This window comes from Muntiacus reevesi, chromosome X (assembly GCF_963930625.1).
Source record: "Muntiacus reevesi chromosome X, mMunRee1.1, whole genome shotgun sequence".
NCBI lineage: Eukaryota > Metazoa > Chordata > Mammalia > Artiodactyla > Cervidae > Muntiacus > Muntiacus reevesi.
The window spans coordinates 28,921,631-28,993,719 of NC_089271.1; the positions used below are offsets into that span (position 1 = coordinate 28,921,631).

General features: G+C 43.6%; 3 protein-coding genes and 1 pseudogene across 3 annotated transcripts; 3 read left to right on the forward strand and 1 right to left on the reverse strand.

Annotated features, from left to right (window-relative positions):
• Positions 1–21,772: 21,772 nt before the first annotated feature.
• On the forward strand, positions 21,773–24,461 carry LOC136154394 (melanoma-associated antigen B3-like). The gene is made up of 2 exons (XM_065916691.1): positions 21,773–21,869; positions 23,395–24,461. Exons 1-2 carry the CDS (start codon positions 21,773–21,775, stop codon positions 24,459–24,461), a joined length of 1,164 nt encoding a protein of 387 aa, XP_065772763.1.
• A 9,230-nt stretch (positions 24,462–33,691) lies between these two features.
• LOC136154395 (melanoma-associated antigen B1-like) lies at positions 33,692–34,702 on the forward strand. The gene has a single exon (XM_065916692.1). The coding sequence runs from the start codon at positions 33,692–33,694 to the stop codon at positions 34,700–34,702; it is 1,011 nt and encodes a 336-aa protein (XP_065772764.1).
• Positions 34,703–39,461: 4,759 nt separating this feature from the next.
• On the reverse strand, positions 39,462–39,914 carry LOC136154396 (ubiquitin-conjugating enzyme E2 D3 pseudogene; annotated as a pseudogene).
• An 8,031-nt stretch (positions 39,915–47,945) lies between these two features.
• LOC136153240 (melanoma-associated antigen B2-like) lies at positions 47,946–49,268 on the forward strand. Its single transcript, XM_065914861.1, has 2 exons — positions 47,946–48,219; positions 48,331–49,268. Exons 1-2 carry the CDS (start codon positions 47,946–47,948, stop codon positions 49,266–49,268), a joined length of 1,212 nt encoding a protein of 403 aa, XP_065770933.1.
• The last annotated feature ends 22,821 nt before the right edge of the window (positions 49,269–72,089 follow it).

The window sequence follows — 72,089 nt, forward strand, 5'->3', positions numbered from 1 at the left end:
CTCTTGTGAATGGATAAACTGCACATCAGCCTGTCATCACAGGTAAGTGTTTTCTCTTATAGTAACAATGTTTTCAGTACTTTATTATAAATATGACTGAAATAGTATAGGATATAAAAATTTTTGGTGATCCATTCATTATTATGCTTGGCTACCATGAAGCAATCCTATCAATTACACTAGGCTACTGTAAAGCAATCATATTGCTGCTGCTTCTTTGTCAATGCTTGAATCATTATACCTGTAACTAAATATGAATTGCTTTTCACATTATTCTTCATTTTTGATATTTAATGTTTTGTATCTGTAGTCTTTCATGTCATATAAGGCAATATAGATGTATGTACTGACAGATAATTCTTGCAAATGCATGCAGTAAACTTACAATATTGATAAATACAGTACTCTGAATATATTCTCTCAAGATTTTCTTAATAACATTTTGTTTTCTCTAGCTTACATTATTGTAAGAATATAGTAGCTAATACTTATAGCTACATCAACTAGAAAGAAGGGAATACATCAAGGTTGTATATTATCACCCTGCTTATTTAACTTATATGCAGAGTACATCTTGCAAAATGCTGGGTTGGATGAAGCACAAGCTGGAATCAAGATTTCAGGGAGAAATATCAGTAACCTCAGATTCACAGATGATACCATCTTTATGGCAGAAAGCAAAGAAGAATTAAAGAGCCTCTTAATGAAAGTGAAAGAGGAGAGAGAAAGTTGGCTTAAAACTCAACATTCAAAAAACAAAGATCATGGCATCCAGTCCCATCACTTCATGGCAAATAGATGGAAAAACAATGGAAACGGTGAGAGACTTTATTTTGGGGGACTCCAAAAATCACTGCAGATGGTGACTGTAGTCATGAAACTAAAAGACGTTTGCTCATTGGAAGAAAAGCTATGACCAACCTAGACAGCGTATTAAAAGCAGAGACATTACTTTACTGACAATGGTCTGTCTAGTCAAAGTTATGGTTTTTCCAGAAGTCATGTATGGATATGAGTGTTGGACCATAAAGAAAGCTGAGCACAGAAGAACTGATGCTTTTGAATGAACCAAATACTTATAGCATACAAAATATGCATTGACTGTTTATCAGTAAGGCTTCCAGTTAACAGTAGGTTATTATTAGTTAAGTTTGGGCAGAGTCAAAAGTATACAGGGATTTATGACTCCATGGGGAGGTTGGTGCCTCTAACCTCCACATGGTTCAAGGGTCAATTGTACATCCAAAGGAAGTGAAATCAGGATCTCGAAGACACATCTTCACTCCTGTGTTCATTGCACCATATTTACAATAGCCAAGACAACCCAAATCTCTACCAACAGATAAATGGATAAAGAAATGTGGTAGACACAGACAATGGGATATAATTTCATCTTAAAAATGAAAGAAATCTTGTTATATGGGACAACATGGAGAAACCACAGGGGCATTATTCTAAATGAAAAAGCCAGTCACAGAAAGACAAATGCTGCATGGTTCCACTTATATGAGGTATCTAAAGTCTTTATATACATAGAAACACAGAGGGCCCAGGGCAGGGAGAAATGGGCAGTTGCCTTTCACTTGGTATAATGTTTCAGTTATGGATGGATAAATTCCAGAGATCTGCTGTGTAACATTGTGCCTGAATTTAACATTACTGTATTGTGTGCCAAAATATTTAAGTGAGTACATCTGATGTTAAGTGTTTTTACCACAACAATAATTTGAAATTTTGATTGTCTTGCTCCGTCTCCAGGACAGAGTAAGATGATTAAGTGCAAGCATTTAGAGAACTCTTTTATAATGTTAGTAAGAATGTCAATGGGTGCAACCATTGTGGAAAACAGTATTGAGGTTCCTGAAAAAATTAAAAATTGAATTACCATATGATTCAGCAAGCCCACTTCTGAGTTTTAATCCAAAGGAATTAAACTTAGACTCTCCAAGAGATATTTTCACTCCCATTTTTGTTGCAGCATTATTCACAATAACCAATACAGGGAAGCAGCCTAAACGTCCTTTGATGTATCAGTGGATAAATATATGATATATACATATCATGGGGTGTTGTGTGTGTGTGTCCTCAGTCACTCAGTTGTGTCTGATTCTTTGAGACCCCATGGACTGCAGCTTACCAGGCCTCCCTGCCCTTCACTCTCTCCCAGAGTTTTCTCAAACTCATGTCCATTGAGTCAGTGATGCCATCCAACCATCTCATCCTCTGCCGCCCCCTTCTCCTCCTGCCCTCAATCTTTCATCCCTAGCATCAGGGTCTTTTCCAGGGAGTCGGCTCTTCACATCAGGTGGCCAAAGTATTGGAGTCAGATTCAGCATCAGTCCTTCCAATAAATATTCAGGGTTGATTTCCTTTAGGATGGACTGGCTTGATCTCCTTGCTGTGAGACTCTCAAGAGTCTTCTCCAAGACCAGTTCGAAAGCATCAGTTCTTCAGCACTCAGTCTTCTTTATGGTCCAACTATCACATCCATAGATGACTACTGGAGAAACCATAGCTTTGACTATAGGGACCTTTGTCAGCAAACTGCCGTCTCCGTTTTTTAATACACTGTCTAGGTTTGAAGCCTTATGAAAACGCAGAGCATTCAGTGAGAGGTCATTTCAAGTGAAGTTTCCTGGTGGGCTAGAGAGACAGTGGGAGTGGTGAGCACGGTCAGATCCTCAGATGGAGAGCCTCAGAGAATCCACAGTCTCCTGGAAAGGTTATCTTTACACTGAGTTGAGGAAGCAAGAGACCTCTCCTTAAGGAGGTACTTGATTATTTTACCTTGTGTGTAACTGGGAAAATTCTAGGCAAGTTCTAGATTTTTTGTTGGTAGTTAAATTACATGGAAATATTCGTTATTTAGATGAAAGCGTAGCTGGGAGGGAAGATACTGGTCAGTGACAAAAATTCTAAGAACTTTGAGTTGTTTCCAACTGGGAAAGATTCTACCTCAAGCACATTCTATGTTACATCCTCTAGTGTGAATGTTACATGATCATCCTTGGTAGGCAACATTTTAGTTCACCGTGATTTTCTTTGTCTTGGAGTTTGGGTAATGTGCTGGAATTCATGGGGCTTAGTGAAACAGCATGTGAAACAATTGACCAGCTTAAACTGGTTTTACCTTCTCAAAATAGATCGTTGAGGTTGTTGATCAATCACACCTTGAGTCATTATACAAAGAAAGAACTGCATGTGTCCAAGAAGGAACACATGACCTCAGGATGACCCCAGAGCCAAGGTCTTCAGTCTGCAAAACTGAAAGAGAAATGTTGCCCCGAAGGCCATTTACAAACTGAGAAGTCCTTCAATAAGGAAAACGTGGCTTCCAGTAACCTGAGTCGCTGATATGGACTAATTTAGGACTAGCCAATTAGCTTCTAAGTTAGAAGTTACCATGACCCCTTAGATTGCACCCAGGCTTCCCGACTGAAGGGAGATTTGAAACCTTGCCTCCTGCACTGGTCCGCCTTGCAGTAAAGCTCTTTCTCAAAAGCTCTTGCCATAAGTATTGACTTCTGTGTGCATCTGTCAGTGAGCCCATGTTCAGTGAGTTAGAGCAGCCCGGTTGAGATTTAGGACTTGTGACCATCTGCCTGAGGCACTGTAGCCCCTGGCAAAGTGTGGGCCCTCAGCACACACCCTGAGTGGCCACCTCGATTGAGTTTTGTCTAGAGAGTCATCTTTCGGGTTCCTGCTTCCTCACCATGGCACTCTGGGATCCTCAGGATCCTTTCCCTTTTAAGAAAAGAAACAGCTCCTAGAGCAGACATCTTTGGGGTGAGTAAACTCATTATAATGTCCCTGTAGCTAAATGTGCTAAATGTAGTTAAAATGTGTCTGTGGTCTAATAATTTCGTCAGGACTGTGGGTTAGACAGGATGAGACAGTTGTCTGGCATCACCGACTCAGTGGACATGAATTTGAGCAAACCCCAGAAGATAGTGAAGGACAGGGAAGCCTGGTATGCTGCAGTCCATGGGGTGGCACAGTCAGATATGAGAGAGTGACTGAAGAACGACAACAACACTGTGGGTTCGAGTCCCACCTAGGGGATTTTCTTCTGTATGGTTAGAATCCAAGGCTACAACTGTGGGTTAGAGACCCACCCTAAGAGGACAATGCAAGAGGTTAAATCTGCTGAGGTACTCAAAGGATTGGGTTAGAGCTCTGAACACTGGGTTAAGGTCTCAGGCCTTTTGATTTGCTTGCCTATGTTGTCTATGTCTGGCTGTTATATGTGTTGGGATTGCCTAATAGGAGTTGGCTATTGGATCACTGTGGCAAAATTTTATTAAACCTTATATTAGTGAAGGTCCTCTGAATCAGGAGATAAAACACCTTGCTCTTGGACTGGAAACCTTGCTTTATGGAGGTGACAGTTTTTCACCCATGCCTTAGGTGATTGCCCAAAGATATTGTTACAGGTGTATAGTCTTTTCAAAAAAAGAAGAAATATTGGAGATTGCTGATTTACAGTCTTGTTGGTTTCAGGTATACAGCAAAGTGATTCAGTTACACTTATATTCAATTTTTTCCAGATTCTTTTCCCATATAGGTTATTACAGAATATTGAGTAGAGTTGTCTATGCTATATAGGAGGTCCTGTTCGGTTATCTATTTTCTATATTGGTGGTATGTGTATGTTCATCTCAAGCTTCTAATGTTCCCCCCCCCCCCCGCAGATTTTCCCCTTTGGTAACCATAAGTCTGTTTTCAAACTGTGTGAGTCTGTTTCTGTTTTGTAAATAAGTCCATCTGTGTCATTAAAAAAAAAATTAGATTGTACCTATGAGCAATATACTATGGTATTTGTCTTTGTCTGACTTCACTCAGTATGACAATCTCTAGATCCATCCATGTTGCTGAAAATGGCATTAATTCATTTTTTTTTATGGCTGAGTATTCTTCCATTGTATTTATGTATCACATCTTATTCATATGTTGACAGACCATTAGGTTTTTTCCATGTCTTGGCTATTGTAAACAGTGCTGCAATGAACATGGGGGGTGCTTGTTCCTATTCAAATTATGGTTTTCTTCAAATATATGCCCAGATAGTCTATTTTTGAAAATTTATTGGAGTATAGTTGTTTTATAATGTTGTGTTAGTTTCAGGTATATAGCAAAGTGATTCAGTTATACATATAAATATATTCATTCATTTTCAGTTTCTTTTCTCGTATAGGTTATCACAGAATATTCATTAGAGTTCCCTGTGCTGTGCAGGAGGTCCTTATTGGTTATCTATTTTGTATATAATGGTGTGTGTAAGTCCATCCCAATCTCCTGTTTTATCCCTCCCTCACTACACTTCCCCTTTAGTAACTGTAAGATTGTTTTCAACATCTGTAACTCTTTCTGTTTTGTTAATAAGTACATTTTATTACTTTTTAAAATTATATTACACATATGAGGGGTATATTTGTCTTTGTCTGACTTACTTCACTTAGTATGACAATCCCTAGGTCCATTCATGTTGCTGAAAATGGCAATCTTTCATTCTTTCATATAGCTGAGTAATATTCCTTTGTATTTCTGGACCACATATTTATCTATTCCTCTGTTGATGGACATTTAGGTTGCTTTCGTGTCTTGGATATTGTAAATAATGCTGCAATGAACATTGGGGTGCTTGTACATTTTTCAAATTATGATTTTCTCTGGATATATTCCCAGGAAGGGGATTGCTAGATATTATGGTAATATTATTTTTCTGTTTTATTTTATTGGAGTATAATTGATTTACAATGTTGTGTTAGTTTCAGGTGTATAATAAAGTGATTCAGTTATACATGCGTATGTATTCATTCATTTTCAGATTATTTTCTCATTCAGGTTATTACAGAATATTGAGTAGTGTTCCCTGTGCTATACAGTAGGTTCTTTTCTGTTATCGCTGTTATACATAGTAGTTGTGTATGTGGGCTTCCCAGGTAGTGCAGTGGTAAATGGTAAAGAATCCACCTGCCAATGGAGGAGACACAAGAGAAGCAGGTTCGATCCCTGGGTTGGGAAGATCCCCTAGAGCAGGAAATGGCGACTCACTCCAGTATTCTGGCCTGGAAAATTCCGTGGACAGAGGATCCTGGTGGTCTACAGTCCATGGAATCAAGAGTCAGACTCGACAGTCATGTATGTTTATCTCAAGCTCCTAATGTATCCCTCCCCCAACATTTCTCCAATGGTAACCATAAGCTTGTTTTTGATATCCAGAAGTCTGTTTCTGTTTTGTAAAGAAGTTTATTTGTGTCATTTAAAAAATTAGATTCACACATGATATCATATGATATTTGTGTTTCTGTGTCTTACTTTACTTAGTATGACATTCCCTAGGTCCATCCATGTTGCTGTACATGGCATTATTTAATTTGTTTTTATGAGTGAATAGTATTTCACTTTATATATGTACCACATCTGCTTTATTCTTTCCTCTGTTGATGGACATTTGGGTTACTTCCATATCTTGGCTAATATAAACAGTGCCACAATGAAGACTGAAATGCATGTATGTTTATGAATCATGGTTTTCTCTGGATATGTGCCAGGAGTGGAATTGCTGGATAATATGGTAACTCTGTTTTTAGTTTTTCAAGAAACTTCCATAATGTTCTCCATAGTGACTGTATCAATTTTCATTCCCACCGACAGTGCAAGAGAGTTCCCTTTTTTCTACACTCTCTCCATCATTTATTGTTTGTAGATTTGGGGATGATGACGATTCTGGCTGGTGTGAGGTGATACCTCATTGTAGTTTTGATTTGCATTTATCTGATAATTAGTGATGTTGACCATCTTCTCATGTGTTCTTTGGATATCGATATGTCTTCTTTGAAGGTGTGTTTATTTATATCCTCTGCCCATTTCTGTTTGGATTGTTTATTCGACATAGAGTGTATGAGCCTTTTATATATTTTGGAGATTAACCCCTTGTTTGCTTTATTTGCAAATATTTCCTCTCATTCTGTGAATTGTCTTTTTCTTTATGGTTTCTTTTGCTCTATGGAAGCTTTTAACTTTAATTAGATGCCACCCGTTTATTTTTGTTTTTATTTTCATTGCTCTGGGAGGTGAATCAGAAACCATATTGCTAAAAGAGAAAAGTACTGCTGGAGAGAACAAGATGGCAGAGGAGTTAGGTGGACATGGAGTACATCTCTCTCCACGGATACATCAGGAATACACCTTCAGACACAGAAGTGCATGCAGAACACCAGCTGAGAGTGAATAGGAGTACCTGACCGGTAGAAAAGAAGATATAGACCCATGCAGAATTTGGTAGGACAGAGGAACTAGGGGGAAAAACAGGAGTGTTAATAGGACAGGACCTCCCTTTGGTGGGTGGGGGAACTGAAGCAGGGGTCTGATACCCAAATCAGGACAATTGTCAGAGTCAGAGGAGAAACATTTAAGGCTGAGAGTGAAACAGCTGATCTGTGGCAGCCTAAATGAATGAGAATCAGACAGTCCTTGTCACAGCCGTATATACCCTGGACAGGGACATAGATCCCCTGGAAGGTGCAGCAGTTGGGAGCTGGAGTTTAGGGATTGTGGAGCAATCTCGGGGAGAGGGCTGCTGTTGACGGTGGAGAGACGGATCAAGGGGATGTGAGGGAGGAAATTGTGGTGGGAAATGCCTGTGGAGGAAAGTTGAGCAGCCATGGAAGCAAGGCAATACTGCTGAGTCATGTATAGGAGGTAGACCCATCACCATAGCCTCTCTCCCCCCACATGCCGGCATTGGCACCTGAACAATAGAGAGGCTGGCACATAAAACACTTGATGCTCTGAACTACAGAGTAGGACCCCACCCAGGGTGCTCCTTGAAGTGACTGATGCCCTGAACAACACAGAAGGACCCCAGGCAATGGCACCCTCTTAAGTGCCTCAACGGGTGGAGCTGTGGAGAAAGACTGGCCAAAGAGGCCTTCTGATCGCCAGCTACAAGAGGCTTGAAAAAAGACTCTGATAGGGCCATAACTCCTGTGGTGGAGGCAGTCCGTGTCCCAGCACACTTGGCACTGCCCGGGTCCCTGCAAGCCAAGCAGCTGCGCCACCTTCATGCTCAACCCTCACTGGGGCAGAGCTGCCACAGGTAAAAAAATCTTGCGTCTGCACGCAGGATGGCTTCAGTAGTGTCAGAGTCTTTGCAACCCTGTAGACTGTGGTCTGCCAGGCTTCTCTGCCAGGGAGGCGGGCTCTCCAGGCAAGAATACTGGAGCATATTGGCCAATACTGGTTGCCATACCCTTCTAGAGCACTGTATTTCCTGCTGCCCTAGCCACCAACTCCCCTGAGTCCCTGGTGCTGCCAGAACCCCTGCAACCCAAGCAGCTGCACCACCTCCATACCTGGCCCTCACTGGGGCAGATCTCAGTCCTCCAGGGCAGCCTCAGGAGTAAATCCCAGTGGACGACCTCCATGCAGAGGTGGAAATAAAACCACAATGGAAACCCAGGGGCAGTGTGGCTAAGGAAGAAGACCCAAAACCTTCCCACCAGCGGTACAAGCTGCAGATGTGTCTATGGAATATATAAAAGGTCACTGAGAGCTCCTACAAAAGAAAACACACTAGTTCTGATAGCTGTGGACTTTGGACGCAAGAACACAGACTAGTAGGACCAGATTAGAATCTGAGCTGCCCCCACAGCAGGTTCAGAGACCAGCACAGTGTTGGAGGGCATCCTAGGGATCTGAGGTGGACTGTGACTCCCAGCAAGGGAAAGGACTCTGACAGCAGTGACTCAAGAAAACATTCATTATTCTTATGTTTTGACTTGTTCTGTAGATTCTTTTGGATTTTTTTTCTTTTTCCTCCCGCCACCCCACCCCCCTGTTGTAGTTGTCGATTTTAGTGGCACAATGAAATCTAATTAAGGTTTTGAGCTTTTTTTTTCTTTTCACAGTCACATTTTTTATTGTTGTTATAAACCCCCTGCCTCTACATTGGGCTTTTGCAGTTATGGGGAGTTTTCCTTGTTTTTTTTTCTCTTTTCTCTTATTTTAATTTTAATTTTTACTTTTTTAAACCTATGATTATTTTTTCTAAATTTATTTCTTTGTTTTCCTACTGTTCTTTCCCCCTTGCAGTTAATCTTTCATGTATATAAATCTTCTTTATCTACCTCTATTTAACTTTGCATATCTATTCTTTCTTTCATTTCCTCTCAACATATGTTAGTTTTATTTTCATTGCTTTATTCCCCAGTTGGCACCTTGCTTTAGTTTTGTTTTCCAGTTTGTGCTTTAGTTAGTTTTGTTCTGCTAGACATAATTGTTGGTTTCCTTTGATTGCCAGGTCAGTCTACTGTACTTTATTTTCATTGGAGTGTTTTGATTTTGCTTATGGGTGTATATGTATATATGTATATTCAGTCAAACTTTTTATTGTTATTATAAACCTCTGCATCTACGTTGGACTTTTGTAGTTCTGTGGAGTTTTCCTTTTTTTCCCCCTTTTTTCTTTCTTCTTCCATTTTTTTCTTTTCTCTTTTTTTATACTTTTAATTTTTAATTTTTTCAAACCTATTCTTTTTTTCTACATTTATTCCATTGTTTGCCTTTCCTACTGTTCTTTTCCCTTGCAGTTAATCTTTATATAAACCTTCTTCATCTACCTCTATTTAAGTTTGCATATCTATTCTTTCTTTCTTTTCTTTCTTTCCTCTCAAAATATTTGCTAGTTTTGTTTTCATTGCTGTATTCCCCACTTGGCACCTTGCTCTAGTTTTGTTTTCCACTTTGTGCTTTAGTTAGTTTTGTTCTTAACTATAATATAATAACGATAATTTTTGATTTCCTATGTTCACTGGGTCAAATAAATTCTACTTTATTTGTTAGAATGTTTTGACTTTCCTCATGGGTGTATATGTATACGTGTATATTCCATTATTTTAATTATTATTTTCCTGATTTTCTAACAACCATTTGCCTGGGGTTCATCTTTGGCTTCTTGTTTTGGGATATTTCTTTTAATCTCACTTAATGCTATAACAAACCACTTGTGGAATCTTCATTCCTGACCAGAGATCAAGCCCTGAGCCTTTGGAGTGGAAGCTCTGACTCCAAGACCCTAGACTGCCAGAGAACTAACCCCAGGGATTATCAAATACTGAGAACTCACACAAAGAAAAACGCATGAAGACCCAGCATTACCCAACCACCAGTAGCACCCTGAGCCGGATGCCTCATCTAAAGAACAAACAAAGCAAAATTACAAACCTAATCATCAGCAGACAGGATTAGCAACTTCACTCAGCCTTGCCCATCAGAGGAAAAACAAACAAACTAACAAAAAGTCAGCACAAATCCCATCCTATACAAATATTACACAAATCACTGGACCAACCTTAGGAGGGTAGAAACCAAAAGGAAGAAAGAATTCAACCTTGAAGCCTAGGGAGAGGAGACCTCCAACACAATAAGTTTAAAAAAGAAAAAAAAAAAAAAAGGCGGAGAAATAATACACAAATGAAGGAACAAACTAGAAACACAAAAGTCCAAATAAATGAAGAGGAGATAGTCAAACTACCTGAAAAATAATTCAGAATGATGAGAGTAAAGATGATCAAAAACCTTGAAAACAAAGTGGAGAGAATGTAATAATCAATTAACAAAGGCCTAGAAGAATTAAAGAATAAACATACAGAGACAAACAGCATAATTACTAAATTAAAAATACTCTAGAAGGAAGCAATAGTAGAATATCTGAAGCAGAAGAAAGAATCAGTGAGCTGGAAGATAAAATGGTGAAAATAACTTCTGAAGCCCAGAATAAAGTAAAAAGAATGAAAGGAACTGAGGATAGTCTCAGAGACTCTGGGATAATATCAAAAGCACCAATTATAGGGGTCTCAGAAGAAGAGAGAAATAAAGGGTAGGAGAAAATTTTTGAAGAGATTTTATTTGAAAATTTCCCCAACATGGAAAAGGAAATAGTCAATCAAGTCCAAGAGGCATGGAGAGTCCCATACAGGATAAACTCAAGGAGAAAAATGACAAGACACATACCAATCAAACTAATAAAGACTAAACATAAAGAAAGAATGTTAAAAGCACCAAAGGAGAAGCAACAAGTAACATACAAGGGAAACCTCATATGCTTAACAGCTGATCTTTCAGCAGAAAATCTGCAGGCCAGAAGGGAATGGCAAGATATATTTAAAGTACTGAAAGGGAAAAATCTACAACCAAGAGTACTGTACCTGGCAAGGATCTCATTCAAAATTGATGGAGAAATAAAAAGTTTTTCAGACAAGCAAACGTTAAGAGAATTCAGTACCACCAAACCAGCTTTACAACAAGCAGTAAAGGGTCTTATATAGTCAAGAAATACAAGAGAAGAAAAAGGATCTACAAAATCAACCCCAAACAATGAAGAAAATGGCAATAGGAACATATATATCAATAATTACTTTAAATGTAAATGGATTAAAGGCTCCAACAAAAGACACAGACTGGCTGAATGGATACACAAACAAGACCCATATATATGCTGTCTACAAGAAACCCACTTCAGACCTAAAGACATATAGACTGAAAGTGAGAAAATGGAAAAATAGATTCCATGCAAACGGGAAGCCAAAGAAAGCTGGAGTAGCAATCCTCATGTCAGACAAAATAGACCTTAAAATAAAGAAGTTTACAAGAGATAAGAAAGGACACTACATAATGATCGAGGGACATAACAATTGTAAATATCTATGCACCCAACATAGGAGCACCTCATACATGAGACAAACACTAACAGACATAAAAGGAGAAATTGACAGTAACACAATCATAGTAGGAGACTTTAACACCCCACTCACACCAATGGACAGATCATCAACAGGAAATTAATAAGGAAGCACAAGTCCTAAATGATAAATTCGATGAGATGGATCTCATTGACATTGTCAGGACATTCCATCCAAATGCAGAAGAATACATCTTGTCAAGTGCACATGGGACATTCTTCAGGATAGACCACATCGTGGGGCAAAATTCAAACCTCAGTAAATTTAAGAAAACTGAAATCATATCAAGCATCTTCTCTGACCACAGTGCTATGAGACTAGATATCAATTACAAGAAAAAAACTGTAAGAAACACAAACACATGGAGATTACACAACACATTTCTAAATATCCAACAGGTTACTGAAGAAAGCAAAAGAGAAATCAAACAATTTCTAGAAACAAATGACAGTGAAAACATGACAACTCAAAACCTGTGGGATGCAGCAAAAGCAATTCTAAGAGGGAAGTTTATAGCAATACAATCCTACATCAAGAAACAAGAAAAATGTCAAATAGACAACCAAACCTTACACCTAAAACAACTGGAAAAAGAAGAACAAAAAAACCCCAAAATTAGTAGAAGGAAAGAAATCACAAAGATAGAGTGGAAATAAAAATAGTAAACATTAATAAAACTAAAAGTTGATTCTTTGAGAAGATAAACAAAATTGACAAACCTTTAGCCAGACTAATGAAGAACAAAAAAGAACCAAATCAACAAAATTAGAAATGAAAAAGGAGATGTTACAATAGACAATGCAGAAATACAAAGGATTATAGGAGACTATTATGAACAACTATATGGCAATAAAATGAATAACATGAAAGAAATGGACAGATTCTTAGATAAGCTCAATCTTCCAAGACTGAACCAGGAAGAAATAGAAATTATGAATAACCCAATTACAAGCAGTGCAATTGAAGCTGTAATAAAAAATCTCCCCAAAAACAAAAACCCAGGAGTAGATGGATTCACAGGAGAATTCTATCAAACATTTAGAGAAGAGCTAATGCCTATTGTTCCAAAACTCTTTCAAAAACTTGCAGAGGGAGGAACACTTCCAAACTCATTCTACTAGGCCACCATCACCCTGATACCAAAACCAGACAAAGACAACACAAAAAAAGAAAACTGCAGGCCAATATCACTGATGAACATAGATGTAAAAATCCAGAACAAAATTTTAGCAAACAGGATTCAGCAACACATCAAAAAACTCATACAGCATAATCAAGTTGGGTTTATTCCAGGAATGCAAGGATTCTTCAATATATTCAAATCAATCAATGTGACACACCATATTAACAAATTAAAAGATAAAAACCATATGATAATCTCAATAGATGCATAAAAAGCCTCGGACAACATTCAGCACCCATTTATGATTAAAACTCTTCAAAAAATGGGCATAGAAGGAAGCTACCTCAACACAGTAAAGGTAAGCCTACAGTAAACATTCTTCTCGGTGCTGAAAAACTAAAAGCATTCCCCGTAAGATCAGGAACAAGACAAGGATGTCCATTTTCACCACTGTTATTCAACTTAATTCTGGAAGTCCTAGCTGCAGCAATCATAGAAGAAAAAGAAATAAAAGGCATCCAGATCAGAAAATAAGAAGTAAAGCTCTCACTGTTTGCAGATGACATGATACTATACATAGAAAAACCTGAAGATAGTATCAGAAAATTACTAGTACTAATCAGTGAATTCAGCAAAGTTGCAGGATACAAAATCAATACATGGAAATAACTGTCATTTCTGTATACTAGCAATGAAAAGTCAGAGAAATGAAGTAATCAATCCCATTCACCATTGCAACAAAAAATTAAATATCTAGGAATAAACTTACCTAATGAGACAAAAGAACTGTACACAGAAAATTATAAGACACTGGTGAAAGAAATCAAAGATGATATAAACAGATGGAGAGAGATTCCATGTTCCTGGGTAGGAAGAATCAATATTGTGAAAATGACTATACTACCAAATGTAATCTATAGATTCAATGTGATCCCAATCAATTCGCCAATGGCATTTTTCACAGAACTAGAACAAAACATTTCACAATTCATATGGAAACACAAAAGACCCTGAGTATCCAAAGCAATCTTGAGAAAGAAGAATGGAGCTGGAGGAATCAACCTTCCTGACTTCAGATTATACTACAAAGCTACAGTCATCAAGACAGTATGGTACTGGCACAAAAACAGAAATATAGACCAATGGAACAAGATGGAAAGCCCAGAAGTAAACCCACGTACCTATGGGTACCTTATTTTTGACAAATAAGGCAGGCATATACAATGGGGCAAAGAGAGTCTCTTCAAAAAATGGTGCCAGGAAGACTGAACAGCTATGTATAAAATAATGAAATTAGAACACTTCCTAACACCACACACAAAGATAAGCTCAAGATGGATTAAAGACCTAAATGTAAGACCAGAAACTATAAAACTCTTACAGGAAAACATAGGCAGAACACTCGAAGACATAAATCAAAGCAAGATCGTCTATGTCCCACCTCCTAGAGTAAGGGAAATAAAAACAAAAGTAAACAAGTGGGACCTGATTAAACTTAAAAGCTTTTGCACAGCAAAGGAAACTATAAGCAAGGTGAAAAGACAACCTTCAGAATAGAAGAAAATAACAGCAAATGTAACAACTGACAAAGGATTAATTTCCAAAATATACAAGCAGCTCCAAATAGGGAAAGGAGTACATCAAAGCTGTATATTGTCACCCTGCTTATTTAATATATATGCAGAGTACATCATGAGAAACGCTGGGCTAGATGAAGCACAAGCTGAAATCAAGATTGCTGCGAGTAATATCAGTAATCTCATATGTAGTTGACACCACCCTTATGACAGAGAGTGAAAGAGAAGTAAAGAGCTCCTTGATGAAAGTGAAAGAGAAGAGTGAAAAAGTTGGCTTAAAACTCAACATTCAGAGAACTAAGATCATGGCATCTGGTCCCATCACTTCATGGCAGATAGATGGGGAAACAATGGAAACAGTCACAGAATTTATTTTGGGGGGGCTCCAAAATCACTGCAGATGGTGACTGCTGCTATGAAATTAAAAGATGCTTGCTTCTTGGAAGAAAAGCTATGACCAACCTAGACAGCATATTAAAAAGCAGAGACATTACTTTGCCAACAAAGGTCCATTAGGTCAAAGCTATGATTTTTCCAGTAGTCATGTATGGATGTTAGAGTTGAACTTTAAAGAAAGCTGAGTGATGAAAAATTGATGCTTTTGAACTGTGGTGCTGGAGAAGACTCTTGAGAGTCCCTTGGCCTGCAAGGAGATCCAACTAGCCCATCCTCAAGGAACTCAGTCCTGAATATTCATTGGAAGGACTGATGCTGAAGCTGAAACTCCAATACTTTGGCCACCTGATGCAAAGAGCTGACTCATTTGAAAAGACCTGATGCTTGGAAAGATTGAGGGCAGGAGGAGAAGGGGACAACAGATGATACGATGGTTGGATGGCATCACTGACTCAATGGACATGAGTTTGGTAAGCTCCAGGAGTTGGTGATGAATAGGGTGGCCTGGCGTGCTGCAGTCCATGGGTTGCAAAGAGTCAGGTACAACTTAGTGACCGGACTGAACTGAACTGAACAGGCAGCTCATACAACTCAGTGCCAGCAAAACAAGCAACCCGATCAAAAAGTGGCAAAAAGAGTTAAGCAGACATTTCTCCAAAGAAGACATACAGATGGCTAACAAACACATGGAAAGATGCTCAACATCGCTCATTATTAGAGAAACGCAAATCAAAACCAAAATGAGATATCACCTCACACCAGTCAGAACGGCCATCATCAAAAAGTCTACGAACAATAAATGCTGGAGAGGGTGTGGAGAAAAGGGAATGCTCCTGCACTGTTGGTGGGAATGTAAATTGATACAGCCACTATGGAAGATGGTATGGAGATTCCTTAAAAAACTAGGAATAAAACCACCATATGACCCAGAAATCCCACTCCTTGGCATATACCCTGAGGAAACCAAAATTGAAAAAGACACATGTATCCCATTGTTCATTGGAGCAGTATTTACAATAGCTAGAATATGGAAGCAATCTAGATGTCTGTTGCCAGATTAATGGATAAAGAATTTGTGGTACATACACACAATGGAATATTACTCAGCCATAAACTGGAACGCATTTGAGTCTGGTCTGATGAGGTGGATGAACAGAGAACCTATCATACAGAATAAAGTGAGTCAGAAAGAGAAAGATAAATATCATATTCTAATGCACATATATGGAATTTAGAAAAATGGCACAGAAAAATTTATTTACAGGGCAGCAATGGAGAAACAGACATAGAAAATAGACTTATGGACATGGGAAGATGGGAGGGGAGGGTGAGAGGTACGGAAAGAATAACATGGAAATTTATATTACCATATGTAAAATAGACAACCAACGAGAATTTGCTCTATGGCTCAGGAAACTCAAACAGGGGCTCTGTATCTACCTAGAGGGGTGGGATGGGGAGGGAGATGGGAGGGAGGTTCAAAAGGGAGGCGATATATGTATACCTATGACTGATTCATGTTGAGGTTTGACAGAAAACAACAGAATTCTATAAAGTATTTATCCTTCAATGAAAAATAAATTTTTTAAAAAGTACTTCTGTAACTTATGTCAAAGAGTGTTCTGCCTAGGTTCTCCTCTGAGAGTTTTATAGTGTCTGGCCTTACATTTTGATCTTTGATCCATTTTGAGTTTATTTTTGTGTTTGGTGTTAGAGAATGTTCTAATTTTATTCTTTCCCATGTAACTGTCCAGTTTTCAGAGCGCCACTTATTGAAGAGACTTTCTTTTTTGGTTTGCTAGTATTTTATTCACTATTTTTGGATCTATGTTCTTCAGTGATATTGGCCTGTCATTTTCTTTTTTTGTGTGTTTCTCTGCCTGGTTTTGCTATCAGGGTTATGGTGGCCTCATAGAATGACCTCTGGAGTGTTCCTTCCTCTGCAATTTTTCAGAAGAGTTTGAGATGGATGGGTATTAACTCTTCTCTAACTGTTTGATAGATTCACCTGTGAGACCATCTGGTCCTGGGCTTTTTATTGGAAATTTGTAAATCACTGTTTTAATTACAGTACTTGCATTGGTCTCTTCACATTCTCTGTTTCTTCTTTGTTCGATCTTGGAAGGTTATACCTCTAAGAATTTGTCCATCTCCTCCAGGTTGTCCATTTTATTTGCATATAGTTGTTTTTAGTAGTCTCTTATGATACTTGGCATTCCACACGAGTGTATTCTTAATGAAACCAGCCCTGATTACCTTGCTGTGGTGCGAGCATAAATGTAAAATGAGGGAGTGTAATGCAAGAAAAATCTCCCCCCACAGAAGAACAAACCACGAGCCCAGGTTAAAGGAATTTTATACAATTGGACACATTCTGGTGTCCAAAAAGTCTAGTCCTCCTTTGTATCAGCCAGAATAACAGGGAGTTAGAATTGTGTGTGTGTGTGTGTGTGTGTGTGTGTGTGTGTGTGTGTGATGTTAAAAATCAAATGTTACCAGGAGAAATAGCCATTGGTTGTGGTGCTAAAGGCCATGGGCTACATAGAGGACTTGCACTGAAGGTATTACCCCTGGAAATTGCCCAGACATCTAGATTTGCATGTCTGAAGTCTCTCCTGGAGTGGTAAAATGATTTGGTCATCTACCAGAAAGATTAAACCCCAGCATGCAGAGAAAGGAAGTGAGGAAATTGGTGTTTAAACGTGTGTGCTCCTGAGTTGCTCTCTGAAAGTCAGCTCTGCCTGAGTCTAAGACAGCTTCCTCTTTCACTTTCTTCAACATGATGCAATCACTCTTCCACCCTCCTCCTCACTAGGTAAGATTTTCAAGGTGGAGAGTGAGACAGAGCCTGAAATTCCATGGGCCTCTCTTCAGTAGACAAGCTCATCCTCAGCACATGGCGGGGCAGAAATATTAGGAGCCTCTGACCACATGGGCTCCAGTCATGGAACTGGACAAATTCCTTAGAAGTTGGGTAGCACGTGTGACTCTCTAGCTATGCTATGACGACCACCTATAATGCAAAAATTTTCAGGGTTCTTTAAGTGATCAACCCTCACATCCAAATTGGTCACCTTTGAGACTGTCCATTCTTCTCAGTGGCTTCTCCAGGGAATTCATACAGCCAAGTCTTCCCAGAAAACAAACTAGGAGATGGAATTGGGTCCTAAATTAAGGGACAATGCCTCTAGTTTGCCCCTTTTTCGTCCTAGAAAGGAACAAAGCACTCTGAGCCACAGAAAGACAAGCCCGGAAGGCCTTCCTACAGCTCCCATGAATGCAAGGGTTTTCCAGGGGAAGCCAACATTTCTGCCTCATCCAGAGACCTCAAGTTCCGGATAAGAGTGCTGGTTGATGTTGACTGCAATCCATGAAAGCTGGGAAGAGGCAGCAAGCATTGGTTAAAGACAACTGATCCAGGCTCTCTGCTGGCCAAGATGTAATCTATTTTGAGCACTACAGTGGAAGAAATCGGTCAGTCAACTGCAGAGCTCACTGAGGACTGATGAATGGCCAGGAAGAGCCAAGACAGCTGACCCAATAGTAATAAATTCCATCCAGGCACCAAAACACCAAATTTAAAGCAATAGCCTGTAAAGAGACATGTGAAGGAAACAAAGCCTCTGATGATCACCTTTCTTAAATACCAATTAATCCAACCTTGTCAATGCTTATATAACACTCCAGTCCTGTTGGTACAAAAATCTGGGACCTGGGATTATCATTTTCTACACAATTTGAAAATCATTAACCAAATTGAGGATGATTTCCCACAAGCTTGAAGAATGTACAAAGAGAAATGGGGGGATTGAAACATAAAGCGTTGACCAGTTTAAACTGGTTTTGCCTCCTTAAAACCGATTATTGATTAATCAAACCTTGAGGTTTTTTTTTTCTTTTCTGAGTTATTTTTAGAGGCAGCACTATGCAAGTGCAAAAAAGGAGCCCCCGTTTCCAGGATGACCCCCAAACCAAAAGGGTTCAGTCGTGGAACTCTCAGAGTAGGAATGTTGCCATGGGAGAACTGTATGGAGTCCTTCAATATGGAAAATCTGGCTTCTAGCAGCATGAATAGCTTACATGAACTAATTCAAGACTAACCAATTAGCTTCCAAGTTTGCAATTCCCCTAAACCCTTTAATTTTACCCCAAACTCTGGGTTGAGGAGACAGATTTGAGAGCCCTACCTCGTGTCTTCTTGCCACTTCACCTTAGAATAAAGTTTTTCTCTCAAAGCCCGTTCCATCGTCTTGGCTTCCATATGCATCAGGCAGCAAGCCCTTGCTGGGGAACACTCGTGACTGATAGGCCTGGAATTAGACTCCTCTCTGAATTCCTCTAGATCCTACGCTGTTGTACTCCTCTTGTCCTAAAGCAGAACTTGTGTTCCTTAACACTCAAATGTATCTTGGGATAAAAGTAAGGACTCTGGATATATTCCAATACACTTCTTCAGGCACAAAGCCTTGAAGGTTACCTCAGGAAATAACAGCAATGAGGAGGAGAAATAGATGATAGTGACAATAAAATCATCTCTCTATGCAGTGTCAGAGAACAAATAGCAGAAAATCATCTTGGACTGCTCCTTTCCTTTAGAAATGTGTGCATATCTCAGATATGGTGGGTTGGGTTCTAGATCACTGCAGTAAAGTGAATATTGCCATAAAGTAAATCACAGGAATTTGGGAGATTCCCAGTGCTTATAAAAGTTGTTAATCCTATTGTACACTTACTAGAAGATGTCTAAAAAATGTACATAGCTTAATTTAAAATTAAAATACAGCTACAATAGTAACAGAGACCTGATCAGATCACCATAAGGAATAAAATATGGGAATAGTTTAAAATATTTCACAAATTTACAAAATGTGGCACAGGGAGCCCAACTGAACACATGGTTTTGGGGAAATGGTGCTATAGTCATGTTCAATGCATGGTTACTGTAAACTTTCAGTTTGTAATGAAACACAATATATGTGAAGCATGGTTAAGTGAAGTACAATTTTTTAAAGGTATGCCTATAACTAATTAAAACAGTTCACATGAGAGACTGACTCTGGCTAAGGTTTTTTTTTTTTTCTTTAAAATTAATTTAATTGGAGATTAATTACTTTACAACACTGTGGTGGTTTCTGCCATACATTGACATGAATCAGCCATGGGTGTACATGTGTCCCCCCCATCCTAAATCTCCTCCCCCTCCAGAAACAGAGAGATCAACATTTTTCTCTGGGACCAGACCCCATCCTGCCCCTGCCTTCTGTGGCATTTTCCCCATCTCACGTCAAGTCTGGGACATGAAACTGTAAGGTTTACTTTAGGAAGACTTCTCAAGATTTTTCAGGGATGTGGTGTAGCCCAGGAACCTATTAATCCAAGAGATAGACAAAATGAGGACCCACATGAGTGAGGACTGGAGGGACAATCACCCTAAAATATAGGTGATGCAGAGACCTGCCCAAACTTGCTCTCAAACCTAGAAAGCCCAGACAGGGCATTCCCTACTACAAGCCTTAGAGTTCTCTGTGAGGTCAAAGTCTTACTCTAAGAAAAATGGCCTCAGTTCAGTAGAGGGAGAATATCAGGTTGGAGGGTCAGGTCCCAGGACTGGCCAGGATCATGGTGGGGTCCCTGAGTGAAGAAATGAGTACCACTAGACCCACAAATGAGGAGACTTTACAGACCCCTGCCCCTATTCCTAACCCCAGAGGCTCCAGGCAGAGTTATAAGGATGAGAAACCTCTTCATTTCTGTCTGGTCTCAGCAAGGGAAGGGCTTTTCCTATCAGGATCAAACCTCAGTTCTGAGGAGGGGGGGCATCTTGGCCATCACCACAGTACAGGTGATGACCATTGGTGCTAATGAGAGGGTCTCTCCCACCAAGGAGGAAGGCTCACAGAGTAGCATCCCTCCTGTCAGGGAGAGATGCTCAGAGAAGCGCCCTGACTCCCCACTGCAGATTTGGGGAGGCTAAAGCTTTGTTTTGGAGAAGGCAATGGCACCCCACTCCAGTACTCTTGCCTAGAAAATCCCATGGACCGAGGAGCCTGGTAGGCTGCAGTCCATGGGGTCGCTAAGAGTCGGACACGACTGAGCGACATCACTTTCACGTTTCACTTCCATGCACTGGAGAAGGAAATGGCAACCCACTGCAGTGTTCTTGCCTGGAGAATCCCATGGACGGGGGAGCCTGGTGGGCTGCCGTCTATGGGGTCACACAGAGTCGGACACGACTGAAGTGACCTAGCAGCAGCAGTAGTAGGGCTTTGTTTGTGGGCAGGCGAACTCAAGTCCATAGAGTAAACGGACTCGGGTTCTGACAGATGGTGCACAGAGGACCCTAGGGGATGACCCAGGGACTGCACAACACTGAACCATGGGGTCCCCACAGAGCCCCGTCCCTGCCATCATCACTCAGAGACCCCACACAGGGTAGCCATTGCCAGAATTGGCTCCCCCCAACTTCCGTGCTGGTGGCAATGAGCTCTGACTGCTGTTCAGGGCGTTCGTTTGAACAAGAGTGGATTCCCAGGACTGATCTGAAGGCAAGGTGAGGACTTGAATGTGCAGTCAAGGGACCACTGCCCCCTCCTGTAACAAAACTAACCCCACAAAGTTTTGCCTCTGTGGTCGGGAGGGGATGGTTCCTACAACACTGTTGGTCTGAGTTATTCGTAAATCTTGATCTGTAAGAGATTCTGTTAAGATCGAAGAGATTACTTGACTCTATAATAGAAATCCAGGACCCAACTCCAGCCATGGGGAGAGGCCCGAGTGCTAACGCAGCACTGGCAGTAAAGATGGCGACACAAAGCAGCACGCACGAGCTCAATTCCTGGACTTCTCCCCTGCTGAACTCTAGGAGGTGAAGCTTTGTTTGGAGGCTTGTGGACACAGTTCAGGTAAGGGAGGAGTGTCAGACTCTAACAGACATGAAGATGGGGACTCCAAATGAGGACCATAGTACACCCTCCCGCGGCTTTCCTCCACCCCCCGCCACTCTGGATGCCCCCGTGCCTCCATGCCCCCGTGAGCTATCTGACACCCTGCGCATCATGGCCGGAAATGAATCATGCTGACTTCCGTTTTACAGTTTCCCGGAAGTAAAGACTTCGGTCCGGCGGTCAGACCTCTGGCCAGCGGAGGGTGGATTCCCAGCGGTGGTCCAGATTTGAGGTGAAGACTGAGTTGGGACTGAGGCAGGGGGCCACTTAGCCCATAACAAAGAGGGCCGCACCAAGTCTCACTGCTGCTGTGAGCCCTGGGAAGCCCCGGCAGAGCCATCAAACTGAATTCGGCCCGGGAAGTCTCAGCGATGGGGGGGCCGTGGTCAGTAGTAGCCCCTGCTTGCAGATGGAGGATACCTCTGTCCTAACTGCAGTAAAGTGAGCACCCTAAGTACTGATTGGGGGCCCCTCCCCATTTAGGGGTGGTATCACAAAGCAGAGCGCCTACGTATCTGGGAGGCTCCAGTGAAGGGTAGTCACGTAGTAGTACCCTGATTTTGCCCCTCCAGGGACTCGGGGAATTGAGGACTTTGCTCTGAAGCTGAACTACCCAGATTTTGGTGGGAGGAGTCCTGAGTTCTGCCCAGACCGGAACGAGGTCTAAGGTAAACACCAACTCTAAGTGTAAGTTGTCATAAATTTTGGCTCTTTTCCAAGTGGAAACGAGTATCTGTGAAGCTGAGTGAGTTCTCACTTCTGTCTGGAGAGTTCAGAGATGTGAGGATGTTAGAATACGTGAATGGCCTCAATTCTGCCAAGGTAGGAGGTCCAGGGCTTCAGAGGAGTCAGTGTGAGGACCCTGAAAGAACTGATGATTGCACTCACCCTGCAACAGGGAAAACAATAGAGAGCACCACCTCCCACCCCCACCCCCCTCCTGGCTCACAGCCCTGAAAAGCCCAGGGATGGAAGTCAGGTGTATGTGAACCCTCCTTTCTTTCTGATGGTATGGGATTGAAGAGAGCCTTTGTCTGAGAGGAGGTACACCAGTGCAGCAGACACGGGTGTCCTAGGCTCTACCTAGAGCCAAGGCAAGACAGTGAAAGAGGACGGAGAACCCCAGTGAGCCCAGGACAGAGTTCTATAGAGCTGACTGCTGTGGGTGCCCCCTGCCAGGGACACTGGGCTAAGGTACCTCCTCACTTTTTCAGGTATCACAGGAAGATGAGGACCAGGCTTTGGGGTATAACCTTAGAACTACAAAGAGGATAGGGCCCAGGCCATGCCAAAAGTTGATATGATTGTCCTGAATGTGAACCGAGAGGACCCCCACCGTCAAGAATGGAGGGGGATGTCCTCAAGGACTGGACTGGCCTATTGCTCCTCAGCCTCAGGAAGCAGGCGGCAGGGCTGGCAGCCTGCAGCCTGAGTCTCACCTTAATTATTTCCACAGAATTCTCAGGGGACAGGGTGATCAGACTCACAGTCCTCTGGGTTTGTAGAGCAGTGCCCACATGGAAACCTGCAGAGGGAGCCTTCTTAAAGGCAGAGTGGTGCCTCCCTGCCACAGGCGCTTCATCCTCTCTTCCTCTCTCCTCTCTGCCCAGATCACGTGCTGCTCTACCTGCGCTCCTGCCTGTTGTCCCTGACCACAGTCACCATGCCTCGGGGTAACAGGGGTAAGAAGGGTAAGCCCCACACCTCTGAAAAACGCCGCCAGGCTCAGCATGGCACCCAGGATCTGAGGGGTGCACAGGTCACTGCCACCACGACGGAAGCACGCTCCTCTTCCTCCAGTCCTGGTCCGGGGGTTGATGCTAAGGGAAAGCCCAGTGCTAGGTCTGGTAAACATCTCAAGCGTCCTCGGGGGGCCCTGGCCACCACCACTGTGCCTGCAGGTGTTTCTTCCACAAGATCATCCAAAAGAGCCACTGGGAAAATTGCAAAAAAGCGAAATTCCTCTCAGGCCCCTCTCTCCAATGTGCGGTCTAGAAAACGCTCACTAACCAGTCCGACGAATCTGTTGGTGCAGTTCCTGTTACGCATGTATAAGACGAAAAAACCCATTAGTAAAGTGCATATGCTGAAGATCATCGATAAAAAGTACAAAAATCGATTCCTCGGGATCCTCAAAAGAGCTTCGGAGAGCATGGAGGTGGTATTTGGTATTGACGTGAAGAAAGACAACACTGCCAAGCATTCTTATGTCCTTGTTAGCAAGATGAATCTCCCCCGCAACGGGATTGTGCACCGTGGCAGGGGTTTTCCCAAGACCGGTCTCCTGATGAATCTCCTGGGTGTGATCTTCATGAAGGGCAACTGCGCCACAGAGGAATACATCTGGAATTTCCTGGGTAAGATGAAAATCTATGCTGGGAAGAGGCACTTCTTATTTGGGGAGCCCAAGAAGCTCATCACCCAAGATTTGGTGGAGCTGAAATATTTGGAATATCGGCAAGTGCCCGGCAGCAGTCCAGCATGCTATGAGTTCCTGTGGGGCCCGAGAGCACATGCTGAAACGAGCAAGATGAGAGTCCTGGAGTTCCTGGCCAGGACCAACCATTTGGATCCCAGTGCCTTCCACTGTCGTTATGAAGAGGCTTTGAAAGATGAGGAAGAGAGGGCCCAAGCCAGCGGATGTCCCAGTGTTTCTGCAGCAGTTCCTTCCACCTAGTAAAGCTGAGGCAAATTCTGCCCTTTGTGGCTGAAGAGAGTATTCAGTGTTCCAAGTAGTACAGGGCTGGACATCACTGAGGGTTCACAGTGTAAAATACCTTGGTGTTCCTGTTCTGTATGGGGAATTTAGAGATAAACCTGTGTTTTTATGTTCTTGCTGCTTTTCAAATGATGCTCCTAAACCAAAGCTTATCTAGCTTATAATCTAAGTGTATGAATGACATCAGTCACACTTACTGTTGTTTATTGGTCTTAAGGATAAGATTTTTTCTCTTGTGTAAAACAAATGGGGAAGCTTCCATATTATTTAGTAAGCCAGTTCAAGACAAAATGGCATTGCAATATGTTATTTCCTTGAAAATAAGAAAAAGTTAAGCAGTAAAATATGTGGGATCAAGAAGCATAGGAAAAGTAAGATGGCCAGTATTTGGATTCCTCATCCCTTGTACTCTGTGTTTTACAAAATTATAAACAACAGTATATGCTTGGTTAACTCAAAAATGTAGAATTAAATTCTAATAATTTGAACCTCATGTTCACAGGCCCATTTATTCCCCGAACATTAATTGAGTGTCTGCTCTTACAAGGCTCCATGCTTGTACTTGGAGAGCTAAGAAAAAGATCTAGCCACTGACCATAAAGTTACAGAGCTGAAAAGCAGTTATTTATAAGGAAAATGGTGACATGACAGCAGTCAAATGTAAATTCCCTGATTTTGGGGGGCTCCAAAATCTCTGCAGATGGTGACTGCAGCATGAAATTAAAAGACGATTGCTCCTTGGAAGGAAAACTATGATTAACCTAGACAGCATATTAAAAGTCAGAGACATTACTTTGCCAACAAGTTCCATCTAGTCAAAGCTATAGTCTTTCCAGTAATCATGTATGGATTTGAGATTTGGAGTATAAAGAAAGCTGAGAGCCGAAGAATTGATGCTTTTGAGTTGTGGTGTTGGAAACTCTTGAAAGTCCCTTGGACTGCAAGGAGATCCAACCAGTCCATCCTCAAGGAAATTAGTCCTGAATATTCATTGGACGGACTGAAGCTGAAACTCCAATACTTTGGCCACCTGATGTGAAGAACTGAATCATTGGAAAAGATGCTGATGCTGGGAGAAGTTGAAGGCAGGAGGAGAAGGGGAATGACAGAGGATGAGATGGTTGGATGGCATCACTGACTCGATGGACGTGAGTTTGAGTAAGCTCCGGGAGTTGGTGATGGACAGGGATGTCTGGCATGCTGCAGTCCATGGGGTCGTAAAGAGTTGGACATGACTGAGTGACAGAACTGACTGACTAAAGGTAGTGGTGGGCCTTGGGAAAATATAAGTCTTTATGTGGGAAGTAACCACAAGTTGAGTGTGTGGTGGGTTCGATGAGGCTGCAGTAATCATGACCAGGGACCAAGTTCTCACATGGTGGGCCCCATAGTTTAAAGACAAAGCCTGGGATGGGAAACTGCCCTTGACAGTTATAGGCACTTCCCTCTGTTGCATTTTGCTTTATTATATTTCACAGGAACTGATTTTCTTTTCTTTGTTCTTTTTCTTTACCAAATTGAAGGTTTGTGTCAACCTTGCTTCCAGCAAGTCTTTTGGCACCATGGTTCCAACACCGTTTGCTCACTTCATGTCTGCGTGTCACATTTTGATAATTCTTGCAATGTTCACACCCTCAGCACCAAAAAGATGGACTCACTGAAGGCTCAGATAATGGTTAGCAATTTTTTTAGCAAAGAGGTATTTTTGTTTAAGATATCTATATTGTCCTTAGGCATAATGCTATGGCCCATAATGCCTACAGTATAGTGTAAACATAAATTTTATGAAAGCACTGGGAAACCAAAAATTTCTTGTGACTCAATTGTGATATTGACTGTCCTTCAGGGGTTGGGAACCAAACTTGCAGTATTTTCTGGGTCTGCGTGTGCTTTGGGATTGTGAGTAAATCAGACAGAAATCACGTGAAGCTGGCATGGAATGTATCCTGTAGCTCTTGTTCCAGTGCAGGTAAGCAATGTGCATATTAGATGTTTTATTCACATTACCTTCTATCCACAGAGTTTCTCGGAAATCAGGGTGACACTCCCCTGAGGTGGGATGATGCCCAGAAGCTGCTAGAATGGCACACTATGCCCTCGCTGGGCATAACTCTCAGCTTTTAGCCTGTGAATATTTTTTAAGTCTGCAATTTCTTCTCATTCACCCTCCCATAGCCCCTGACAACCACCACTCTATTCTCTGCTTCTTTGACTTAGACCATTTTAGATTCCTCATGTAAAGGACATGCAGTATTTGTCCTTCTGTGTCTGGCTTATTTCACTGTAGCATGAATTCCGCCAGATTTATCCACGCTGCCATGACTGGAGAAGTTATCTTCTTTTTAAGACTGAATGATATTCCATTGTATGTGTATATTACTTATTTATCCATCCATCTGTCACTGGACAGGTAGGCAGCTTCCCTGTCATGACTATTATGAGTAGTGCTGCAATGAACATGGGCATGCAGACCTCTCTTCGAGGTCCTGATTTCAATTCCTTTGGATAGTAGTGGAATTGCGGAAAGTGTTACGTGTGATTTTTTATTTTTTGAGGAACCCATATACTGTTTTCCATACTGGCTGTACCCATTTACATTCCTACCAGCAGTGCTGAACGTGTATAGTTTACTAAGAAACTTGCAAACTGTCTTCCAAAGTGGTTCTCCCATTTTGCATCACCACCACCAATGAATAAGAGTTCTTGTTAATTCACATCCTTACTAGCATTTGGTGCTTTCAGTCCTTTGGATGCCGGTCATTCTGAGAGGCATGTCATGGTATCTGCTTGTTTTTTTAATTTGCAGTTCCCTAATGGTATATGATGTGGAGCATCTTTCCATATGCTTGTCTGACATCTGTGTTTCTTCCTTGGTGAGGTATCTATTCATATCTTTTGTCCATTTCTTATTAGATGTTAGTTGTCTTCTTATGAATTTTAAGAACTCTTTGTATATTTTAGATTAGAGCTTTCATCAGATATGTCTTTTGCAAATATTTTCTCCCAGACTATGGCTCACTTGTTCTCTTGATGGTGTATTTTTACAGAGCAGAAGTTTAAAGGGAATGGAATCTAGCTTATCAATTATTTCTTTCATGAATCCCCATCACTTTTTTCTTTGATGATCTTTTATTGATTGATTGATTTGCTATGCAGCACATGGGATCTTAATTCCCCAACCAGGGTTTGAACTGACACCCCTTGCACTGGAAGCACAGTTTTTTGTTTGTTTGTTTGTTTTATTTTGTGTTGAGGAATAGCAAATTAGCAATATTATGATAGTTTCAGGTGAATGGTGAAGGGACTCAGTCATACATATACACATATCCACTCTCCCCCAAACTTCCCTCCCATCAATACTGCCACATAACACATCACCAATAATTAATAGTGATAAATAAAGAAGACAAATAGATAATGCTTAGTAACCATATGATCATCTGCATGTGCAAAATCAGATACCCTCAAGTGATCAAGGGCTTACAAGTTTATCTGGTGCTATCCTTCTATGTAGACAGTAAATATTTTATTATTTGTAGTAAAAATATGTTTTTCAATTTGTTTTTTGGCTGTGCTGTGTCTTAGCTGTGACACTCAGGATCTTTGTTGCCATGTCTGCAGGCTCTTTAGTTGTGGCATGTGAGACTTTTAGTTGTGGCACATAAACTCTTAGTTGTGACATGTGGGATCCAGTTACCTGACCAGGGATTGAACCCAGTCCCCCTGCATTGGAAGCACAGAGTCTTAACCACTGGATCAACAACAGGAGGGTACTGAAAGTAAAGATTTTAAAACTACCCTAAATCTGGTGGCTCAGATGGTAAAGAATCTGCCTGCAATGCGGGAGACCTGGGTTCAATCACTGGGTTGGGAAGATCCCCTGGAGGAGGTCAACCCACTCCAGTATTCTTGCCTGGAGAATCCCCATGGACACAGGAACCTGGCAGGCTACAGTCCATGGGGTCGCAAAGTGTCACATATGACTGAGCAACTAAGCAGATACCCTAAATCTGGCCGAAGAGAAGGAATATATCAGCTCTTTTTCTCTTGACAGCATAACATCTTTCCTGAGTTCCTTGATTTCTGCTGCGTTTTCCTAATCTTAGTTCACTTTTGGGACCAAGACCTGTTTTCTCCAACATATGCTAGAGGTTAACTGTTCAGTGTCTGTAGGAATATGCATTTCCCAGGAAGCCTTTAATCAAGTGACAGCGGCTGATATGGGAACCTCCATGAAGGAGGACTGAGGAGACAATCACTGCTGAATATAATGGTCATCCAAAGACTAAGAAGAGGAATCTTAGATCAGGAGAATGTGGAGACCCAGGTTGTGGTAGATGTAGTGAGTATGCTGAGCAAAAGGAATCCAAAAGGACTAGAGTTGCATCCCCACTGTCTGTTATCAGAGGCCCCAATGAACTACGATCATATGAGGATCACCCTGACTTCCAACGTGGAATTCTCAGGAGACTAGGACCTTGATGTAAGACAAGAAGCTTCATAAAGCAGAGTGTGGAGTTACAGGATTTATCATGTGTCAATATGAGGACCTGAAAGTGGATTCATGGTAGCACACACTACAAAAGGAGGCCCTGGAAAATACCTGATGCTGTGGTGCCCAGGAAGCGCTGGGCACAGATGTCAGGTTGATTTCAGTCTGGAAAGTCTCAGCAAGATGAGGCCTTTGTCTAATAGGATCAGCCTCAGTTTCGCAGAGGGACAGACCTGAACCCAAGGAGGACCTCACATGCGATGTTGAGTGTTAGAGGGGACCCCTGGAGAGGGAGCCAAACAGAATTCTGTAAATTCTTAGCCCTGAGAGACCCAGAAGAGCTCCTTATGAGTGGTCCCCTCATTCAACCTGTGTGATCTTAGGGAGGGCAGGGCCTCCTCTAGCAGAATCAGACCCCAGATCTGCAGAGGGGGGCATCTTGACCATAACTGGACTTAAGGTGAGGACCGTCAGTGCTAGTGAGAGGGTCTCTCCCCCTACGAAGGAGGCTTACAGAGTGGCGCCCCTCCTGACGAGCAGAGATGCTCAGAGCAGTGCCCTGATTCCCTTCACTAAGGACTTGGGAAGGCGAGAGCTTTGGGAGCTGGAGGATTCGGGTTCATAGAAGGAGGCGCCCTGGCTCTGATACATGGCACAAGGAGGACCCAGGGACGGATGAATATTGAGCTACCGGGTTCCTGTAGCATGTGGCCCCTGCCCCCGCCCCCTCCCCCGCCCCCCTGCCCTTGCCCCTCCCCTGGGAGGCCACACGTACGAACGTATGCAGCGCCCCTCCTTTGCCCCTCCTTTTCCGCTTCCGCTTTCGAGGAGAGGAGCACAGCTGGAAGCTGCAGCGTCTGTTCAGTGGAGGTCGAGTGTACCGGACTCCTCCAGAGCCAAGGTGAGGTTCTGAATGTAGCTGAAGTGAATTTCCCAACCCGTCCCTGTAAGAAGTAACCCAACCGTATCCCACCCCTGCAATCTGCAGTGTAACACGCCCTGTCCTGAGTTGCAGGCCCAGGAGCCATCTTGTATTTGCCACGTGGAGGTTCGGTGGTGGGTCGGGCGGCTTTGTTTAAAGAGGATGGACTCTATGCGTTGGGAGTGGTCTTGTCCTCAACAGGTGGAAAGATGGGACTTTGGGCGCTCACAGGGTGGTGGCTCACCAAAGTGGTGACTGCACAGAAGCCCTTCCTGCCACCAATGCTGTAGTGCCCTGGAGTAGTGGCCCCCAATCTTTTTGGCACCGGGGAGCCCGTTTCTTGGAAGACAATTTTTGCATGGAGTGGGGTGCATTGTGCGGAGGGGCATGATGCAGTGGACAAAGGAGGGTGGGGTGGCTTGAGGGTAGGGTGGGGTAGGCTAAGGGGATGGTTTCAGGATGCTTCAAGTGCGTTACATTGTTACTTTATTTCTGTTGTTATTACACCCCGTCCAGCTCCGATCATTAGGCATTAGAATGGGAAGATTTGGACCCCTACCATAGAGGTTCAAATTATCATAGAGTAATTGAGGCTGAGGCCGTCATTTTTGCGTGGTGTGCAGGGAGTGGTGGGCATTGGGGATAAGGGACGTTCAAATAGAGAAAGGCCTTTATATAAAAGGATATGGACCTAGAGGGTATTATGTATGCTAAGTGAAATGAGTCAGAGAAAAAGAATTACTATATGATTTCACTTCTACGAGGAATCTGAAAAACAGAAACAGTTGTAAACATAAGAGAAAAAACAGGTGGTTGATGGGGGTTAGGGTTGGGGGTGTGGGGGAGAAGAGAAATAGGTGAGGAAGGTTAAAATGTAGAAACTACCAGTTACATAATAAAAGCAATGGCTGTGATAGGTAAATAGATAAAGATATAGAGTGATAGATAAGGTAACCCCATTAGGCATAGGGAGGAGTCTCAGTCTTAGAAGAAGTCAAACTAGGACTGTCAGTGCTAGTCAGCAGACCCAGCATGCAAGCGGATTGCTGCTCTAAAGAACAGCCCTGCTCTCAGATCTGGGCATCCAAAACAATGTAGCTGGGTGTGGAGCCCCCAGCATCTCCTCTAGCCACTCAGGGAGGTGAGAGCTTTGCTCTGGGGAATGTAGACTCAGGTCAGCAGAGGGAGGGCTCCCAAACCATACCCAAACTGGAGGCCAGAATCCTGAGTGAGGACAGAGGGAGCCCCTGACTCCAGAACTGGGGGGGAGGGGGCATCAAGAGTCCCACCCTTGTGGTTAGCAGCACAGCCCCAAATCAGCTTTGGCAGGATGTGGCTCACTCTGTCAGCTTGGGTCCGGGAAAGGTGAGCACGTTTTCACAGGGTCTTGGGCTCAGGTCGGCAGAAGGCAGTCCCAGGAAGGAGGCGGAGTCGAGGGAAAGATCCATACATGGTAGAGAGAACCACATCTGATGCCACCTCTGGGGTCAGCCCCGGGGATCCCAGGCAGAACTGGCCAGCTCTGGTGCCCCTGACTTCTGCCTGTGGGATCCCAGGGAGAAGAGAGCCTTGGTTTCAGGTCCGGCTGCCCAGGTCAGCAGAAAACGAGGAGTCCCAGGCCATGACAGATGTTGAGGCACCAATTCTATGTGAGGAAGGAGACAACTGACTCCCACAGAACAGCAGAGCCCACACAGTGTGCCACCTCTGCCGTCGCCCTGGGAAGCCGGGTTAGAGCTCTCAGGCTGAGGTGCCCTCTCATTTCCTCCAAGGATGGTCTCAGGGATATCAGGGTTTGGGTCTAATAGGTGAGGCCTCATTCAACATAGGGAGGAAGCCCCGTTCCTAAAAGGAGTCACAGTGGTAACACTGAATGAACATGTGAGAACCCCACCCAGAAGGAAGGGAACCACATAGTCACATCACTCCTCTCAGACCTGGGAGACCCAGGCATGGGGACCAGATGACCCACATTCGCTTCTGCCCAGAGCCTCACAAGGAGGTGAGGAACCCACTGATGGGGGTATGGGTTCAGGTCCACTGCTGGAGCATTTGCAGCTAGTAGCAGGGGCACAGGAGAGGACCTAAGAATTGAGGGGACCACCCACCTACCCCACGACAACAGAGGGCAGTGCAGAATCTCTTCCTGACTGTCCACATCAGGAGTCCACACACAGCTATAGCTAGAGAGATCAGAAAAATGTCGCTGCTTTCTAATGGGTCTCAGGGAGATGTGGGCCTTAGTGGGAGGGGAGAGACCTCAAGTCGAGACAGAGATTTCCCGATCCTGCCAGGAGTCACAGAGTCATGGTAAGGACCCAGGAGGTGTCTTAGATGAGCACCTACCCAAAGCAGTGGGAACCCACAAAGTCCCAGCCCCTGTCAGCCCTGAGACACCCCAGGCAGAGGTCACCAGATGTCACCCCTCACTTCCAGCCCCAGGAACTCAGGGAGATGTGGGCCTTGATCTGAGACCGGAAGACTCAGGGTGGACTAAGAGAGGACATCCAAGAGGTCCCATCCAAGTGAGGACAAAAGGGGCCAGTGATGACAGAACAGTAAGAGTCCCACAGAGTCCAGCCCCTGCTGCCGTCCCAGGGAGGTCAGGGACAGGGGTGACTGGAAGTGGCTCAAAATTTCTTTCACCTTGGGAACCTCAGCATGCTCAGGTCAGCAGAGGGAGAATTTCTAGCATTTGCCAGGACTCATGGAGAAGATGCTGAAGACTGTGGAAAACTCCCAGAATTCCTCTCACTGTCACTCCTTGGCACCCCCAGGCATACATGGCGGGCAGCAGTGTGTCTCACTCACAGCTAACAGGAAAGTGAGTGCCTTAGTCTAATGGGTCAGCAGAGGAAGGAATCTTAGACTCTCCCCTATGTAAAATCTGGGGACCTCACATGAGGACCACACATTACAAGGCCTCAACCCCCAGCTACACCTTTTCATGCCCCAGAGACCGTGGGCGGTAGGCCAGGTAAGGCCACCCTGGCTTCCCCCATTCAATCTCAGGGAGCTGTTGGCCTTGCTGTGAGGAAAGGTCCTCAAGTCAGGAGAGAAAGGAGCCGCCAGATCCTCCCAGGAGTCAGGGTGGCGACTGTGAATGAGGACTGAAGGTAGCACGCTCCCCCTTCCAGCTAATCAAATGAACACTGAAGAGTCTTGCCCGATCCTGCGCTGAGGCCCCTCATTTCTTTGTGTCATTTCTAAGGGAGATGAGGTACTTCACCTGAAGGGGCGGCACCGGTGGCAGGAGGGAGGGGGCCACACCCTCAGTGTTGACACGATGAGGACCCTGAATGGAGAAGCAATGAGTTCAGGACAGAGCAGGCGCCCAGAACTGCCAGCACCATCCTCCCCGACAGCGTCCGTGACTCGGTTCCTTCTCTTGGGTCCCAGGGAGTTTGAGGCGTCACCTTTCAAGTGGCATATGGCAGGGGTCCCGGCTCTACTAAGATCTGATGTGACAGTTGTGTGTGTAAACGAAGGGACCCAAAGAGGGCCCCACTCCCAGGATCTGCTGTCACCACAGGCAGCCACAGGCAGGCTGTGGCCTGAGGCTGGCCCACTCACTTCTTTCACCGGGTTCTCAGGGGATAGGCTGACCAAGAACAAGCGGCCAGTGGTTCCTGGAGCAGGGCTCTCACGGAAATGGGCAGAGCAGCCTTCTTCCCTCCCCACTGAAGGAGCTCATCCACTCATCTTCCCTTCTCCAGGTTCCAGCATCACCTACTTGCCTACCCGGTCCCCTGCCCGCTGTGCCTGCTGATAGTCATGCCTCGGGGACAGAAGAGCAAGCGCCGTGGGCGTGAGAAATGCCACCAAGCACGCATGGAGACCAAGGATCTCGGGGATGCTCAGGCTGCTGCCTCCCCCACCCCTACTTCTGGGAGTACACCCCCGGGCTCTCCCACTGCTGGTGTGGGCCAGAATCCTCAGGGAGCTGCAGCCACTAGCTCTCCTGTTGCAGGGGCTTCACGCCCAAGATCTAAAGCACGTGCCAGGCGCCAAGCTATGCAACGTAGAAAATCTTCCCAGGCCTCGACCTCTGCTAAGCCCGCTCCCCCAGATCCTCTGACGAAGAAGGCAGGGGTGTTGATACATTTCCTGCTTCAGAAGTTTAAGATAAAACAGCCCATTAGGAAGATAGATATGCTGAAGCTTTTTCACAAAAGGTTCAAGACACGCTTCCCCGAGATCCTCAGGAGAGCAGCTGAGTGCATGGAGCTGGCCTTTGGGCTTGAGTTGAAGGAAGTCAAGCTGAATGGTCACTCCTATACCCTGGTCAGCAATCTAGGCCTCACCAATGATGGCGTACTGAGCAGCAGCTGGGGGCTGCCGAAGAATGGGCTTCTGATGCCTCTGCTGAGTGTGATCTTCCTGAATGGCAACCGCGCCTCTGAGGCTGATGTCTGGGAGTTCCTGAATATTCTAGACATCTATGATGGAAAGCAGCATGTAATCTTTGGGGATCCCAGGAAGCTCATCACAGAAAAGCTGGTGCAGCAGAATTACCTGGTGTATCGTCAGATTCCCGACAGCGATCCCCTGAGTTATGAGTTCCTGTGGGCCCCAAGAGCCCATGCTGAAACCAACAAGATGAAGGTGCTGGAGTTTTTGACCAAGATCGATAGTACCATCCCTAGTGCTTTCCCGTTCTATTATGCGGAAGCTTTGAGAGAAGAGGAAGAGAGATCCCGAGGTAGATCTCTAGTTAGGTCTCGTCCTGCCGCCACGGCCAACCAACCCAAGGTCCCACCCAGCAATCCGTCCAATGCCCAGTGAGTTCTCAGGCAGCTTCTTCCTTTGTTTGACCAATACTGCCAACCTTTTAAGTAGTAAGAGGCTAAAGTGGGGCTGGAAAGGTCATAATATGTATCTTCTTTGTGTTCCAGTTTTACACTATTACCTTTCAAATGTTGTTTCTTTTCCTAGAATGTTTATTAAGATTCAGAATCCAAGTTTACAAATGATATGGATCACAGATTTGTTATTGTCTGTCAGATCTAAGAGTAAGAGTTTTGGTACTGTGTAGTGTAATTCAGAAAATCCTTGCATCTTTTTGGGATCCAGAACAAGATAACATAGCTTTGGAATAGGAATTTTCTTGGAAATGTGAAAGAATGCTGTGGTTTTAAAACAGATGAAATAAGCTGTAGTCAAGTTTTGATTTATCTTATTCATATTTGTCTTTCTCTTTGTAACATTCAACAATACCCACTTAGATGTTCTTAGCTTATTCAAGAATGCCGATAAAATTAAACAATACCGATAAAATTAAACAATAAGAAACTACATTCCTTGCTTGGTGGCTCCTTTATTCCCATCTTTACTTGAGCATCTGCTCTTCAGAAGGTTCTGTGCTGGTGGGGGTGATGCGAAGATAAAGGAGAACCTGCACCTGCCTGTAGATGTCTTGAGTATATGAGCAGTGATTCCATAAGGAAGGTGGTGTGATGATCCCAGACAAGTGACAAAAAGGACGCAGGATGCTGGGGAGGGAGTTGGGATGAGAGCAGTGAGGTCTAAATTCTCTCAGCCTTTATTCTCTCAAACCAAAACTTTGAGTTTTGGTATTTTGGCCAAGGTCAATGGTAACATCCCCAGTGCCTTCCCGCCCCATTATGAAGAGGCTCTGAGAGATGATGACAAGAGATCCCGAGCTACAGTCAGGATTTGTAGTCCTGCCAAGGCCAGTGTGTGCTCCAAGGTCACACCTAGCAGTCCCTCCAGCCCCTAGTCAGGTCTGAGGCAACTTCTTCACTTTGTGTTCGACCAACACTCCCAATCTTTTTAAGTTGTGAGAAGCTAAGGTGGGGCTGGAAAGCTAATCATAATATACATCTTTGCATTCCTGTTCCTTCTTGGGAGGTCATTTTAAGTTGGCTGCGTGGTGGGCTGGATGAGCCTGTGATAATGGTGAGCTGGGACCAAATCACTAGATGGTGGACCTCAGAGTTGGGAGGCTGAGACTGAAATGAGAAGCTGCCCTGAACAGTTACCCTAAGATTGTGAGTCAACCGGAGGGACTCTCTACCTGGGGAAAGAATGGAAGGTGTCCAGTGCTCCTGCCCCAGTGCAGGTGAACACAGTCCACAGACCAGCTGTTTGATGCCTATTATTGCCTCCTTTCTGATGGGATGTTGAGAAGTCACTGTGCTGGCATTCTGGTCCCTGAACAGAAGGAGCCCCAGCACACTCCAAACATGAGGGTATCTCGAGTGTAATCTAGTAGACCTCCTGAGAGGGGCTAGATTTTAGTGGTGGTGAAATACATGAAAATTGGGGTGTTTTGTCGGGAGGTCTTTGGGAGGCAGGGGAATTACTGGTCCTTGACATGAGTTCTATAATGTTTTGAGTTGCATCCTGGTAAAATGCTTGCCTCTAAATTCAATAACATATTCTCTGATAGAGAAAATTTACTTAGGGTTACTTGTTTAAATGCTAAGTCGTGTCTGACTCATTATGGCCCCATAGACAGTAGCCTGCCAGGCTCCTCTGTCCATGAAACTTTCCAAGCAAGAATACTGGAGTGGATTGCCAATTCCTTCTCCAGGGGATCTTCACAACCTAGGGATTGAACTGGCATCTCCTGGTTGTCAGGTGGATTTTTTACCACTGAGCCACTGGGGAAACCCTAGGGTTTCTTGCTAAGCAGCAGTTTGATTGACTTAGCTTTCTTTGTTTAGAAGACCACATGGTCTGTAGTTTCTCCTGGATAAAGGAAAATTCCCATAGACGAAGGTAGACATTCCCATAGATTTTCTTCTGGTATGAAAATAAGCGTTATAAAACCTAAACATTGCCAGCTGCAGTGCCAGGTGCTTTACACAAGCTACATATGTTCCAATAATTCTGTAAGACAAGTCTTACCAAACTCACTTAGCAGACAAAGAACTTCTATTCTCCAGGCTGATAAAGTGACAGAACTGAGTGTAGAGCCTGGTCTGAATTGCTCTAGAGTCCATAATGTTTCACTCCTCCCAGTCTGAGGCTGACATTTTGTCGATTCATTTCTCTTCACACTGCCTGGCTGTTATCCTCCTCGCTATGGGGGATCCGAGAGCGCTCCTGTGGGGTCTGAGAGCAGTTATGGAAACCAGCAAGGTGAAAGTCTTGGAGTTTTTGCCAAGGTCAATGATAGTGTCCCCACTGCATTCCTGCCCCATTATGAGGCGACTTGGAGAGAGGAAGTAGAGAGCACTGGAGCCAGAGCTGCAGCCAGGGCTGGCACCTCTGCCTTGGACAGTGATGGCCCTTCTGTGGCCACATCCGGCCACTCACCCCTAGTGTGGTCTGAATCCTTTCTTCACTTTGTGATCACAAAAGCCTGTCAACCTGTGTTCCTGATATGCGTCAATAACTTTTTGACTTATCCTTTTCTTGTGGGGGGTGAGGCGGTAATTTTCAAGTGATTTTCCTTTCAGTAGAAAGTTTATTTAGAGTCAGAACATAAACTTGTGAATGACACGGGTCACACACTTATTGCTGTTTATCAGATTTAGAAATAAGAATTTTGTTTTCTGAAATAGAAACTGAAAAAATTTTAAATCATCTGTGTGACCCAGAGCAAGATTACATGGCATTGGAACAGGGGTATCCTTGGTAATGTGAAAAACCCCACACTAAGATAGGATAAGAAGAGAAAAAAAATTAAAGTGGTTCAGTTGTGGATCTAGCTTACTGTATTCAGTCTCTCATTCCTAAATTTCAAAGATATATACCTTTTAAATTTAGAAACATGTAACTTTTGCATTTAGGGTATACTTAAATTATTAAAGAAAATGTGAGTTGATGAAAATGTAAATTGATGCAGCCACTATAGAAAACAGTATAGATGCTCATAAAAAAATTGAAAATAGAACCACCATGTGATCTGGCAACTCTACTCCTGGAAATTTAGCTGAAAGAAATGAAGCCAACACTTGGAAAAGATATCTGCACCCTCCATGTTCGTTGAAACATTATTTACCATAACCAAATTATGAAAACAGCATAACTGTCTATTAATGGATGAATGGATAATGTCACACAGACACACACACACAAACACACACACACACACACACACACACACACACTCATCCTCACTCAGATATTATTTAGCCAATAAAAGAGAAAAAGGAAATCTGACCATTTGCAGTAACACAGATGCACCTTGAGGGCACTGTGCTAAGTGAAATAAGTCAGACAAAGACAAATACTATATAGTCTCACTTATATGTGAAAATTTTTGAAAAATGAACTCAGAGAGAATAGATTGGTGGTTACCACAAGTGGGGGTTGGGTGATGGATGAAATGGGTGTAAGTGGTCAAACGGGATAAACTTTCACAACTTTCATGTACAAAATAAAGAAGTCCTGGGGACACAATATCCAGCATAGTGACTGTAGTTAATAATTCTTGTTAAGTTGCTAAGTGGTTTCCTACTCTGCAACCCCATGGATTGTAGCTCACCAGGCTCCTGTGTCTATGGAATTTTCCACGCAAGGATACTGGATTCAGTTGCCGTGTCCTTCTCCAGGGGACCTTCCTGACCCAGGAATCAAACCCTCATCTCCTGCATCAACAGGCAGATTCTTTACTGCTGAGACACCAGACAACTCCATAGTTAATGATACTGTATTGCATATGTGAAAGTTCCTGAGAAAATAGATTTTTTTAAAGTGAGGTATAGTTGATGTGGGCTTCCCTGGTGGCTCAGATGGCAAAGAATCTGCCTGCAAGGCAGGAGACCTGGCTTCAATCCCTGGGTCAGAAAGATCCCCTAGAGAAAGGACTGGTTACCCACTCCAGTATTCTTCCCTGGAGAATTCCATGGACAAAGGAGCCTGGCGGGCTACAGTCTATGTGGTCAACAAGAGTTGGACAAGACTGAGCAACTAATACTTTCACTTCATTTTCATAGTTGATGTACAGTATTTTATAAATTACAGGTGAACAGCAAAGTGATTCACAGTTTTTAAAGGTTATGTTCCATTTACAGTTATTATAAAATATTAGCTATATTCCCTTTGTTGAACAATATATCCTTGTTGCTTATTTTATACATATTGCTTGCACCTCTTAATCTTCTGTCCCTGCCCTTCCCCTCCTACTTGCCACTCCCCACTGGTAACCAGTAGCTTGTTCTCTATATCTGTGAGTCTGCTTCATTTCCCTAGTCTGTTTTATTTTTAAAATTCTCCATGTCAGTGGCATCATACAGCGTTTGTCTTCCTCTAGCTCACTTATTTCATTAATACAATATAACTATTTACTAATTAATAGCATAATACCCTCAACCTCCATACATGTTGTTGAAAAATGGCAAAAGTTCATTCTTTTTAATGACTAATATTCCACTATGCATGTGTGTGTGTGTGTGTGTGTGTGTGTGTATAGATTGTATACATATAGATTACTTTTGTACCTTGGCAAATGTCAGTAATGCTGCTATGAACATTGGAGTGCATGGAATTTTTGAATTAGTGGATTTTTTTTCATTTTAAACAGTAATTTAAAGTTTATTCAAGCTTTAATGCAGGTTATTCTAACTTTAAGTTAGCATAACATGGCATACTTCTGAGTCCATTCCTAAAAAATTCTGTTGTACTTATCTCAGTCTGTTTTATAGATCTCTGTGACCTCTGGCACTGGGGAGGGGGTCATCTGGGTTCAGATCACATAGCAGGGGACAAATGGATACCAGAATTTTAGAAATCATGAAAGCAAGAGACCACCGTGATCTTAGAATATTGAGCCAAGTGCTGCCATTAGTGTTCATGTGTGGATGATAAATTCTGTTGGAAATGCAACCTTAGGTAGTGTGAACGGGTAGTCTTTAGGGAAATGAATTGTCACACAGAATACACTGCCTTGGTATGGGCTGCCGTTCTTTTTCATAATTGTGGTCTGCCAGTGAAATGTATCCTCCCCAACTGGACCTGCAGGATATTGTGCTGGAGCGTCACTGGCCGCATCGCTAAGTTCCTTACTAATCCATTTCAGCGCCATAGTCTGTGCTTTTTGTCTGACTCCTCACGGTCTCAGTGTGTGCTCAAAGGTCCGGCCAAAACTCCTGATTATCTGGTGGCTGGCAAGGGCTCTCTCTTCATCTCACACTGGCTCTGCAGACACAGGTGCCTCTTAGTGAACAGGGAGGTTGGACTGGGGCGGGGTCACCTACGGAGAGTAGATGGGGGGAGGGGAGATGAGCAGTGGAGACCCTCAGACTCGGACAAGCGTCGAGTACCATCCAAATGGATGAAGGAGACCATCCAAATGAGTGGGCCATTTTTCTTTAAATATACACGCAGGAGTGGGATGGCTGGGTCATTTGCTAGTTCTCTTTTTAGATTTGGAGGAACCTCCTTACTGTTATCCATAGTGGCTGCACCTGTTGACGTTCCCACCAACAGTGTACAGATCTTCTCCACATGCTCACCAACATTTGTTACTTCTGTTCCTTTTGGATGAGAGCCCTTCTGATAGGTATAAGATAATACCTCATTGTGGTTTTAATTTGCATTCATATGATGATAATGATGTTGAACCTCTTTTCATCTGCCTCTCGGCCATTTGTTTCTCTTCTTTGGAAAAATGTCTATTTAAGTCTTCTGCCCATTTTTAAAATTCTTTTTTTAAACTGTTGAGTTATATAAGCTGTTAATATATTTTGGATATTAACTCCTTATTGGTTATATCATTGGCAAATATGTTCTCCCATATAGTATGTCATCTTTTCATTTTGTTGATGGTTTCCTATGCTGTGCAAAAGTTTTTACCTTTAATTACATCTCATTTATTTATTTTTGCTTTTATTTTCCTAGATTTAGGAGACAGATCCAAAAATATATTATTATGATTTATATCGAAGAGTGTCCCACTCATAGTGACTTCTAAGAGTTTCATGGTTTCCACTCATATTTAGGTCTCTAATCGATTTTCAGTTTATTTTTGAATATAGTGTTACAGAATGTACTAATCTTATTCTTTGACAGCAACATGTCATTTGAGCCAGTAATTAGAGTTTTCAGAAATTAACCCTGAAGATACATCCACAACCATATGAAAATGCTTACATATCCATGAACATGTTAACAGAAGGAACAGGAGATAGATATATCTCCACAGAGTGGAGTACTATACAGCTATAAAAAAGAATGAGCATGATCTTTGTAAACTAATAAGGGATGCTTCCATGATAGATATATACAAAAGAATGTGGGAGTTTGGGCCTAATGTCAGTGACACTAAGTCCAGTGCCTTCGCATCCTGGTACAAAGAGGCTTTGAGAGCTGAAGAAGAGAGGGCCAGAGCCAGAGCCGCAGCCAGGGCTCCTCCGGTGCCAGGGCCAGTGCACTTTCCAGAGCATGACCAAAGCTCCTCCCACCCGTAGTGAAGTCTGAGCAGGTACTTCATATTGCATTTCAAGAAAGCAGGCAATCTTCCATCTAGCAAAGGGCCAAAGTGTTACTCACGGAAACAGCATATAACGTACTTGTGTTCCTATACAATATGCACAAATTGGAGGTTTTTCTTTTTTTCTGTTTTTAAATGTTGTTCCTTTTAATCAAAGATGTGTTTAGCTTCAGAGTCTAAGTATACTAATGGCATAGCTCCCACATGTACTACAGATTATCAAGTTGAAAAATAAGAATTTTCGTATTACATAGCATAGACTGAAATCCTTGGATCATTTCTTGTCATTCAGAACAAGACAACATGATACTGGAATATGGATTTTTTTGTGGGTGAAAATGGAAATATTTCCACAGTGAAGTCTGTGTGATTATAAGATACAGAAAAAAACATCTTGAGAGGTATTCACTTCTTGGTTTGTTTTATTCCTTTTAGTCTTTCTTTGTAAAATTGAAGTGTATATACCTGGATTGGCTTAGCTTATTTAAGAATGTGGGAGAAGTGAAATCCCAGTAAACTTGACTTCTTGCACACTTGCACTGTAATTCTTCAAATATCAATTTAGCATCTGCTGTTTGGAAGCTTCTGAGTAGTACTGGGGATGCTAAGAAAAATAAACCAAACCATTTCCTATAGAATTCTAGAGTCTAAGAAAACAATTCATATAAAGTAGCTCATGAACAAAGATCTAGGGGCCCAATAAAAATGAGGTGTATGGAGGTGAGGGGATTGAGGGCTTTTCATGAGGAGTCTAGTGTAAATACACTGAGGCAAGGCACTTGGAGACTTTAGGACAATAAATGTCTGTGGGAGGTAATTTTAAGTTAGGCTACATGTTGAGCCCATCTGGGAGGCTGTAGAAGTACTAAATAGAAGCCAAACCCTCAGATAGTGGGTCTCAAAGTTGAGAGACTTAAGCCTGGAATGGAAAACCACCCTGAAAAATTACTTTTCAATTATCAGGCTTCCCACGCAGCTCAGTGGTCAAGAATCCACCCCCCAATGCAGGACATGTGGGTTCATTCCCTGGATCAGGAAGATCCGCTGGAGGAGGAAATGGCTACCCAATCCAGTAGTTTTGCCTGGAGAATCCCATGGACAGAGCAATCTGTTCAGTCCATGGCGTAGAAAATGGTCAGACACGACTGAGTGACTAAACAGCAACATGAGTAAACCAGAGAGAAATCCCCCGTGGGGTGGGGCTGGAATGTGCCGTGTGCTCCTGTCCCAGTGCACGTGAACACGGTGCTCAACCTATATGTTTCATGCTCATCATCTCCAAGGAGATTCTGTGAAATAAAAGTAATAGTCGAATGAAACTGGAAACTCAGGACCAGTCGGCTGACACTCTTTGCAGTGAGTCATGGAGACAGAGCTCATGTTATTGAAAGGGCATTCCATTCAGCAGTTTTGGCTGTGTTGATAATTCCACAAAGTGTATGAGATGAGTATATTTTAGGTGATGGTGAAATTGATGAAGATGGGGGCTTATTATATTTGGTTACTTATTTATTTGGCTGTCTTCGGTCTTATCTTTGCCACTGAGGATCCTCGAACTTCCTTGCAGCTTGAGAGTACTTTAGTTCCAGCATGAGGAATGTTTTAGTTGTGGCTTATAGGATATTTTTCTTGTGGTGTGTGGGGTGGGGTCTAGTTCCCTGATCAGGGATGGAACCCAGTCCCATTGCATTTGGAGCAGAGATTCTTAGCCACTTAGCTACTGGGCCACCAAGGCAAGTCTCTAGGAGTTGTTTAAATGAAAGAGCAGCTTGGAAGGAAGGAAGCATTAGTCTAAGAACCAAATTCTAGACTATGTGAATTTCATTCAGCTAAAAAGAACTACCCCCACACTCAAAATATGATTTAGTAGTGGAAATGAAAGATTCTTTCTAAACAGCATTTTGGACTGATCTGGTGTTCTATGTCCAAGAATGCCACAGATTCTCTGACATCTCCTGGATTTAAAAATTCATCAGGGTAGGTGTTATCCTCTGGGAACAAAATAATCATAATCATAGTAAAAACAGATAATGTGTAAAGTCTGAGTGTGGTCCAGGCACTGAGCCAGGTGCTTTAGCTACATGCCACTAGCCCTACGAAAGCCACTTCACCTGAGGCTCCCAGAGTTTGGGGATGGACCCAAGTCCACACAACTGATAAGAGACAGAGCTGGGGCTAGAGCAATGGTCTGACTTGTCCAGAGCACATACCCTTCCATTTGTCCCGGCCTGAGGTGCTCATGGGGCAGTTAATTCACTGTCTTCTAGCACTCCAAAATGTATCTTGAGTGATAGAAAGAAGGACTCTGTGACCAAAACACTGGGTTGGGATACATAGCCAAGGCAATACAAACACCAAAATAATTAAGAGGCATGAATAAAGGGGAGAAGGAGATAATGCTCAGCAACCACATGATCATCTGCATGTGCAAATTCAGACACCCTCAAGTGATCGAGGGCTTACAAGATTATCTGGCACTACCCTTCTATGTAGAAAGCAAACATTTTATTTTTTAATTAAAAATAGTTATTTTTTGGCTGCGCTGCATTTAGTTGTGACACTCGGAATCTTTGATGCCACATGCAGGCTCTTTAGCTGCAACATATTACATTTTTTGTATTGTGGCACCTGAACTTTTAGTTCTGGCATGTGTAATCCAGTTATCTGACCAGAGATCAAACCCAGGCCCTGTGCATTGGGAGTGCGGAGTCTTAACCACTGGACCAACAGGGAGGTGCCAAGAGTAAATACTTCAGAACTACCCTAAATCTACTGGCTTAGAAAGTAAAGAATCCATCTGCAGTATGGTAGTCCTGGATTCGATTCCTGAATTTGATAAATCCCCTGGAGGAGGGTATGGCCACATACTTTAGTATTCTTGCCTGGAGAATCTTCATGGACAGAAGAGCCTGGCGGGCTGCAGTCCATGGGGTCATAAAGAGTCAGACACAACTGAGCGACTAAGCAGACCCCCTAAATCTGGCTGAAGAGAAGGAATATATCAGCTCTTTTTCTCTGACAGCATAATATCTGTCCTGAGTTCCTTGATTTCTGCTCCGTTTTCCTAATCTAACATCACTTTTGGGACCGGGTCCCCTTTTCTCCAAGATTTTCTAGAGTGTATCCACTCAATGTGTGTAGGAATATGCATTTCCCAGGAAGCCTTTAATCAAGGGACAGAAGCTGATATGGGAACCTCCATGAAGGAGGGCTGAGGAGACAATCACCCCTGAATACAGGGGTCACCCAAAGACTAAGAAGAGGAATCTTAGATCAGTAGAAGGAGCAGTCCCTGGCTATGGTAGATGTAGTGAAGATGCTGAGCAGGAGGAATCCAGAAGGACTCAAGTTGCATCCCCACTGTCTTTTCTCAGAGGACCTGATGGACTAGGATCATAAGAGGATCACCCTGACTTCCAACGTGGAATTCTCAGGAGCCTAGGACCTTGATGTAAGACAAGAAGCTTCATAAAGTAGAGAGTGGAGTTACAGGATTTATCATGTGTCAATATGAGTTCTTGAAATTGGACTCATGGTAGCACACACCATAAAAGGAAGCCCTGGAAAATATCTGATGCTGGGTTCCCCAAGAAGCTCTGGGGACAGATGTCAGGTTGATTTCAGTCTGCCAAGTCTCAGTGAGGTGAGATCTCTGTCTAATAGGATCAGCCTCCGTTTCACAGAGGAATGGACCTGAGCCCAAGCGGGACCTCAGATGACAATGCTGACTGTTAGAGGGGACGCCTGGAGAGGGAGCCAAACAGAATTCTGTAAATTCTTAGCCCTGAGAGACAAGAAGAGCTACTTCTGAGTGGTCCCCTCATTCCACCTGTGTGATCTCGGGGAGGGTAGGGCCTCCTCTAGCAGGATTAGGCCCCAGATATGCAGAGAGGGACGTCTTGACGATAACCTGACTTAAAGTGAGGACCATCAGTGCTAGTGAGAGGGTCTCCCCCAACGAGGGAGGCTCACAGAGTGGCGCCCCTCCTAACAAGCAGAGATGCTCAGATCAGCGCCCTGATTCCTCCCACTAGGGACTTAGGGAGTCGAGGGCTTTGTTTGGGGGCTGGAGGACTTGGATTCATAGCTTGAGATGTCCCGGGCTCTAACACACTGCGCAAGGAGGACCCAGGGACGGATGAATATTGAGCTACCAGGCTTCCCGTAGCTCCCGGCCCCTGCCGTCATCCCCGGGAGACCCCACGTAGGACCGTACGCACTCCCGTCCACTTCCGCTTCAAAGGCGAGGAGCTTGACTCGGAGTCGTGGTGTCTCTTTGGTGGCGTTTCAGTGTCCAGGACTTTTCCGGAACCAAGGTGAGGACGGGAATGTAACTGAAGGGACTTTACGAACCCACTATTAAGAAAAGTGACCCAGCCGCATCCCACCCCTGTGATGTGGCTCTTTCGAGTCCCTCAGAGCTATAGGCTGAATGCGGTCTAGCGTGTCTCAGGTGAAGGCGTTGGTCTGTGGGGGTAGGCCCGGATTCTACCCTCGAAGGAGCTCACGGTCCTAGATAGTGGCCCTTAGGGCCAAGTATCAGACTTCGAAACCGCATGGGGGCCACACTGAGCAGCCCCCCTGCACTCAGCTCTAGGAGGCCCGACATGGAGCTGGCCGACAGTGGTGTCCCCTATCGTTTACTGGAGGTGGGATCAGGGAGGTGAGAAGCTTGCTCTAAAGGAATAAACCTAGTTCAATGAAGGGGCCTAGTCCCCAACACTATTCACGGTTGTGCCGCTCAGTTAGGATGGGGGCTCTTCCCATAAGAAACAGAGTCGCAATCGGGCATTTTGACATGACGCTTCCCAGATCATCTCAGGGAAGTGAGAGACCAGGTCAAAGTGGGGAGCGTCAGGCTGGGAAGGGAGAGTTTTGTGTTCCCTGGCGGGATGGTGAGAACCTCAGCGGCTGTGGGGATGTTCCACACCACATCATTCAGACCACATCCTCCCTGTCATCATCCCTTTGAGACCTCAAGAATACATGGCGGTTCCCACTGCGGGCTAAAGGGGATGCAACTCCCCTCAGACCACTCCACCGTGGTCTGAGTGGCGTGGTAGCAGACTGAGAAATCTTAGACCCTGTCACAAATCAAATGTAGGCCTTGGTTACTTCTATGTCCTGGATATTGTAAAGATGCTGCAACGAACTTTGGACTACAGGTGTTTTTCAAGTTACTGTTTCCTCAGGGGATATGCCCAGTAGTGGGATTGTTGTCTCAAGTGGTAATTTTAGTCCTAATTTTTTATGCAAAGTGAATTAAGTCAGAAAGAGGAAAGCCAATATTGTATATTAACAAATATACATGTATTTCAGAAAGATGGTACTGATGAACCTATTTGCAAGGCAGCGGTGGAGTTGCAGACATAGAGAACAGACTCGTGGACACTGGGAGAAAGAGAGAGAGGGACAGGCTGAGAGAGTAACCTTGAAAACACACATATTACCATATGTAAAATAGATAACCAGTGAGAATAGTCCTATGACACAGAGAGCTCAAACCTGCTGCTCTGTGATAGCTTAGAGGAGTGGGATGGGCTGGGAGCTGGGAGGGAACTTCAAGAGGGAGGGGACATACAGTATACCTATGGCTGATTCATATTGTGTGTGGCTGAAAGAAACACAATACTGTAAAGCAATTATCCTCCAATTAATAGTAAATACATTTAATTATGAAAAGAGAGAGAGAAGAAAAGAGAAGCAAAAAGATATTATAGACCTTGAATTGGGATCCTGTGTGGGAGCACAGGGACATCAACCTGCCTGTAATAGCACCTGTTCTTAGAAGACTGTGTTTGGTAAGATAAGGTCATCTTACTTCCTCCTGTTGGGACACAGGCTGATTGGCTTTTGCTATCTCACAGGCATCAATTCAGGAGAAAGAGGAGCTTCTCTGCCAGGAGCCCAATTGAGGAACCTGAGTGAGTACTCAGTGCATTCATCCCATCCCTTGGATTTGAGCCCAGGAAATCTCAGGGAAGGGCTGTGAGGTTGAGCATCTACTTCACCGCTTTATACCAAGTCTAGGGGAGGGGAAATGTCTAGTCTGAAGGTGCAGCCACCAGTCAGCAAATGGAGAATGGTGCCCAATGTTTTAAGGAGCCAAGGTATGGACCATGAATGGTGATCACAGTGAACTCAGGATGGAAAAAACCCTACTGAGCCCTCAGCACTGGGTATCCCCTGGGAGGGAGGTGGCCTGAGATATCCCTTCACTTGGCTTCTGGATTATGTGGAGGTCTAAAGTTTTCTGCATCAGAGTAGCAGAGGGAAGGGTGCCCAGGCTCTGCCAAGGCTTGACATGGTGATACTAAAGATGAGCTGAGAGGACCGCAATTCTGGTAAATCCAAAGCAGGGCTGAGAGGATGCAGAGGGAAAATCTAAGGCCTCTGTTCCTCCTCTGTGGGATTCTGTGGGGACAGGCTGAGCACGAAACAGGAGCCTTGTGGGTTCCTCGGGCAGTGTCCTCAAGGACACCTGCAGAGGCGGCCTTTGATAAAGTCAAGGTGGAATGTCCCCATTTTAAGTTGCTCACATCACCTCATTCTCCATCCTCCAGGTGCACCAATCTCCTGTCCTTTGACCCGGACTCCTGCCTGTAGTTCCAGTCCACGGCCATCATGCCCCGTAGGCAGAAGAGTAAGGTCCCTGGTCAAGGGAAACATCACCAGGCCTGGGCTAAGACCCAGGGTCTTCATGATCAAGCCACCACATCTAGGGGAGAAGAGACCACCTCCTCCTCGCCTCCTGATTTAGAGAGTGCTCCCTCAAGCTCCTCAGCTGCTGGCACCCCCATGGGGCCTCAGGGAGCCCAAGGCATGGCCAGTGCTGCTGCAGGTGCTATACCCAAAAGATATGGTGTCGGTGGTGCAGCACGCTCAAGATCTGATGTCAGTGGTGCAGCACGCTCAAGAGCTGTTGTCGGTGCCACAGCACGTGCAAGATCTGATGTCAGTGGTGCAGCACGCTCAAGAGCTGGTGTCGGTGCCACAGCATATGCAAGAGCTGGCGTAGGTGCTGAGGGCCAAGGTCAGGGAGGTGAAAATTCCTCCCAGGCCTCAGCTGCTGCTGAGAGCTCTCACACAGATCCTCTGAGCAAGCAGGTGCCAGTGTTGGTGCAGAAGCTGCTGTATAAGTATAAGGTGAGGGAGCTCATTGAGAGGTCAGAAATGCTGAAGGCAATCAATAAAAGGTACAGGGGGCAATTCCCTGAGATCCTCAGGAGAGCCTCTAAGCACTTAGAGATGGTGTTTGGCCTGGTCCTGAAGGAAGTCAGGCCCGACGGTCACTCCTATATCCTGTTGAGCAACCTAGAGCTCAGCGACAGTGAGTCTATAAGTGACTGGGGGCTGCCGAAGAATGGTCTTCTGATGCCTCTTCTGGGTGTCATCTACATGAATGGCCACCGCCTCTCTGAGGAGGACATCTGGAAGGTCATGAATTTTCTGGGCGTCTATGATGGAAGAAGGCACTACATCTTTGGAGATACCAGGAAGTTCCTCACAGAAGATCTGGTGCGGGAAGAGTACGTGGAGTACCGCCAGGTGCCAGGCAGCGATCCCCCTCGCTATGAGTTCCTGTGGGGTCCGAGAGCGCTCATGGAATCCAACAAGATGAAAGTCCTGGAGTTTTTGGCCAAAGTCAATGATACGGTCCCTGCTACCCTCCTGGAGCATTTTGAGAAGTCTTCCAGAGAGGAAGTAGAGAGCACCAGCGCCAGAGCTGTAGCCAGCGTTGGCACTTCTCCCTCGGGGAGGGCTGGCACGTCTGTTTGGGATACTGCAGGCATTTCTGTCTCGGCCTGGGATGGCCCTTCTGCTGTATCCTGGGCTGAGCATCCTGCCTCAGCCATGCCTGGCATTTCTGGTGCAGCCAGTGCTGGCCCTTCTGCCTCGGCCAGTGCCAACACTAGGGCCACATCCAGCCAGTCATCTCGCCCCTAGTGTGGGCTGAAGGCCGTTCTTCACTTTGTGGTCAGAAAAGCCTGTCATCAGCCTGTGTTCCTGTTGACTTGCCCCCCCCCCCAAGTTATCAGTTCTTTCTTTTTTCAACAGAAAGTGTATTGAGGTTGATGATACAAGTATTTGAATAACATGGGTCACACACACTTTGCTGTTTGTCAAATTCATGAGTAGGAATTTTGTTTTTGGAAATGCATATTGGAAATCCTCAAATCACTTTTGTGATCCCGGTTGAGAATAACATCACTTTAGGATAAGAATATCCTTAGAAATGTGAAAGACACCACACTAATAGAAGCTCAGAACATAGATACATAGAGGGATAGCTGAAAGTTCTTCAATTTGTGGTTTGCTTTACTCTCTGTTATAGTCTCCTTTTTTGTAAATGTATAAGATATATACTTGGATCTGCTTACGGTTTTCAAGAATGTTTGAGAATATAAATTATAGCAAATGATTTATTTGTGGCTCTTCTTTTACACAAACATTAATTGAGCATCTGCTTCAAAGAAGTCTTTCAGGCCTATACTTGCACTGTTTGGTCAAAGAAAGTCCCAGTCTGCCTATTCAATTATAGTTTCCAGGGAAGCTGTTATTCTACAGAAGAGGCTGAGATACTCTCTGTTTCAAGAAGAACAAGAAAGAAGCAGGGTAAAGAGGGAATGGAGAGAATATATTACTTTGGTTTCATTGCTAAGCAGAATTTTGGCTGATTACAGAGGTGGGGTCATTTTTGTTTTTCTTTCAGTTAGAACGCTGCATAGTTTCTGACATCTGGTAGATGCAAAAAAGAAACCCAGCTGATGTAATATCTGAGGTCAAGATAATCATAATAACTGAATTGCACCTAATTTCTCAATAGAGACATGTACTGTGATAGATGCTTTCCATAAATCCATATATTCCACCAGCCTGACATGGCAGGGTTTGTAAAACTCACTTCACAGTGGAGAGCCCGAGGATCATAGAGTTAGTTTGGTTTGGTGCCAAAATACTTTAGACTGGTCAATGACAGAGCTGGGACTAGACTCCTGCTCTAAACTACTTTAGCATACATACTGTTCTTCTTACCCGACCCTGAGACATACCCTTGTCTTTTCTTTTAAACAAGTACTTTTAACATTTTATATTTCATTTCCTTTTTCTTATTTATTTATTTGGCTGTGCTGGCTCTTAGTTGCGGCACGTGGGGTCTACCTCCCTGACCAGGGATCGAACCTGGGACCCCTGCAGTGGAAGCCTGGGGTACTAGCCACTGGACCACTAGGAAAGTCCCCACCCTGTATGGTTTATTTCAATGTTTTTCTCAATACTTCAAAATTTGTCCTAGGTGATAAAAAACAATGCCATTGTGCTCAAGCTACTGGATCAGAATGTGTAGCCAGAGCAGTAAGAATACCAAATATATTCAACCAGAAATATGTATCCCTTATTCATTCCTCATAGATAAGTGAAAGAGACAATATTCGGTGACAGCATTAGCATGTGCATTGGCCCTGTGAGATAACCTCTGAAGACCAGGGGCTCTCCATATCACGCCTACAGTCTCTTGTCTATAGAAAGTAAATCTATCAGAACAGAAATGACGTGAGAACCTTCACCTGGCTGATGAGATAGATTGATGTACCTTTTTTCCCTGACGGATGACCACCTGTCCTGGGACTTCTGCTTTTGGCTGTAGCTTCTCCATCTCCTATCACTCCTGGGAAAAGGACCCATTCATTCTCTGTAGCATTGCAGAACAAGCACGGCTCAAAAGTTTCAAGAGATGTGGAATTTCCCCAGGAGCCTTTAATCCAAGACCCAGAAAGCAAGATGAGGACCCCATGTAGGAGGATTGAGGAGAGCAACACCCCAAAATATGGGGGTTGATCACTGGAACAGCACTCCCAACTGCTCTCAGTCACAGGGGATCCCAGACCTGTTAGGCTAAGCATAGCCTCGCTTGTTTTTCAGGCCCCTGAGACCTGAGAAACTTGATCTCGGAGCAGAGTTCTGAGGTTGGTAAGGGAGAGAGGATCAGTCTCTCAGAAATGACAGTGATAAACCTGAATGAGGGTGAGGGAAAGATGCAGCCACATAGTAGGAACCTGTAAAGATATACTTGTCCTCATTGGCAAGCCCATGAAGTCCAGAACTATGTGGGCTGCTGAGGTTAATACTTTCAACTCAGGTCCCAGGAAAGTAGGGACTTTGGGAATCAGCAGAGCAGCCCCAGGAAGGGTGCAGAGTCAAAGTGAAGACCCAGGGTATGGACATGAAAGCCCCTCAACTCACAGCCAACAGGGCTACACTTAGCCCATCTTCTCCAGTGAGCCCTGGGAGGCAGAGGGAAGTGCTAGCCAGCTCAAGGGCCCTGTGACTTCTCCCTAGTTGGTGTCAAGGAGGTGAGGACCTTGGTTTATAGACTGGCTGTTCATGAGAGAGTGGAAATGCCAGGTATGACAGTGGCACACTCTTGTATGAGGAGTGCAGCATGCAACTACCCCGCTACAGATAAATTCTTAGAAATTCCTGCAAATGTAATGGGCCCTGGGAGGGAACAGGCAGGACTTTCAGACTAGGTTTATCCCTCATTTTCTGAAGGCGAATGGCTTCAGGGCCTTACAGTCCTTGGACTAGTGCAGGAGACCCCATTCAGTTGAGGTCGGGTACCCAGTTCCGAACAGGACTCAACTGATGGCACTGGCTGACAACGAAGGATCCCTACCAGAAGGAAGGGGGCCACGGAGGGCACTTTCCTTATCAGGCCTGAGACTCTGCCACTTAGGCCTGGTGACATGGTGAGTCCTACTCACTTCCTCCCAGAGGATCTTGTGGAGGGAAGGAACCTCAACCTGGTCAACAGGGGCAGCCACAGCTCAACAGAAGGACGGTTTCCAGATTGTACCAGAAGTTAAGGACCCTGATGACTGAAAAGACCATCTGTCTCAAAACAATAGGGGCAGATCATATTCCTTCCACTGCTGTTAGCCTCCGAAGACTACAGTCTGTGGTGGACCAATGAGGCAAATTCCACTTCTCTCTTGGGGGTCTCAGGGAATTGGGGGACTGAGGGGAGAAGCCTTAAGGCAAACCAGGGAAGATTTCCAGGTTATTTCCAAGTCAGGGTGAGGACGGTAAAACTGTTTAAAACACATACCAAGATGGCCACACAGAATCTTCCCTACTGTCATACTAGAAGGCCACAGGTAGAGTTGTCAGGCCAAGGGCCCCTTCAATTCTGACTGTGTAATAGCAGGAATGTTGGGGTTTTGGTCTGATGGTGGTGGTCCCATGTCAACAGAGGGGGGAGTTTTGGGCTTGGCTAAGAGTCAAATTTTGGACCCTGACTTGGGACCCTGAGAGGAACCGTCTGTCATCCTCAAGGAGCTTGCCACAGCTTTCATTCTTGTGAGACTATGGGCAGGGCTGGCTAGATAAGGCCACCCTATCTCCTCCTCCAGGCTCACAGGGAGGTATGGGTCTTACTATGAGGAGGTAGGCCTCAGGTCAAGAAGGAGGGGATTCCCCAGGCCTCACCAGAAGTCAAATTGTGAAGTCCAAGTGAAGGTTGAGGGGTCTACTCATCCCTGAATAGAGGGGACTAAAGAGAGTCATGCCCTGCCCTTTGATGTCAGTTCTAGAAAGCTCAGGGGAAGACTGTCAGGCAAGGCTCTCCCTCACATCTTTATACCAGGCCTCCTTCTTCTTGTTGAATTGCTAAGCCATGTCCGACTCTCTCGTGACTCCATGGACTGTAGCCCACCAGGCTCCTTTGTCCATGGGATATTCCAAGGAAGAATTCTGGGGTGGGTTGCCATTTCCTCCTCCAGGGGATCTTCCTGAGTCAGACACAGTCTGCATTTCCTGCAGCTGCTGTATCACAGGCAGACACTTTACTGCTGAGCCACCAGGGAAGCCCTGTATCGGGCCTAAGGGAGGCCAGGTCTTCGTTGGAAAGTAAGCCACCTGTCATGAGAAAGGAGGGATATGGTGCCTGCCAGGCACTGTGGCAGATGCTTTACAGTTACCACCACATGCCACCAGTCCTTCCAGGCAGGGCTTGCCAAACTCCCTTCAGAGTTAAAGAGCCCAAGGCTCTCTCAGAGAGTTTAATGGTGTGACAAACTTCCCATGGCTGCTTAAGTGACAGGGATGGGCATAGCCTCCTGATCTGAGTTATTCTAAGGCTCACCCTCTCACTCCTGCAAGCCTGAGCTGACCTTGTACCCTTAATTACCTTCTTCTCTTTATTGTTAAATGTATTGGAAGCAATACAAAGCAAAACTCTAGGTTCAAACAGTTACATTGTAATACATAGCCAGAGCAATAATAATAATAATGCCATAACAAATGTGACATATGAAGAGAGGAAAAAAAGAGATAATATTTGCTGGCAATAAGATCATCTATGCATACATGTGAGGTTTCAGATAAGCTTAAAAGATCAAGGATTCATAAAACAATCATCACATAGCCATTTTTTGTATAAAGAAATCTCTGTTTGATCTAAAATATAAAGTTTATTTATAGAGGTTGCCTAAGAAATCTGGCTGAAGGAGAGAAGGGACAGGTTACCACGTTTTGTTTCTCTCACAGGTCTCTACCTGGGCCCCCTTATTTATGCCTTGGATTTCCCATCTCTTATCACTCCTCGGACAGGGATTCGTTCTCTCCAAGGTTTGGAGCAGGGAAAGTGATCGGGGCTTTTCAGGGATGTGGCATTTCCCAAGAAGCCTTTAATCAAAGGGACAAGGGCTTATAGGAGGACACCCATACGTCTGGACTGAGGAAAGCACCCCCAAGAATATTAGGTGTACGAAGGTTCCAGGGAGAGATCTCAAGGTGGACATCTCTTTTCCCTCTTGTCACAGTACAGTTGTCAGGGACTTGAAACCTTTGGTCTAAGGGAGACAATCTCAAGTCAGAGTAGGAATTGTCCGATATATATGTGAAGCCCCTGACAAAGAAGTGGAAGAAATAGCGACCCAGAACTGCTAGGGTTCTGTAGCATCCACTTCCTGCTGTCAGCCCTGGGAGGTCCTGAATTCCATCATAGGATGAGGAAGAGAGAGGCCTCGAGAGCTAAGAGAGAGAGTGCTACTGCCATGAGCAGGGCACGTTCCAGGTCTCAGTCCTCTAGCTCCTCCCACATAGTGACATCCAGGGCAGATCCTTCATCTTTAGTTTGATAAGAGAAGGAAGTATTCCAAGTAATTGAGTGCCAAGATGGATCTGAAGGGAACACATTTTATGTCTTTTTTTGTTCTTGCTCGACCTCAGTAACTAGGAGATGTATCTTTTCCTGCTTAGGGCTTTCTTTTTCATAGTATTGAAATATTCTTCCTTGTCATTGAAGGTCTCTTTGACTTCCATATCTGTGTTTATGAACAAAGTATATCCCATTTATTACTGTAAGTCAGTATAAGTATAAAGGTTTTGGTATTTTCTATAATGAATTGGAAATCTTTGAGTCTCTCTTTGTGATTCAGAGCAAGATAACATGTCAAGAGTATTGGGAGTTTCTTACCAATGTGAATGAAGACTAAGTGAAATTGTTGATATCAGGAAATTTAAAAAAGGGTCTTGTCTGTGTGGCATCTGCAATACAGTGGAACAGGAATTCCCAGCCCCTGTCTCCCCACAGCAACCCAGATTTTAAAATTGTATAAGTAACAAAATACCTTTATAGAAGGTCTAGAACCCAATTAAGAAATTGCAGTACCATAGGTAAGCATAAAATTTACATCAGCTGCACTTGAAATGTGTAAGCACAGCAATTTGACTCTTTGGCATCACCCCCTGTCTCGGGCTGGTACAGCTGGGTACCAAGAGAGATTGTGACCTTTCTTGGGAGGGGGAAGTGACAGTGGGGTGAATGTTTTGAGTTTCAGTCCTGTTAGTACTAAGAAATGCATTCAAGAAAGGTGCAGGACACAAAATAACACGGAAAAATGAGTTGTGTTTCTAAATACCAACAGCAAACTATCTGAAAAAGAAATTAAGAAAACAGTTCTATTTCAAATATATCAAAAAGAATAAAATACTTAGAAATAAGTTTAATCAAAGAAGTGAAATATCTATACACTGAAAGCAACAAGACACTGATGGAAGAAGTTGGAAAAGACACAAATAAAAAGATGCCCCAAGTATATGAATTGGAAGAAGCCATACTGTGAAAGCATCCATCCTGCCCAAAGTGATCTACAGACTTAATGTACTGTGTGTCATAATTCCACTGGAATTTTCCAGAGAAATAGAAATGCTAAAATTGTTATGAAACCACAAAAGACCTTGAATAGACAAAATAATGTTGAGAAAGACGAGCAAAGGTGGAAGCCTGGCACTTCTTGCCTTTGTTCAAGACAGTGTGATACCAGCGTAGACACACAGACCAATAGAACAGAATAGAGCCTAGGAATACAACCATGCACAGAAAGTCAAGTCATCTTCGACAAAGGCACTGAGAATACACAGTGAAAAAGAGGGTATCCTCAGTCACCCAATAGTGTCAAAAACACTGAATATTTGCATGAAAAGGACTAAACTGTAGTCGTATCTTACATCATACTCAAAAAATGCAAAATGGATTTCAGACTTAAAAATGAGATCAGAAACCTTAAAACACTTAGAAGAAAACATAGGGGAGAACTTTTCGTTTGTCTTGGCAATGTTCTGGGGATTTTAGTTTTATTATTTTTTTTCAGTTTGACAACAGAAACAGAGGCAAGAAAAACAAAACTAAATGGCACTACATCAAATTAAAAAGATTCTGTATAGCAATGGAAACAATCAACTAAATGAAAAGGTGGAATAGGAGAAAAAGTTTGCAAGCCATATATCTCATAAATTAATATAAAAGGAACTCAGCTCTATGGCAGACTAATTAATTGAAAATCACTAAAAAAAAGGAGCAAAGAACCTAAACATTTTCCAGAGAAGACATACAAATGGCCAACAGGTATATGAAAAGGAGCTCAACATCACTAACCATCAGGGAGATGACAATCCACACCACAGTAAGACATCACCTCATGCCTGTTGGCACAGCTATTATCAAAAAGCCAAGTGATAACACGTTTTGGCAAGGCCATTGAGAGAAGGGAACCCTTGTACACAGTTGCTGGAAATATAAATTGGTACAGCCACTATGGAAAACAGTGTGGAGGTTCCTCAGAAAATCACAAATGTAACTATTGTAGGACTCAGCATTGCCACCTCCTTGTATGCAGTCGACCCTTGAACAACATAAATTTGAACTGTACAGGTCCACATATAGATGAATTTTTTTCAATAAATACATTGGAAAACTATTCAGAGATTTGAGATGACTTGAAAAAACAGGTGACTCGCATAGCCTAGCAATATAAAAAGATTGAGAGAAAGGTATCGTGAATGCATAAAATTTATGTAGATACTAGTCCATTTTAGCACTCACTACCATAAAATATACACAAATATGAAAAGCTTAAATTTATCAAAAGTTATGCGCGCACACACACACACACACACACACACACACACACTTATCGACCGTGAATAGCACTATTCATCCCTGATGAGCAGTTTCGGTAGTGAATTGTGATCTAAAAAATCTGACCACCTGTGGTTCTCAGGTAGTTCTCATTGTGTTTACCATGATATTGTAAACCTTGAATAACATGATAGGACTCATATGAAGTGGCCCTAGTGGTGCTGGGAGTGCTCTCAAGAAGTGGAGGGAAGTCACGACATTATGCAAAAAAGTTGAATTGCTTGTTATGTACCACAGTTTGGGTCTGCAGTTGTAGTTGCCACCATTTCAAGATGAATGAATCCAGCATAAGGACCACTGTAAATTTAAGAAGCCATCACTTCAGCTACACCAGTAGGTGTGAAAACCTTGTGTTTTTTGTGAAATATCTTTTTATCTTGTATTGAAAATAAAGCTTGTATATGGGTGCAGGATTGCTATAAGCAAGGCATATCTATAGACTCTAATATGATTGAAGAAAAATCAAAGTCATTATGACAACCTAAAGCAAAAGGGGGTTGAAGGATCTAAAGCTGAAAGAATTTAATGGCAGCAAAGGATGGCCTGACAACTCTAGAAAGAGGTTTGACATAAAATATAAAAATAATAGGAGAAGCAGCTTTTGTCAAATCAACAGGCAACAGATGCATTCCCAGATGCCATTAAGAAAATCACTGGGTATTAATTTTGCATCCTGCAAATGTACCAATTCATTGATGAGCTCTAGTAGCTTTCTGGGAGCATCTTTAGGCTTTTCTATGTCTAGTATCATATCATCTGCAAACTGTGCCAGTTTCACTTCTTTTCCAACTTCGATTCCTTTCATTTTTTCTCACCTCTGTTTGCTGCAGCTAGTACTTCTGAAATCACGATGAGTAAAAGTGGAGACAGTAGACATCCTTGAGATTTTCATATTAACTGAAGTCACGAAAAGATGGAGATCAGGTCACTCGTGGAAATATGAGGTTTTTTAATTGAAAGATAATTTCTTTACAGAATTTTGTTGTTTTCTGTTCAACCTCAACATGAATCAGCCATAGGTATACATGTATCGCCTCCCTTTTGAACCTCCCTCCAATCTTCCTATCCATCCCACCCCTCTAGATTGATACAAAGCCCCATTTTAACTTCCTGAGGCATACAGCAAATTCCCTTTGGCTATATAATTTACACACAGTAATGTAAGTTTCCATGTAACTCACTCCATATATCTCACCCTCTCCTCCCCTCTCCCCATTCCCATAAGGCTATTCTCTATGACTGTTTCTCCATTCAGTTCAGTTCAGTGTAGTTGCTTAGTCATGTCCAACTCTTGGCGACCCCATGAACCACAGCAAGCCAGGCCTCCCTGTCCATCACCAACTCCTGGAGTTCACCCAAACCCGTGTCCATCGAGTCAGTGATGCTATCCAACCATCTCATCCTCTGTCACCCCCTTCTCCTCCTGTCCTCAATTTTTCACAGCCTCAGGGTCTTTTCAAATGAGTCAGCTCTTTGCATCAGGTGGCCAAATTATTGGAGTTTCAGCTTCAGCGTCAGTCCTACTAATGAACTAATAACACCCAGGACTGATCTCGTTTAGCATGGACTGTTTGGATCTCCTTGCAGTCCAAGGGACTCTCAAGACTCTTCTCCAACACCACAGTTCAAAAGCATCAATTCTTCGGTGCTCAGCTTTCTTTATAGTCCAAATCTCACATCCATACATGACCACCAGAAAAACCACAGCCTTGTCTAGACAGACCTTTGTTGACAAAGTCATGTCTCTGCTTTTTAATATGCTGTCTAGGTTGGTCATAACTCTCCTTCCAAGAAGTAGGCTTCTTCTAATTTCATGGCTGCGATCACCATGTGCAGTGATTTTGGAGCCCAGAAAAATAAAGTCAGCCACTGTTTTCCACTGTTTCCCCATCTATTTGCTATGAAGTGATGGGACTAGATGCCATGATCTTAGTTTTCTGGATGTTGAGCTTTAAGTCAACATTTTCCCTCTCCTCTTTCACTTTCATCAAGAGGCTCTTCAGTTCTTCTTCACTTTCTGCTATAAGGGTGGTGTCTTCTGCATATCAGAGGCTATTGATATTTCTCCTGGCAATCTTGATTCCAGCTTGTGCTTCTCAGCCCAGCATTTCTCATGATGTACTCTGCATATAAGTTAAAGAAGCAGGGTGACAATATACAGCCTTGATGTACCACTTTTCCTATTTGGAACCAGTCTGTTGTTCCATGTCCAGTTCTAACTGTTGCTTCCTGACCTGCATATAGGTTTCTCAAGAGGCAGGTCAGGGGGTCTGGTATCCCCATCTCTTTCAGAGTTTTCTACAGTTTATTGTGATCCACACAGTCAAAGGCTTTGGCATAGTCAATAAAGCAGAAGTAGATGTTTTTCTGGAACCCTCTTGCTTTTTCCATGATCCAGCAGATGTTGGCAAATTGATCTCTTGTTCCTCTGCCTTTTGTAAAACCAGCTTGAACATATGGAAGTTCATGGTTCATGTATTGCTGAAGCCTGGCTTGGAGAATTTTGAGCATTACTTTACTAGCGTGTGAGATGAGTGCAATTGTGTGGTAGTTTGAGCATTCTTTGGCATTGCCTTTCTTTGGGATTAGAATGAAAACTGACCTTTTCCGGTCCTGTGGCCACTGCTGAGTTTTCCAACTTTGCTGGCATACTGAGTGCAGCACCTTCACAGCATCATCTTTCAGGATTTGAAATAGCTCAACTGGAATTCCATCACCTCCTGTAGCTTTGTTCGTCTCCATTGCTGCCCTGTAAATAAATTCTTCAGTACCATTTTTCTAGATTCCGTATATATGCATTAGAATACAATATTTATCTTTCTCCTTTTGACTTACTTCACTCTGTACAATAGGCTCTAGGTTCATCCACCTCATTAGAACTGACTCAAATATGTTCCTTTTTATGGATGAGCAATATTCCATTGTGTATATGTACCACAACTTCTTTATCCATTCATCTGTTGATGGACATCTAGGTTGCTTCCATGTTCTAGATATTGTAAATAGTGCTGCAATGAGCAATGGGTATATGTGTCTTCTTCAATTTTGGTTTCCTCAGGGTATATGCCAGGTTGTGGGATTGCTGGGTCATATGGTAGTTTTATTCCTAGTTTTTAAAGGAATCTTTATATCGTCTTTTGTAGTGGCTGTATCAATTTACATTCCCACCTACAGTGCAATAGCGTTCCCTTTTCTCCACACCCATTCCAGCCTTTATTGTTTGTAGACATTTTGATGATGGCCATTCCGACTGGTGTGAGGTGATAGCTCATTGTAGTTTTGATTTGCATTTCTCTAATAATGAAAAATTTTGAGCATCTGTTCATGTGTTTGTTAGCCACCTATATGTCTTCTTTGGAGAAATGTCTGTTTAGGTCTTTTTCCACTTTTTGATTGGGTTGTTTGTTTATCTGGCATTGAGTTGTGTGCAATGCTTTTATATTTTTTAAATTAATCCTTTCTTAGTTGTTTCATTTGCTGTTTTTTCTCCCATTCTGAGGGTTGTCTTTTCACCTTGCTGATAGTTTTCTTTGCTGTGCAAAAGCTGTTAAGTTTCACCAGGTCCCACTTGTTTACTTTTATTTTTATTTCCTTTACTCCAAGTGGTGGGACATAGAGGGTCTTGCTTGATTTATGTCATCAAGTGTTCTGCCTATGTTTTCCTCTAAGAGTTTTATGGTTTCTGGTCTTACATTTAGTTCTTTTTTTTTTTTGAGCAAACCCGAGGGGAAATTGAAGGACAGGGAAGCCTGGTATGCTGCAGTCCATTGGGAAGCAGAGTCAGACATGACTGACTGATTGAAGAACGACAACAACACTGTGGGTTAGAGTCCCACCTAGGAGAGTTTCTTCTGTCTGATTAGAATCCTAAGGCTACAGTTGTGGGCTAGAGACCCACCCTAAGAGGACAGTGCCAGAGGTTAGAGCTACTGAGGTGCTCAAATGATTGGGTTAGAGCTCTGAACACTGAGTTAAGGTTCCAGGCCTTTGGATTTAATTGCCTATGTTTGTCTGTGTCTGACTGTTTTATGTGTTGGGATTGGCTAATAGGAGTTGGCTATTGGAGATATGTGGCGAAACTTTTGAAACCTGCAATTAATGAGGGTCCTCTGAATCGGGAGATAAAACACCTTGCTCCTGGACTGGAAACATTGCTTTATGGAGGTGATGGGGTTTTTCCCCCTTGCCTAAAGTGGCAGCACAGCAGTATTGTTACAGATGGATATATATATATTTTTTTTTAAGTTTATTGGAGACTTCTTGATTTACAATCTTGTGTTAGTTTGAGGTATACAGCAAAGTGATTCAGTTACACATATATTCAATCTTTTCCAGATTCTTTTCCCATATAGGCTATTACAGAATATTGAGTACAGTTCCCTTTGTTATATAGGAGGTCCTGTTCGGTTATATATTTTCTATGTTGGTTGTGTGTGTTTATGTTCATCTCAAGTTTCTAATGTATCCCTCCCCACAAAGTTCCCCTATGGTAACCATAAATCTGTTTTCAAATTGTGTGAGTCTGTTTCTGTTTTGTAAATAAGTCCATCTGTGTCATTTTAAAAAATTAGATTGCACCTATGAGCAGTATACTGTGGTATTTGTCTTTGTCTGACTTAATTCACTCAGTATGAAAATCTCTAGGTCGTCCATATTGCCAAAAATGGCAATATTTGATTAATTTTTATGGCTGAGTATGCTTCCATTGTGTTTAGGTATCACGTCTTTCTCATCTGTTGATGGACCTGTAGGTGGTTTCCATGTCTTGGCTATTGTAAACAGTGCTGCAGAGAACATGGGGGTGCTAGTTCCTATTCAAATTATGGTTTACTTCAGATATATGCCCAGATAGTCTATTTTTGAAAATTTATTGGAGTATAGTTGATTTAGAATGTTGTATTAGTTTTAGGCATATAGCAAAGTAATTCAGTGATATACATATAAATTCATTTTCGATTTCTTTTCTCATATAAGCATCACAGAATATCAATTAGAGTTCCCTGTGCTATGCAGGAGGTCCTTATTGCTTATCTCTTTTGTATATAGTGGTGTGTGTAAGTTCATCCCAAGCTCCTGATTTATCCATCCCTCATTACATTTCCCCTTTAGTATCCATAAGTTCATTTTCAGGATCCGTAAGTTTTCTGTTTTGTAAATAAGTTCATTTTATCGCTTTTTAAAATCAGATTCCACAGATGAGGGATAGAGTTGTGTTTGACTTACTTGACTTAGTATGACAATCCCTAAGTCCATTCATGTTCATGCAAATGGCATTCTTTCATGTGGCTGAGTAATATTCCTTTGTATTTCCGGACAACGTGTTTATCTACTCCTCTGTTGATGGACATTTAGGTTGCTCCCCTGTCTTGGGTATTGTAAACATTGCTGCAAATTACATTCTTTCATATGGCTGAGTATTATTCCTTTGTGATTCTGGACCACATGTTTATCTACTCCTCTGTTGATGGACATTTAGGTTGCTCCCATGTCTTGGGTATTGTAAACATTGCTGCATTTTACATTGGGATGATTGTTCCTTTTTCGAATTATGATTTTCTCAGGATATATGCCCAGGAGTCAGATTGCTGGATGCTAGGGTAGTATTATTTTTCTATTTCATTTTATTGGAGTATAATTAATTTAAAATGTTGTGTTAGTTTCAGGTGTATAACAAAGTGATTCAGTTATACATACACATATTCACTCTTTTTCAGATTCTTCTCTCATACAGATTATTACAGATTATTGGGTAGAATTCCCTGTGTTATACAGTAGGCGCTTTTTGGTTATTGCTATTTTATATTAGTTGTAGATGTGGGCTTCCCACGTGGTGCAGTCATCTACCAGAAAGATTAAACCCCAGCATGCACAGAAAGGAAGTGAGGAAATTGGTGTTTATACGTGTGTGCTTCTCAGTTGCTCTCTGAAAGTCAGCTCTGCCTGAGTCTAAGACACCTTCCTCTTTCACTTTCTTCAATGTCATGCAATCACTATCTCAGGCTCCTCCTCACTAGGTAAGTTTCTCTATGCAGAGAGTGAGACAGAGCCTGAACTTCCATAGGACTCTCTTTGAGGACAAGCTTCTCCTCATCACATGGCGGGGCAAAAATATTGGGAGCCTCTGACCAAATGGGCTCGTCTTGGAACTGGTGGGACGATTCCTTGGAAGCTGGGTAGCACGTGTGCCTTTCAAGCTACAGTTTGTTAACCACATGTAATGGAAAACTTTTCAGGGTTCTTTAAGTGAACCCTCAGATGCAAGCTGGTCACCTTGAGACTGAACATTGTTCTCAGTGGTTTCTCCAGGGAATTCATACAGCCAATTCCTCCCAGAAACCAACCTAGGAGATGGAATTGGGTCCTAAATTAAGGGACAGTGCCTCTAGTTTGCCCATTTTCTTCCTAGAAAGGAACAAAGCACTCTGAGCCACAGAAAGACAAGCCCTGAAGGCCTTCCTACAGCTCCCATGAAAGCAAGGGTTTTCCGGGGGAAGCCAACATTTCTGCCTCATCCAGAGACCTCAAGTTCCTGATAAGAGTGCTGGTTGATGTCGACTGCAATCCGTGAAGGCTAGGAAGAGGCAGCAAGCATTGGTTAAATGCAGGTCTTCCAGGCTCTGTTTGCTGGCCAAAATGTAAACTAATTTTGAAAGAGCACTACAGTGGAAGAAATCGGCCAGTCAACTGCAGAGCTCGGTTAGGACTGATGAGTGACCAGGGAGAGCCAAGATAGCTGACCCAGTAATAATAAATTCCATCCAGGCACCAAAACACCAAATTTAAAGCAATAGCTTGTAAAGAGACATGTGAAGGAAACAAAGCCTCTGATGATCACCTTTCTTAAATACCAATTAATCCAACCTTGTCAATGCTTATATAACACTCCAGTCCTTTTGGTACAAAAACCTGGGACCTGGAATTATAATTTTCTACACAACTTGAGAATCATTAACCAAATTGAGGATGGTTTCCCACATGCTTGAAGAATGTACAAAGAGAAATGGGGGGATTGAAACATAAAGCACTGACCAGTTTAAACTGGTTTTTCCTCCTTAAAACAGTTTTTGATTAATCAAACCTTGAGTTATTTTTAGAGGCAGCACTATACAAGTGCAAAAAAGGAGCCCCTGTTTCCAGGATGAGCCCCAAACCAAGAGGGTTCAGTCTGTGGAACACTCAGAGTAGGAATGTTGCCATGGGAGAACCATATGAAGTCCTTCAATAGGGACAATTTGGCTTCTAGCCACATGAACAGCTCACATGAACTAATTCAAGACTAGCCAATTAGCTTCCAAGTTTGCAGTTCCCCTAAACCCTTTAATTTTACCCCAAATTCTGGATTGAGGAGACAGATTTGAGAGCCCTACTTCCTGTCTTCTTGCTACTCCACCTTGGATTAAAGTTTGTCTCTCAAAAGCCCGTTCCATTGTCTTGGCTTCCATGTGCATCAGGCAGTGAGCCCTTGCTGGGGAACACTCGTGACTGATAGGCCTGGAATTAGATTGTTCTTTGAATTACTCTAGATCATATGCTGTTATACTCCTCTTGTCCTAAAGCAGAACTGTGTTCGTTACCACTCAAATGTATCTTGGGATAAAAGTAAGGCTTCTGGATATATTACAATGCACTTCTTTTTTTCTTTTTTTTTCCCAATGCACTTATTTAGGCACAAAGCCTTGAAGGCTAACTCAGGAAATGAAGGATAAAGGAAGAGAAACAGATGACAGGGACAGTCAAATCATTTCTCTGTGCAGTGTCAGATGACCTCAATCAGAATACCACAAAACCATTTTGGATGGCTTTTTCCTTTAGAATTGTACTCATATCTCAGATATGGTGAGTTGGGTTCTAGATAACTGCAATAAAGTGAAAATTGCCATAAAGTAAATCATTAGGAATTTGGGGGATTCCCAGTGCTTATAAAAGTTGTTAATCCTATTATAGGCTTACTAGAAGATGTCTTAAAAATGCACACATCTTAATTTACAAATGTCGTACACTTACAATAGTAACAAATACAACTGATCAGAGCACCATAAGAAATAAAATAAGGAAAGAGTTTAAAATATTTAAAGAATTAACAATATGTGGGAAAGGGACCCCAAGTGAATACATGATGCTGGGAAAATGGTGCCATAGACATGTTCAATGCATGGTTACCATAAACTTTCAGTTTGTAACGAAACACAGTATTTGTGAACCATGATTACATGCAGTACAATGTTTCAAAAGTATGCCTGTAAATCAATTAAAACAAGTCATGAAAAGAGACTGACTCCGACTTTTGAAAGGATGGGTCAGCATTTTCCTCTGGGAGCACGCCCCATCCTGTCCCCTGCCTTCTGTGTTATTTTCCCCATCTCAGGTCCAGTCTGGGACATGAAACTGTAAGGTTTGCATTAGGGACACTGATCAGGAGTTTGCAGGGATGTGGTTTTCCCCAGGAATCTTTTAATCCAAGAGATAGACAAAATTTGGGCCCCCATAAGTGAGGACGGGAGAGACAACCACCCTAAAATACAGGTCACTCAGAGACCTGCCCAAACTTGCTCTCAGGCCTAGAATGTCCAGACAGGACGTTCCCTCTTAGAAGCCTTGTAGTTCTCTGTGAGCTCAAAATCTGAGTCTAAGAAGAATGACCTCGGTTCAGTGGAGGGAGAATCTCAGGTTGGAAGGTCAGGTCCCAGGACTGGCCAGGATCATGGTGAGACCCCTGAGTGAAGAAGAAGTAGCACTAGACCCACAAATGAGGAGGGTTTGCAGACCCCTGCCCCTATTCTTAACCCCAGAGGTTCCAGGCAGAGTTGTAGGGATGAGAAGCCTCTTCATTTCTGTCTGGTCTCAGCGAGGGAAGGACTTTTTCTGTCAGGATGGAAACCCCAGTTCTAAGGAGGGTGGCGTCTTGGCCACTGATGGCCACAGTGGCGATGGGCCACTGATGAGGCCCATCAGTGCTAATGAGAGGGTCTCTGCCACCAAGGAGGAAGGCTCACAGAGTGGCGCTCCTCCTGTCAAGGAGAGATGCTCAGAGCAGTGCCCTGACTCCCCACTAGGGACTCGGAGAGGTGAGGGCTTGGTTTGGGGGCTGGAGGACTCAAGTCCGTAGGGCGAAGGGTCCCGGGCTCTGACAGACGGCATGGTGAGGACCCTAAAGGATGACCCAGGGACCGCTGAACACTGAACGACGGGGTCCCCACAGAGCCCTGCCCCTGCCATCATCCCTCAGAGATCCTGCACAGGGCAGCCATAGCTGGAAGTGTCTCTGCAAAACTTCCGTGCTGGTGGCGAAGAGCTCGGACTGATGTTCAGTACATTCGTGTGGCTAGGATTGGATTCCCAGGACTGAGCTGAAGGCAAGGTGAGGACCTGAATGTGGTCTCACGGGACCTTCCCCCCGTCCTGTAACAAAGAGTACACCCAAAGTCTCATCTCTGTGATCGGCAGGGGACGGTTCCTACAGTTCTCTTAGGCTGATTTCTTCCGTATATCTTCATCTAAGGCATTCTGTAAGATAAGCGATTACTTGATTCTGTAAATGAAGGAAACCTAGGCCCTAAGTCCAGTCCCGGGAGAGCGCCGAGTGCTAACGAGACATGGGGCAGTGAAGATGGCAACACAAAGTGGCACCCATGTGCTCAATTCCCGGACTTCTCCCCTACCGAACTGTAAGAGGTTAAACTTTGTAAGGAGGCTTGTGGACACAGTTCAGTAAAGGGAGGACTGTCAGACTCTGATAGATATGAAGATGGGGACTGTGAATGAGGATTGTAGAATACCCCATCAGGCTTCTCCCCACACCCACCCCCTCCCCCTCAGCCCCACCCCCGCGCCCAGCCCAACCACCCTAGCAGACCCAGCCCTTCTGTGAGCTATCAGAGATCCTGGGTATCACAGCTTTGAAAGATGAGGAAGAGAGGGCCCAAGCCAGTGATGTCCCAGTGTTCCTCCAGCAATTCTTTCCAGGCCTAATGAAGCTTAGGCAAATTCCTTATTTATTTGGCTATGCTTGGTCTTGTCTTTGGCATCCAGGATCCTCGAACTTCCATGCAGCCTGAGAGTTCTTTAGTTACAGCATGAGGAATGTTATAGTTGTGGCATATAGGGTCTTTTATTTGTGGTGTGTGGAGTGGGGTCTAGTTCCCTGATCAGGGATGGGACCCAGGCCCATTGCATTTGGAGCACAGATTCTCAGCCACTTAGCTACTGGGCCACTAAGTAAGTCTCTTCTGCTGCTGCTGCTGCTAAGTCACTTCAGTCATGTCCGACTCTGTGTGACCCCATAGACAGCAGCCCATCAGGCTCCGCTGTCCCTGGGATTCTCCAGGAAAGAACACTGGAGTGGACTGCCATTTCCTTCTCCAAGGCAAAACAACTCTAGGAGTTGTTTAAATGAAAGAGCAGCTTGGAAGGAAGGAAGCATTAGTCTAAGAACCAAATTCTAGACTATGTGAATTTCATTCAGCTAAAAAGAACTACCCCCACACTCAAAATATGATTTAGTAGTGGAAATGAAAGATTCTTTCTAAACAGCATTTTGGACTGATCTGGTGTTCTATGTCCAAGAATGCCACAGATTCTCTGACATCTCCTGGATTTAAAAATTCATCAGGGTAGGTGTTATCCTCTGGGAACAAAATAATCATAATCATAGTAAAAACAGATAATGTGTAAAGTCTGAGTGTGGTCCAGGCACTGAGCCAGGTGCTTTAGCTACATGCCACTAGCCCTACGAAAGCCACTTCACCTGAGGCTCCCAGAGTTTGGGGATGGACCCAAGTCCACACAACTGATAAGAGACAGAGCTGGAACTAGAGCACTGGTCTGACTTGTCCAGAGCACATACCCTTCCATTTGTCCCGGCCTGAGGTGCTCATGGGGCAGTTAATTCACTGTCTTCTAGCACTCCAAAATGTATCGTGAGTGATAGAAATACGGACACTGTGACCAAAACACTGGGTTGGGATACATAGCCAAGGCAATACAAACACCAAAATAATTAAGAGGCATGAATAAAGGAGAGAAGGAGATAATGCTCAGCAACCACATGATCATCTGCATGTGCAAATTCAGACACCCTCAACTGATCGAGGGCTTACAAGACTATGTGGCACTATCCTTCTATGTAGAAAGCAAACATTTTATTTTTAAATTAAAAATAGTTATTTTTTGGCTGCGCTGCTTTTAGTTGTGACACTCAGAATCTTTGATGCCACATGCAGGCTCTTTAGCTGCAGCATGTGACGTTTTTTGTGTTGTGCCACATGAACTTTTAGTTTTGGCATGTGTAATCCAGTTACCTGACCAGGGATCGAACCCAGGACCTGTGCAGTGGGAGTTCAGAGTTTTAACCACTGGAGGAACAGGGAGGTGCCGACACTAAATACTTCAGAACTACTCTAAATTTACTGGCTCAGAAAGTAAAGAATCCACCTGCAATGTGGGAGTCCTGTGTTCGATTCCTGAATTTGATAAATCCCCTGGAGGATGGTATGGCCAGACACTGCAGTATTCTTGTCTGGAGAATCCTCATGGAGAGAAGAGCCCGGCGGGCTACAGTCCATGGGGTCACAAAGAGTCAGACACAACTAAGAGACTAAGCAGATCCCCTAAATCTGGCTGAAGAGAAGGAATATATCAGCTCTTTTTCTCTGACAGCATAATATCTGTCCTGAGTTCCTTGATTTCTGCTCCGTTTTCCTAATCTAACATCACTTTTGGGACCGGGTCCCCTTTTCTCCAAGATTTTCTAGAGGGTATCCACTCAATGTGTGTAGGAATATGCATTTCCCAGGAAGCCTTTAATCAAGGGACAGAAGCTGATATGGGAACCTCCATGAAGGAGGGCTGAGGAGACAATCACCCCTGAATACAGGGGTCACCCAAAGACTAAGAAGAGGAATCTTAGATCAGTAGAGGGATCAGTGCCTGGCTGTGGTAGATGTAGTGAGGATTCTGAGCAGGAGGAATCTGGAAGGACTCAAGTTTCATCCCCACTGTCTGTTCTCAGAGGCCCTGATGGACTAGGATCACAAGAGGATCACCCTGACTTCCAACGTGGAATTCTCAGGAGACTAGGACCTTGATGTAAGACAAGAAGCTTCATAAAGTAGAGAGTGGAGTTACAGGATTTATCATGTGTCAATATGAGGACCTGAAAGTGGACTCAGGTTAGCACACACTATAAAAGGAGGTCCTGGAAAATATCTGATGCTGGGCTCCCTGGGAAACTCTGGGGACAGATGTCAGGTTGATTTCAGTCTGCCAAGTCTCAGTGAGGTGAGATCTCTGTCTAATAGGATCAGCCTCCATTTCACAGAGGAATGGACCTGAGCCCAAGCAGGACCTCAGATGACAATGCTGACTGATAGAGGGGATCCCTGGAGAGGGAGCCAAACAGAATTCTGTAAATTCTTAGCCCTGAGAGACAAGAAGAGCTATTTCTAAGTGGTCCTCTCATTCCACCTGTGTGATCTCAGGGAGGGCAGGTCCTCCTCTAGCAGAATTAGGCCCCAGATCTGCAGAGGGGGATGTCTTGAGCATAACCTGACTTAAAGTGAGGACCATCAGTGCTAGTGAGATGGTCTCCCCCAACGAGGGAGGTTCACAGAGTGGCGCCCCCCCTGACAAGCAGAGATGCTCAGAGCAGCACCCTGACTCCTCCCACTAGGGACTTAGGGAGTCGAGGGCTTTGTTTGGGGGCTGAAGGACTTGGATTCATAGCTGGAGACGTCCTGGGCTCTAACACACTGTGCAAGGAGGACCCAGGGACGGATGAATATTGAGCTACCAGGCTTCCCGTAGCACCCGGCCCCTGCCGTCATCCCCGGGAGACCCCACGTAGGACCGTACGCAGCTCCTGTCCACTTCCGCTTCAAAGGCGAGGAGCTTGACTGGGAGTCGTGGTGTCACTTTGGTGGCGTTTCTGTGTCCAGGCCTTGTCCGGAACCAAGGTGAGGACTGGAATGTAACTGAAGGGACTTTGCGAACCCACGGTTAACAAAAGTGACCCAGCCGTGTCCCACCCCTGTGATGTGGCTCTTTCGAGTCCCTCAGAGCTATCGGCTGAATGCGGTCTAGCGTGTCTCAGGGGAAGGCGTTGGTCTGTGGTGGTAGGCCCGGATTCTACCCTTGAAGGAACTCTCGGTCCTAGATAACGGCCCTGAGGGCCAGTTATCAGACTTCAAAACTGCATGGGGGCCACACTGAGCGGCCCCCCTGCACTCAGCTCTAGGAGGCCCCACATGGAGCTAGCCAACAGTGGTGCCCCGTATCGTTTGCTGGAGGTGGGATCAGGGAGGTGAGAAGCTTGCTCTTAAGGAATAAACTTAGTTCTAAAAAGGGACCCAGTCCCCAACACGATTCATGGTTGTGACGCTGAGTGAGGATGGGGGCTTCTCCCATAAGAAATGGAGTCGCAATCGGGCATTTTGACATGACACTTCCCAGATCACCTCAGGGAAGTGAGAGACCATGTCAAAGCGGGAGCGTCAGGTTGGGAGGGGAGAGTTTTGTGTTCCCTGGTGGGAATGTGAGAACCTCAGCGGCTGTGGGGATGTTCCACACCACATCATTCAGACCACATCCTCCCTGTCGTCATCCCTTTGAGACCTCAAGAATACATGGCGGTTCCCACTGCAGCCTAAAGGGGAAGCAAGTCCCGTCTGAGCACTCTGCCCTGGGCTGAGGGGCGTGGTCAGCACACTGAGAAATCTTAGATCCTGTCATAAATCAAATGTAGGCCTTGGTTGCTTCTATGTCCTAGCTGTTGTAAATAGTGCTGCAACGAACTTTGGAGTAGAAGTGTTTTTTAAGTTACTGTTTCCTCAGGGGACGTGCCCAGTATGGGATTGTTAGCTCATGTGGTAATTTATTTTTTAATTTTTTTTTAATTTATTTTTATTAGTTGGAGGCTAATTACTTTTCAGTAATGTAGTGGTTTTTGCCATACGTTGGAATGAATCAGCCATGGATTTACATGTGTTCCCCATCCCGATCCCCCCTCGCACCTCCCTCTCCACCTGATCCCCCTGGGTCTTCCAGTGCACCAGCCCCAAGCACTTGTCTCATGCATCCAACCTGGGCTGGTGATCTGTTTCGCCCTTGATAATATACATGTCTTGATGCTGTTCTCTCGAAACATCCCACCCTCGCCTTCTCCCACAGAGTCCAAATTTCTGTTCTGTACATCTGTGTTTCTTTTTCTGTTTTGCATATAGGGTTATCGTTACCATGTTTCTAAATTCCATATATATGCGTTAGTATACTGTAATGGTCTTTATCTTTCTGGCTTACTTCCCTCTGTATAATGGGCTCCAGGTTCATCCATCTCATTAGAACTGATTCAAATGAATTCTTTTTAATGGCTGAGTAATATTCCATGGTGTATATGTACCAGAGATACCTTATTCATTCATCTACTGATGGGCATCTAGGTTGCTTCCATGTCCTGGCTGTTATAAACAGTGCTGCGATGAACATTGGGGTGCACGTGTCTCTTTCAGATCTGGTATCCTTAGTGTGTATGCCCAGGAGTGGGATTGCTGGGTCACATGGCAGTTCTATTTCCAGTTTTTTAAGAAATCTCCACACTGTTCTCCATAGCAGCTGTACTAGTTTGCATTCCCACCAACAGTGTAAGAGGGCTCCCTTTTCTCCACACCTGCTCCAGCATTTATTGCTTGTAGACTTTTGGATAGCAGCCATTCTGACTGGCGTGTAATGGTATCTCATGGAGGTTTTGATTTGCCTTTCTCTGATAATGAGTGATGTTGAGCATCTTTTCATGTGTTTGTTAGCCATCTGTATGTCTTCTTTGGAGAAATGTCTCTTTAGATCTTTGGCCCATTTTTTGATTGGGTCATTTATATTTCTGGAATTGAACTGCAAGAGTTGCTTGCATATTTTTGAGATTAAACCTTTGTCTGTTTTTTCAGTTGCTATTATTTTCTCTTATTCTGAAGGCTGTCTTTTCACCTTGTTTATAGTTTCCTTTGTTGTGCAAAAGCTTTTAAGTTTAATTAGGTCACATTTGTTTATTTTTGCTTTTATTTCCAATATTCTGGGAGGTGGTTCATAGAGGATTTTGCAGTGATTTATGTCAGAGTGTGTTTTGCCTATGTTCTCCTCTAGGAGTTTTATAGTTTCTGGTCTTACTTTTAGATCTTTATCCATTTTGAGTTTATTTTTGTGTATGGTGTTAGAAGGTGTATTAGCTTCATTCTTTTACAATTGGTTGACCAGTTTTACCAGCACCACTTGTTAAAGAGGTTGTCTTTTTTCCATTGTAT

Bases quoted from the DNA above. Each gene is read 5' to 3' on its own strand.
- LOC136154394 (XM_065916691.1), top strand. From the start codon at position 21,773: ATGAAGATGGGGACTCCAAATGAGGACCATAGTACACCCTCCCGCGGC. The intron at 21,870-23,394 runs GTGAGCTATCTG...CTCTCTGCCCAG, and splicing joins CCCCGTGCCTCCATGCCCCC to ATCACGTGCTGCTCTACCTG.
- LOC136154395 (XM_065916692.1), top strand. From the start codon at position 33,692: ATGCCTCGGGGACAGAAGAGCAAGCGCCGTGGGCGTGAGAAATGCCAC.
- LOC136153240 (XM_065914861.1), top strand. From the start codon at position 47,946: ATGCCCCGTAGGCAGAAGAGTAAGGTCCCTGGTCAAGGGAAACATCAC. The intron at 48,220-48,330 runs GTGGTGCAGCAC...CATATGCAAGAG, and splicing joins ACGCTCAAGATCTGATGTCA to CTGGCGTAGGTGCTGAGGGC.